The sequence below is a fragment of the Pleurodeles waltl genome, chromosome 10, assembly GCF_031143425.1.
Source record: "Pleurodeles waltl isolate 20211129_DDA chromosome 10, aPleWal1.hap1.20221129, whole genome shotgun sequence".
NCBI classification, from domain to species: domain Eukaryota; kingdom Metazoa; phylum Chordata; class Amphibia; order Caudata; family Salamandridae; genus Pleurodeles; species Pleurodeles waltl.
Genome location: NC_090449.1, coordinates 867,316,334 through 867,388,422, shown reverse-complemented (window position 1 = coordinate 867,388,422; position 72,089 = coordinate 867,316,334).

Sequence of the window (72,089 nt, the reverse complement as noted above, 5' to 3'; positions counted from 1 at the left end):
AATTTTTAGGGGGAAAGCCTATGCTTTTGCCTAAAACATGTATTTTATACCAGATTACCCCATTTGTCATATTTAACTTTCCTGTCAGACCTTAGTAAACAGAAGAGAAAATGATCCATGACTTTCCTATCAGACTTTAGTAAACAAGAGAAAATGATCCATGGCATGAGTGTTAAATGCTATATGTGAGTACTTACACCACACACATTTTAATATGTTAATAACGCCACTGTGCTTTGGCTGGGCTGTAGTTTGAAAGCAATGAAAAGACACGTATAAGGGGAAAATGCACTTGCCATGCAGTGAAATCTTTATTTAGGTATTAATGTCACTCCTAAAGTTTGCCCTGCAGGGCCCCAACACAGGGATCCTAATATGTAAAAATAAAGTAGCACACTACATATTTGAATAGGGTGCTTCCACAGTGACTGGGAGCCTGAACCTGTTTTCACTATGTAGGTTAGGGCAGATCCTCTAACAATAGTCGTACATATGATAAAAATTACGCGTAGACCTCTAGAACAAAGGCAGGTGAGCTGTATCAACGGACCATTTTATCATCACTCGCTATGTGAGAAGAGACAGGAACAGATTCAGAACAAAGGCCTGACTTAGCACTACTTTCTTTCCCAGAGCCGTCTTAGGCCCCTTGGTTTAACCCCAGCAGGAGGGAGAACCAGTTTGAGACATGGCAATGTTGAGCTCGCGTGTAAGCTATAGTTTTGGCCCTGAAGGGTATGAGGCTTCACCTAAATAGGAGAGTAAATTAGGAGGGAGCTAGAAATACTATGGCGGTCATTCTGACCGCGGCGGTCGGCGGTCGCCGCCCGCCAAGCGGTTCCCGCCGAAAGACCGCTCCACGGTCAAAAGACCGCGGCGGCCATTCCGGCTTTCCCGCTGGGCCGGCGGGCGACCGCCAGAAGACCGCCGGCCGGCCCAGCGGGACAGCCCCTTCAACAATGAAGCCGGCTCGGAATGGAGCCGGCGGAGTTGAAGGGGTGCGACGGGTGCAGTGGCACCCGTCGCGATTTTCACTGTCTGCACAGCAGACAGTGAAAATCTTTGTGGGGCCCTGTTAGGGGGCCCCTGCACTGCCCATGCCAGTGGCATGGGCAGTGCAGGGGCCCCCAGGGGCCCCACGGCACCCGTTCCCGCCATCCTGGTTCTGGCGGTGGACACCGGCAGAAACAGGCTGGCGGGAAGGCGCTCGGAATCCCCATGGCGGTGCTGCAAGCAGCGCCGCCATGGCGGATTCCCTGGGCCAGCGGGAAACCGGCGGGAAACCGCCGGCTCCCCTTTTCTGACCGCGGCTTTACCGCTGCGGTCAGAATCGCCCAGGAAGCACCGCCAGCCTGTTGGCGGTGCTTCCGCCGCCCTCCGCCATGGCGGTCATGGACCGCCAAGGTCAGAATGACCCCCAATATGTTGAAGGGTTCTGCCATTTTTGATTGAAGGGATCTGGGAATTTTTACAGTAAAGTGAAGAGGATATGTTGTTAAGGAAGATGGGCATAAGGCAAGAAAGTAAACAGTATCTACATGGAAAAATCGCCAAACGCTGGCTACTGCAAAAGAGAAGACTGATACCTAACTGTCACCTCCTCAGAACATTTTTAAACCTAGATAGGCTACACCTGAAGAAGAAGGTCCCACTGGAAGAAAAAAGGACTTGTTTTCGGCCTTCTGCATGGCATCCACAGACTGGAGCTGCTTTACAGAAGCCAGGCAGCTGACCTGTGTATGCCTGGTCCAAGGCCACAAGCAAGTCAACACCAACCAAAGAGGATTGGACTCAGCAGGATTCCTGGCTGGAGGGATACAAGGTGTGCAAAATCTAGCCTTCCTTTAGGACTTGGGGGCTGCAGCAGTGACCAGAAAGAACCTTCGATTCTGTTGCAGAAAAGTGGGCCATTTTCCCCTCCTTCGTAGGTCAAGGATCATAGGCTGAGGCTTGCATATGAATATCAGTCTTTTTGCTGGCAAAACAGAGGTTGCTTGATCTGAGCCTTTTGCTACTCAAAATGGATTCTGCTGAACCTCATAGTGAAGGTTTCATACCCCATAGAACCCTGCCATGTCACAGCTTCCAGTCTTGCCTCACTGAAGTATTGGCAGCAAAACCAGTGGCTTTCAGTGGAGTTCACCAATGACATATCCAACTTCGAAGGACCTTGCTGGATTAATCATTTGGCTTTGTCTTGCTTAAGGATTCAGATTTAGGCAAAAAAAGACTGTGCAGAAGGTAAGAACTGGCCAGGAGAACACACTAAGGCCCTCATTATGACTTTGGGGGTCTTCCTTGAAGGCTGCCAAAGCCATGGGCCCCAGGAGAATGCCAGTGCTGGTGGTCTCCCTCCTGCCATATCACGGGTAGTGCCGGACTTCCGCCACACCTTGGGCATAAATACGGCTGTAGCTGTGCTGGCAGGTGGAGGCGCTCTGGCAGTTCCACCACGGCCCGCCCCACCAGTAGAACACCGCCCGCCATTTTATGGGCCATAATGTGGCCTGGCAGTGTCCTGCTGGCGGGGCGCTGCCGGCGGTGGAAGCACTCCATCCCGTTCCCTGTCGGATGATGTTCTCCCTGGACCAGGTAAGGTGATCGTCTGACAGGGGCGGGAGGTTGGGGGGTGTTGTGTTTGTGTGTATGAGTGTGTGGTGTCTGCATATGTACATGAATGTGTGTGTGTGGTTACATGCGTGTAAGTCAGTGTGTGTCTGTAAGTCCGTGTGTATGCGTGTGAGTATGTGTGTTTCAATGGGTATGAGTATGCATGCATGAATGCGTGTATGAATGGAGTTGTGAATGCATGTATGTTTGGAGTTGTGTATGCATGTATTGATGTTGTGAACATGTGCATGTAAGTATAGGTGAATGGGTGGCATCGTGGTGCGTGTAGGTGTCTGTGTGCAGGTGTTAGGGGAGAGTGTGGGGACGCTATGTCAGTAGATGGGTAGGGGGAGGAGGATGCTACGTCAGTGGGGGGTGGGAGGTGCTATGTCAGTAGGGGAGGTGGGTGCTGTGGCTGGAGGGGTGTTTAGTACTTGCTGGGGGGGATGGAGGAGCCATCTACCGGTGACAGGGAAGAAACTCCCTGTCACCAGTAGCCCTTCGCCATGGTCTCCCTGGTGGTGCTACCACAGCGGAAACCATGTCGGAAGGCCGGCTCCTAATACCGCAGAAGACCACTGGGTCGTAGAAAACAATCTCCGGCCCGGCGGTTCAGAGCTCAGAGTTGGAGGAGGCCAACCTGCCACACTCATAATGGGGCATGCATGGGACCGTCACATTTACTCTGGCAGTCAGAAGACTGCCAAGGTCAAAATTACCTCCTTAGTGTGTCTGACCTCCGCTTCATTGTGGTAAACCTGACATGGTGTGTAGGTACAAATCTTCAGCAAACTGATGCTTTGTAAATGACCATTTTGTTTTTCTGGGTGCAATATGCCTTCTAAAAAGTGTAAACATTCATATTTGTGGGCCCCTGTATCCCATATTAATGATATTGGTGTACTATTGCTAATTTTTCTAGTTGTTTTAAATTGGTTTGGGAATTTTAGTTTGTTATTTAAACTTGTTAGTGCTGCTTGAACATATGATGCATTCCTTTGTGGAATTACTTGCTGTTTGTGTGATAATAAGTTGAGCAATGTTTCTCTAGCACGCGTGTTAAGACCTAACCAGGGTATGTTCATTAAAATGACTAGGTTACCTATAGTAAAGATGCCACTCCAGAAAGTATTTTAAAGCTTCTTTATTTTAAACTCTGTTGAAGTACACAGACCAGGATATTTCTCTCCCGCTGCCCGACTGAGCGGCCAACCATCCTCCCAGAAATCTCATATCTCCACATTCCATACCACCTCACAATACCCTTTCACTTGCATGCCCTTACCATTCTATACTTCATTTCACTTTTTTCTAAACATCACACATCCTTCCCCTTTTTGTACACAAAATACAATACGGTGCAACTCTAGCACCTAATAATTGTATATACATAGAATTTTGATAAAAAACATGTTACATATCCTGTCTCAGCCATATCAAGTTATAATGCACCCAACATTGAACAATGAACTTACATTATAATTCTCATCTATTATGGAAAAATCTTACGAGAAAAGAATCATAAGGACTGTTACTTTAATACAAAATCTTTAAGTTTGTCAGGTGTGTGAATTATTCTACCCAATCTTCCAGTTTTTTCTACACACCCAAACTTATCATTACATGGATCCACTTCCATCTCAACAATGGGATTCTCTTGTTCTTCTTCCCCATGCAGTTCGCTGCCTCTTAGCCAATAATCATCCAAACAATCTTCTTCCTTACATTTTTCCAATTCCAATTCCAATTCACCCTTATATCTAGCTATGTGATTCATATGCAATACTCTATTATCACTGAGTCTCACCACATTTTTCAAACACTCAATCACTATAAGATCTTCTGAATACACACTTTCTCCTTTAGACACTTTGGGGGTTATTCTAACTTTGGAGGAGTGTTAATCCGTCCCAAAAGTGACGGTAAAGTGACGGATATACCACCAGCCGTATTACGAGTTCCATAGGATATAATGGACTCGTAATACGGCTGGTGGTATATCCGCCACTTTTCCGTCACTTTTGGGACGGATTAACACCTCCTCCAAAGTTAGAATAACCCCCTTTATTTGCTTTCTTGACTTTCACTCATTCTCCTACTTCCAGTTTTTCTTCTTTACTTCCCTTCTTGTCATCAAAATATATTTAATACACTTTCTGACCTTTTCAATTTTTTGCCTTGACTGTCACTGGTGATCACTCTATCTTTCATGCCTCTGCCATCCCTCCTAGACTATCTTTAGTATAAGTTTCTCTTCCTTGTATCAATACAAATGGACTATATCCAGTAAGCAAAGGTGTCAGCCTATATCCCCACAGCACTTCAACAACCCATTTCTTTCCACTTCTCGTAGTAAACTGAATAGTACCTTTAATCAAATGATTAAAGCATTCAAAACTTCATTGCCCATGGGATGATGTGTGAATATGCTCTACACCATTTCTCTTCAAGAATTATTCTACCAACACTGATGTAAACGGTGGTCCATAGTCACTCAGTAATTTTTTTGTAAACCTTTCCTCATAAATATCAAATATAAAAACTTAACCTCCATCTGTGTGTCTGCTTTTTCCACAACTTCCAGTTCCACCCATTTGCTAAAATGGTCTATTAGCACTATAATTCACTACATTGAATATGACCTACCGCATTGATTGCCAACATTTCTCAAATCATTTTTTGACACTACATGGGACACAAGGTGGGTCTTAACGTTTTAAGACGCTTGTCAGAATTAGCACACTGTGACCACCCCCTCACTATTCTCTCTATTTCAGTATCCATTTCTGGTCAACAATATCCAGATTTCACTCTTCTCTTAGTCATGACTATTCTAAAATGCATCTCATGACACAGATCAAACACTCTTTTCCTCAGACTGCATACGGCCCTTCTCATTGCAAACTCTTATTCCACTGCCATTTCATTCATGACCTCCCAAAATACCCTTAATTCCCCAGGGCACTTCTTCCTGTCCCCAATCCATTGATAATGTACTGTTTCACCTTACAAAAAACATCATCATCTCTATACACCTCTTTCCATTCATCTTTACCAATAGAACTAACATCCTTTTTATCCATAAAAGCAATTTGGAAAACATTCCACTCACTCCATGGAAGCTCCGTGATGGGTAAGGGTATACGACTCAAATAGTCTGCAACCTTGTTTTGTACACCAGGTACATAGTGTATCTGGTAATTGAAACCCTGCAACCTCATAGAAAATTGTGTAATTCTTTCAGATGCTTTCAAAAACCCTTCAGTAGTTAACAATTTTACCAAAGGTTTGTGGTCTGTCCTTACAAGGAACTCTGATCCCTATACAAAAGATCTGAAATGTTCCATGCTCCATACATACAACAAGGTTTCTCTCTTGATGACTGAACATGCTTCCTCAGACGGCTTTAGACTTTGGGATGCAAAAGCAATCATTCATTCTTTTCCCTCTTCATCTTTTTCAGTCAGCACAGCACCCACACCATTTGTACTTTTATCCACAGTTATTATGCTACTCGTGGTGGATCAAATCTGTGTACAGGTATTCCTCATACCACACAAACTTATTAATGGACTTCAATAATTGTCTTAAAGTGTATGTTTTTCTGAAAAATCCTTACAAATTTGGAGTAGTACTCCGCAATCCCCAAGAACGATTGCAATTCATCCTCATTGGGTGGTGCTGGAGCTTCTCATATTGATTTTACCAATTCTTTTCTAGGTGAAATACCATTACCATTAATTATATCTCCCAGACAAGGTACCCTGTCTCTTGCAAATTTACATTTTGCATACTCAGCAGTTAAACCTTTAGACAACAACATCTTTAATACATATCTCAACCTCTCATCATGCTCTTGTCTATTCCTTTCCATCATTAGAACATCATCCTGAAAATAGAGCACCCCCCAATTTCTTTCAAAACCTCTCCCATCAACCTCTGAAACACTTATGTGGCTGATGCCAGACCAACAGCATTCTGCTAAACTGGAAACTCCCATAAGTTGTTACAAACGCTGTAATTATTCTGCTTTTTCCATGTAATTGCACTTGGTGGTCTGTAGAAGCCAGGTCCATTGTCGAAAACCACTTCATGTTTTTTTGTTCTTGATAGCAATTCATTAATTTTTGTCAAAGGATATTTGTAATCTGGATTAGTTTGTTCAAACGCCGAAGGTCTATGCATAAACAAATTTTGCCATTACTCTTTGGAGCAAACACGACTGGAGACATCCAGTCCAAAGATTCAATACACTCAATAATCCCCGAACTCTCAACCTTCAATAACTCCATCGCCATTTCTTTTCTGATCACCACTGGCAAATTTCTCACTTTGTAGTTTACTGGTACTGCATTCTCCTTGAACACAATATGATGTTTACATCCTTTTAATGTTCCAATTTTCCCAGAGAACACTTCTGGAAATTCTTTGCACATCTGTATTCCCACTTTGTCAGTCTCATCTATTAATAAGACTTGCTCCTCACTGTTTGGATTTAGAATGATGTCCAGACTTTTCTCATGTCTAGACCCCAATACACAGAGTCCATTTTCTACCACCTCCCTACTTTAAATTTTTATGACTCTTCTCTATAACCTACCCTGGGTATAGCTTCATTTACAAAGCTTTCAGGGTGTATGTCTGTGCCCTTTAATTCCTTTCCAATAACACCTTCAAACTTATTTGTCCACATGTCCACATTTATAATCCTGAAAGGTGATCTCGAATCTGCTAACAATATAACTGGAATTCCTAGTACCACCACTTCATATTTAGGCTTACTTTTGGTGTCTCCCTAGTCACATTTTTACTGTTTGCCAGATGCTCTCGATTACCACATCTTTAACACATTAATGTGTTCTCCTTACTCATAACTCTTGTATAAGAATCAATTATCTTAGAATCCTTCTTCCCTGAAGCCTTTTTCCTGCGCGAGTAGTTTTTGTTTGTCTTGTTATTTTTCTTGCCACTTACAATATAAATCTCCTTGTTTTCTTTGTTCTCTTCCAATGCTGCTTTAGCACACCTTTTAGTTATTTCTGCTTTCCTCACATCAGCCACCACCTCTTTCAACGTAGCATCTTCAATCTCCCACGTTTTTTCCTGAACCTTTTTATTATTTGTATGTATAATGATTTGGTCCATGAGTAGCCCTTCCTGTAATTGACCAAATCTGCACGGAATAGGCAATTTTTGTAATGAAGATTAACCATCATCTTTTGTCTCTTTTTGCTCTTGCTTATAATGTAAAAACTTATATCTACCAATGGCTACGCACACAGTAGGGGCATAATATTTTTCTAATACATCTAAAGCATTTTCATAAACATTGGTTTCCTTAGCACTTATTTGTTTCTTTTCCATTTGGTTATATTGTCTAATAACTTCAGGCCCCAATTAATGTAACAAAATCCCCTTTTTTGTTTCAGGTGTGAGCGATTCATTACCTATAGTGGACATGTAATTTGTGACATAATCCTTCCACTCTTGCTACTTCATGCCTGGCTCTCCTGGTTCTGGCAAAAATGGTATTGGTGTTGTTAGTCTGAATGTCTTTGCTGCACACATTTTTATATTTCCCCGTAACAACTTTTAATACAAGACCCCTGTTGTTTTCTTACTTGGGTTGTCTATGAATAGCACTGTCAAATACTTTTCATACCTCACCAATTTGAATGCTCAAATGATGTGAGCATCACCGTTGTGAACTCAGTAATAAAGTATACTTGTATGCGTGCCTCCGATCACTTTGCGCACTCTAATCCTTTTTCCTGATTCCTGAGGTGTGCACATCACCATTAATAGCGCACTTGTAAAATAACATTGGTGTGCGTATCGCCGAACCCAGTGCATGCACACCTACAGCACTGTTTCTGACTGCATGTGCCACTGTATGGAGATCCTCTATTGCGTGCTGTAGCCTTCAAAATGGCAGCTGACGTAAACGTGAATGTGATGTCTATGTGCATGTGTTTATACATACAAAATTTTATTAAAGGCAACACATGTTCCATGTTCATCATAATAAGAATATACAACGTTCTGATAGATGCAATTCTGTGCATCTTTATTGTATCATTTTTTGTCATGATTTGTTTTGTTACATGTGTTGTCTTTAATAAAATGTTGTATGTATAAAATAATTGTTTTGTATAACACAATAAGAGAACCAACACCATTGCTGTTAATTTAAAATATTATTCTAAGAACAATCAGAAACTTTTAGTATTTTCTTTAAGCCATAATTGGTCTTTAATTTGTTTATATAATTATTTTTCTCTGTGCTCCAATATCTTTTTTCTTGTACTATCTGAGTTAACTTGTGCAAATCCATTATCTTCCTTCTCATTACTCCAAAGATTAAAGCAACATCAATTACGGTCCACACTTAATTGTTTTTTTTTGGACTGCGCTCAACTTAAATTCACCAAAATGTACATTCACTATATGTACATCAATATAATACTAGTCTAAATCACCAGTGTAGTTATTTTTCTTCCTGCGGATACATTTTCCCCTTAATATCTTCTCCTAGCACTCGATTTCCAGCTCCTCAACTACACTCACAGGTTGTTATGACAGAGGTGAGCTCATCATCATTTTATAGTAAAGATGCCACTCTAAAAAGTATTTTAAAGCTTCTTTATTTTCAACTCTATCAAAGTACACCGGCCAGGATGTTTTTCTCCCTCTACCTTGACTCAGTTGCCAACTGTCCTACCAGAACTCTCATACCTCCACATTCTATACCACCTCACAATCCCCCTTCACTTGCCCACCCTTCCATTTCACTTCGTTCATAACACCACAGTACCCCTTTTTTCAGATTAACAGCCCACTTTCTGACATTTTCAAATTATCTGGGAGCCACAGAACACTTGCCTGCCGGAAAGGGCTTGGTTTCACCAGAACAGATTGATTAATTTAAAAGCAGATAATGTAATAACGAATACAAGTCAGCATAGATAATAAAAAATATTTTGCGAACAATTTTCATTAGCTGTATGCCATGAGAACTCCATTTCTAGATATATCCTAATTGGCATTAGTGAAAAGTAGGTTTTTAAAAAACTGCACTTTTAAAAGACCAATTGTAGCTGTGAATATATACTCAAAATAGAAGTGTGTGCAGCTTACATTTGAGGTGTACATTCTGAGGAAGAAAGATGTAACAAAAATCGCCAGATATCTTTATTCACCAAGTTGTAATGTTCAAACCTCTGGGCAGGGCCAGTTTCTCTGATTTCTGTTCACCATCTCACTCCAGGATATTCATTCCACAACAGTAACAATGTATTCAAGTTTTACTTTTAACGCTCAGGCTTTGCCAAGATTGCCAGTGGACTGTTTGTAAGCTTCGCTTGCCAGGTTTGCTCCAAATATGATGGATGGAATTGTTAGAAATTGGGTATCTTGTTAGCAGTCAGTTTGCACTCTGTCCAAGCAGGGGCCCTCACTCTAATCAGGGTAAGGGAGAAACACACCTATGATAACCCCTGTTCTCCCCCTTGTTAGCTTGGCACAGGGAGTCAGGTGTAGTTCGGAGGCAAGAAAGTATTTGTACCATCACACATAGTCACATAGTGAAAACACCACAAAAGGACACAACACCAGGTTAGAAAAATAGCAAATATTTATCTGAGTAAAAAAAAAAACGAAACAACAAAAATTCAACACACACAAGCAAAGTTATGAATTTTTAAGAATTAAACCTCAATGTAGCACTTAGAAACCCAAATGCTTCAATTTGGTGATATTACGGCATCGTGATGGAGTCGTTCCCAACAATCCGATGCCAATGGAGCTGGTCAAAGAGTTGCACGGACCCCCAGTTGCACGGATCCCCTTGAGGAAATGAAGAAACGCCGGTGCACTGAGTCCAGAGATCGAGGCATCACTGGATCCGGTGCAGCATCAGTTCTGGTGCTGCGGAGCTGCAGAGCTAAGTCATTGGTGTAAGGCGTCAGGTCCTTGCTGTGGAGCTGTGAAGGCGAGGTGACATTGGTGCAAAGCGTCGGGTCTTTGCACTTCCAGCGGAGTCAGTGTCACAAACGTCTGTGACATGGCACTTCAGGACTCATGAAGTTGTGGACTTCAGTGAGGCTGCGGGGGCCTCGGCCCTGCAGGATCGTTGCACTCCAGCGAGGACCACGGTTTCAGTTGCAGGTGACATTACAGGATCCGGCAGAAGGGTCAGTTCGGGCGTTGTCCGAAGTTGGTCCACCTGGTTCTTCTTGGTTTTCCACCAGCTCCTCCTTTTAAAGTCCTAGAGACTGGATTAGGCACCACTTGGCAGGGTAGGAGTCTCAGCAGAGAGTCTAAGTTATGGCAGAGCAAGTCATTGATGGCCATGAGACTTTGGAACAGGGGGCAAGCTCAGTCCAGGTCATTGGAGAAACTTCACAAGTCCAGTCTTTGTCTTCCCCCAGACAGAAGCTGCATCTTCAAGCCAACACAGCAAAGCACACATAGCAAAGGGGCAGTACTCCTCCTCCACCTCTTCAGCTCTTCTCCTTGGAAGAGCTTCCTCTTGATCCTGAACTGTTGTAAAAGTCTGGGTGTGAGAAAACAGGGCAGATTGCAGAGGCCCCCTAACTTTTTGCCCTCATTTTCCACTTTTTGCTGGTGTATTCCTGAATCTGATGGTGCCCTGGGTACTGCTAACCATTCCCAGGGCCTGTGCTCTGTGTAAAATGGATATGCAAATTAGGCTAATTATAATTGGCTAAGTTAACCTACCTATAAGTCCCTAGTATATGGTAGGGCATGTAGGTTTAGGGACCACAGCATAGGTAATGCACCCATAGGTGCACTGCTGAGGTGCCCAGTGTCATTTTAAAGACAGGCCTGTCTTGCTGGCTGCTTTTAAATTAAAGTTATATGCAAATTCGACTTTGGAATTAAAAGTAGTTCCAAAGTCTTAAACTACCTTATTTTTACATATAAGTCACCCCTTAGTGTGTGCCCTATGTGCCCCTAGGGCTGGGTGTCATGTAACTATAAGCAGAGACTTTATAAAAATAGTTTTATAAGCCCTGGTGAGGTAAAAACAGCCAAATTCGTTTTTCCCTCATTGTAGTAAATGGCCTTCAAAGGCTAGAATGGGGAGACTTTATTTTAATTTTTAAAGTCTCCTTAAATGATGCATACCAAGAGTTTGGTATCAAATTAATTGTTGTAATAAATCCCACAACTTCCAGTTGTGGGATTTAATATAACTTGTTCAGGTAAAGAGTTTTAAACTTTACCTGAAAAGTTGCCAATTTCAGCCCTGCATTGTTTTTGCTGCTCTGCTCTGATTGGCCAGCCTGTAGCAGCTTGGCCAAGCTGCTTTGATGAGGTGTGAAGTGGCCTGGCTTCACACAAAGGAATGTGCCTGTGATATATTCTGATCAAATCCCTGACAGCATGGGCTGAGGCCCAAGAGGTAGACCCAGAGGAAGCTCCAGAGGAGGGAGAAGTAGGGGAGGATGCTAGCTCTCACCACTCAGGGAGGGGGGCATCTGAGCCTAAGTGAGGATGAGGAAGACCAGTCCTCATTACATACAGTCACTAGGGGCAGTCCCAAAGCTAGTTGGGGGAAGGGGGTCCCTTCAGGAGGAGAGAACCTGTCCCTCAGAGAAAGAGAGCTGGAGGCCCAGCTAGCATTTATAACTTTGGAAGCACAGAAGCTGGCCCTAGAAAGGAAGAAGTGGGCAAAGAAAGAGAAAAGAGATGGTGGCAGCGACAGAGAAGTTGAGGTGTCCATGGGTGGGGGGTTTGCCCCAGATTACCCAAGGGGGTGGTTCCTGCTTATTTAGAGGGGGATGCTATAGACAAGTGGTTGGAGGCCTTTGAGAGGGCACTCCAAATGAGAAGGGTTAGGCCTCAATACTGGGGTTCCCTTTTGTGGGAGTTGGTCCCCAACTCAGGGAGGGATAGGCTTCTGACCTTAAGGGGGGAGGAGGCAGATTCATACCCTAGTATGAAGAGGTGCTTAACCAAGAAGTTTGGTCTGACCCCAGAGCAGTATAGAATGAAGTTCAGGGACACCCAGAAGGTCAGTGTCCAGTCTTGGGTTGACTTTGTAGACACCTCACTTAAGGCACTAGAGGGCTGGATTATTGGTAACAAAGTAAATACTTATGAGGGGTTATACAATCTGATCATGAGAGAGCACATCTTGACCAATTGTACCCAAGAAAGGTTACGCCAGCATCTAGTGGACTCTAAGCTGACAAACCCTAGAGGGCTAGGGGAGGCAGCTGATGAGTGGTTGAGAACCAGGGTGGTTGTTAGGTCCCAGGGGGGAGACTCCAAGAACGGGGGGTCAGGTCCCCAAAAACCTAAGGAGGGAGGTGGTAAGCCCACCGCAGAGACTCCCTCTGTACCCCAGAACCCTAAGAAGGAGGAGAGTAAATCCCACTCCCACTCTGACAAGCAGAGACAGGGAGACCCAGGGTTAAAAAAGCTCTTGGACAGTAAGGCTTGCTTTGACTGTCATCAGACAGGTCACTTCAGAGGAGATGCAGCCTGTCCAAAGAAGGTGGTTAGCACTGGGCTGTCCAGTGTAGCCATGGAGGAGGAATCCTCAGATGATGAAGTCCTCCTAGCATTGAGCTGGGAGACAGGACCAGATGGTAAGCTGGTGATCCCTGAGGGTCGGAGTAGGCACTTCCACCCCATTCAGGTGAATGGGATTCCTACCACTGGCCTGAGAGACACCTGTGCCAGTCACACTATAGTGAGTGACCGGTTAGTGACCCCAGACATGTATGTCCCAGGAGAGACAAAGAAAGTCAGGATAGCCACAGGGGAGGTCACCTCCAAACCTGTAGCCATAGTGCCCCTAGAGAGGGAGGGTATCCTTGACTGGTTTAGGGTGGTAGTCAGTGCTGACCTCCCACTAGATTGTATCCTGGGCAATGACCTCTCAGAGGTGAGTCTGGTCCCAGATGGGGCAGTCGCCCAGGGCGCCCCCAACCCAAAGTCCTGCGGAGTCAGTCCCTACAGTTAGGAGACAGGGGTCCCCAAGAAAAGGAAAGAAGAAAAGGAAGGGTAGGCCACTCTTAAAGAGAGTTCCAGGGAGCCAAAGGCCTTCTTTCCCAGTCGGGTGGGGGGAGCCCAGAATTGGCACTGGTGAGGTCTCACCTGAACCCAAGGAAGTCCTGAATAGTCAGGCAGCTGTCCAGATGCAAGGTGTTGCCCCTGCACCGACAGAAGGGAGAGTGGAAGGAGGGTGTCTGCCACAGGTGGTATCCCCCCACTCTAGACAGCAAGAGGGGTGCCAGGACCCCACAGTTGCCCCTAAAGCAGCTCAGCCACCTGTCAGTGGAGAGCTTAGGGTGTGGTTCTGGGTACTGACAGCTGTCAGTAGCCTCTGCTGGGTGCTAGCCTTCCTGGCAGCACTGTACTTGGCCTGGGAGGCAGACCCCAGGGCCACTAGCAAAGTAGGCCCCCTGACCCTCTTGGTCGTGGTGGGGTTGCTCAAGTGTTGGGTGACCTCTTTGGGTAAGCTAGGTGTTGCCCTAGCAAAGTTAGGAGTGGGGGAGGTGGGCACCTCACTACCCAAGTTGGCAGAGAGAGAGGAGGAAGAGCCCCCCTAGAGGGAAGGTTCAGTTTGAGATGGGTCCTTTCACTGTTGGGGTGGGTTCACTACCCAGAGGGAGTGACCATGACAGGAGGATGTAAGGCAGAGTAGGCCCTGCAAAGGGACAGCCAGTTTTCTTCACTGTCTTCCTCGCCTAACAAGCCAGGAAGACTCTCCCAGGGTTGGGCTGAGTCTCCTGGGCGTGTGGGCTGGGGGGGGGGGGCTTGTGTGAGAAAACAGGGCTGATTGCAGAGGCCCCCTAACCTTTTGCCCCCATTTTCCACTTTTTGCTGGTGTATTCCTGACTCTGATGGTGGCCTGGGTACTGCTAACCAGTCCCAGGGCCTGTGCTCTGTGTAAAATGGATATGCAAATTAGGCTAATTATAATTGGCTAAGTTAACCTACTTATAAGTCCCTAGTATATGGTAGGGCATATAGGTTTAGGGACCACAGCAGCACTGCTGAGGTGCCCAGTGTCATTTTAAAGGCAGGCTTGTCTTGCTGGCTGCTTTTAAATTAAAGTTATATGCAAATTCGACTTTGGAATTAAAAGTAGTTCCAAAGTCTTAAACTACCTTATTTTTACATATAAGTCACCCCTAAGGTGTGCCCTATGTGCCCCTAGGGCTGGGTGTCATGTAACTATAAGCAGGGACTTTATAAAATTAGTTTTATAAGCCCTGGTGAGGTAAAAACAGCCAAATTAGTTTTTCCCTCATTGTAGTAAATGGCCTTCATAGGCTAGAATGGGGAGACTTTATTTTAGTTTTTAAAGTCTCTTTAAATGATGCATACCAAGAGTTTGGTATCAAATTAATTGTTGTAATAAATCTCACAACTTCCAGTTGTTGGATTTAATATAACTTGTTCAGGTAAAGAGTTTTAAACTTTACCTGAAAAGTTGCCAATTTCAGCCCTGCATTGTTTTTGCTGCTGTGCTCTGGTTGGCCAGCCTGTAGCAGCTTGGCCAAGCTGCTTTGATGAGGTGTGAAGTGGCCTGGCTTCACACAAAGGAATGTGCCTGTGGGAAGGAATCTCCCCTCAGCAGATGGTGAGGCAGGAAGGGGGAGGGCTGCCAAACTGGTCTTCAAAGGCAGAGAAGGACATTTGGAGAAACCAGCAACACCCCCACATCCTGCAACCCCAGACAACTAGGTGCCTCCTTGATTAGATTAGGAGAGGGCAGGAAAGGGGTGTGTTTATGATTTTTAGCCACACCAGTGGGTGGGCTCAGCCAGATGTAACCTCCAAAAATCAGATTCAGCCATGATGGATTTTTCGAGAATGTTGCCTCCTGGGATTGATTTTTGCTACACTTCCCAGGAAGTGGTCATCACAGGGGGAAGGACCCTGCACCTGATTGGAGAACCAGAACCTCCCTGCTTTTCACCCAGGAGCAAGGATAAAACTGGCAGACCTGCACCCACACCTCATTTCCCTACCACATCCAACAAGGAAGAACAACATAAGAAGAAGGTCTGCCCTGCTGGACCCCTGGCCTGCACCTGGAACCTGCACTCAGAAGGACTGCACCAGCTGCACATTTGGGCTTCACCACAAGAAGGACTTTGCCTGGCTTCAACTGGTTCAAGGAGGGACTCCCTGTTTGCTACAGGTGAAAAATTGCTAACCAGAGTTCCCTGCACCAACTACTGAAGAAAGCGACCAGCTGACCACTGTCCAGTGGCCAAAAAGGAGTTTGCGCCAGGTGCATTCTGGGAGTTGTAGTCCGTACCCCCCAAGGACCATCTCAGAACTTCTGGACCCTTTGGGTGAGCTGTGGACCCCAAAAGAACCTTAAAAGGACATCTGGGAGAAGCCCCAGTAGTTTGGAGAAGTTTGGACAACTTTTGTAAAAAAGCTCCGTAGAGGGACCGACCCGCCGCGGCAACTCTAGCCGGCTTGCCTCAACCGCGACCCGGCCTGATTTGCTGGTTCGCCCCGGTGAAAATCTCCAAAAAAGAGACTAAGTCCGAAGGTAAAAAGTTGACCGGGACCTCCCAGCCAGCGTATCCGAGGAGGGCTCCATGGACGTCGGATCAAGATCCAGGTTTACGCCCGGTCGAAGGATTTTCACCTCGAAAAAACGACTAAGTCAGAAGGTAAAAATCTCCAGCATCGCGTATCCGGAGAAGGGCTCCAGGAGGTCGGATTGGACTGGCAGGTTCGTCCCGCTGAAGAAAATCTTCGAAAAAAAGACTAAGGGGGTCATTACAACATTGGCGGTATAAGGCGCTTACCGCCGTGCAGAAGACCACCAATACACCGCCGCGGTAGACCGCCACAGCTATGATGACACACATCACGGAATCCACCGAAATTCAGACACCCACACAACACCGCCACACCAAAGGTCAGCGATAAACTGGCGGAAACACATCCTCCACCTCCACGCCAACAGAAACACGCCCATGCCATTATGACCCACGAATCCATGCGGCAGTCTTTCAACCGCGGTATTCCATTGGCGGTACACACCGCCGCGCTCAAAATACACACACACATACAAAACACCCCCACATTGGACAATTCCAAATACACACACCTGATACACACACACACCACTCCCACACACCTAACACAATATAAAACACACACCCACATCACCCACAAACCCCTACGACCACAATTCACGAACGAAGGCCAGAGAGATAGCACAGAACACACAACCCCATCACACAGAGGTACACAACATCATCACCCACGCAACATCCAAGCACAAAACACCACATACCACTACACTCACCACACTCATCAACACATACACCACCCCACACATCACACACACCACCCCATGTCACGCCAAAGACACCCCCGCTTCTCCGAGGAGGAGCTCAGGGTCATGGTGGAGGAAATCATCCGGGTAGAGCCACAGCTATTTGGCTCACAGGTACAGCACCCATCCATACCCAGGAAGATGGAGCTATGGCAAAGAATAGTGGACAGGGTCAACGCTATGGGACAGCACCCAAGAAATAGGGAGGACATCAGGAAGAGGTGGAACGACCTACAGGGGAAGGTGCGTTCCACGGTATCCAGGTACCACATCGCGGTACAGCGGACTGGCGGCGGACCCCCACCTCCTCCCCCTCAACTAACAACATGGGAGGAGCAAGTCTTGTCCATCTTGCATCCTGAGGGCCTCGGAGGAGTCGTTGGAGGAACGGACACTGGTAAGTCTAATCTTAACCATCATAACCCCCACCCTACCTGCATGATATCACACACCCCCGCTATCACACCCTCCCCTATCACCCCAAATCCTCACCTATCTTCCCATGACACCAACCACCCATCCCAACCCCAAGACCTGCATGACATAACGAAGCATGGACACCCGTCACCAAAGCATGCCCACTGCACAGACCCACAACACCCCCCAACCATCAGGACACAAGCCCCCACACAGGAATGCCTGCACTGGGGTTCACGAGCATCCAACCATTGCACACCATGAAACACACTCATGCAATAATCATGTACTTATACCCCCGCAGGAACCCGAAGGAACGTCACCACACCAGAGGGTCCAGACAACACCACTCCACCCCCAGAAGAGGCCCACAGTGACGACAGCAGCTCTGCCCCACTGGATCTTGATGACCAGCCCGGACCATCGTGGGCCTCAGGACAGTCGGTTCCCCTTGCCCAGCCACAGCCCAACACCGAGCTTACACCCTCTTGTAACACCAGCACAGCACCCACCCAGCGGGCCCAAACCTCCCTACCCAAGACAGGTCAATCAGCGGTGTGTCCACCACTACGGGGCACCCAGGCTAACCCACCACCCCAACAACAACAGGGACCTGGGGGCAGTGGTAGTGGGCACACGGTCCAGGGGACGGAGGCACAGGAACACAGGGGAACTGGGAGGGCTGCTGTGCGACAGAGGGAGGACAGGCCAAGGGAACCAACTCTCAACGAGGCCCTCTCCTCCATCATGGGAGCATACCACCACTCCCAGGAGACGATGGCCACGGTCCTGGACAAGTTGCAGGAGACCCTGCGTCTGCAGGAGGAACAATATTTGGGGTTCAGGGAGGAGCTCAGGACCATCGGCTCCGCCCTGGGCACCATCGTAGGGGTGCTGACGGGCATTCAAAAGACCTTGAGGAACACCGTGGCACTCCAAGGGGCCCCTGACACTAGCCACGACGATGAAATGCCCACCACCTCCGCCGGCGCTAGTGGACAGGACGCCCCGCCACAGGACCACCACACCTGCACCCCATCCCCTGCAGACGGACAACCACCACGCAAGCAGGCCCTGAGATCCAGGAACAGGACAGAGCAAGATGGCAAGACCCCCGCCAGGAAATAAGACCACCCTGTTTGTCCCCCCACTGTCCCACTATGTTACCCTGCCCAAATCGGAACTGACCTAGCTCCACTTCCAATGCCCAGATGTGCAATGTACCTGTGAGACTAATAGACTGGACTCTGCCATGGACATTCCTCCACCATCACCCATCACCATTTTACAACCCTCCTTCATTTTTTTACACTTAAATAAACACCCTTGAAACACTAAACACAAATGGAGTCAGTCTATGATTTGTAAATGTGTATTATCAATTACAGTTTCATAATGGGTTACCCATTGGAAGGCTAACATACCTATGTCACACATCACAAGCCCTTCAAGGATGCAAACAGTTGACACGTAGGTTACCACATTTGTGAAACTGAAATGGAAGGGGACAACTCAGTTAACAAAAAGTGAGTGAAATGTTGGTACAGGATAGAGGTAGATGTGTGAAAGTTAATGTAATGGTAAAAATGAAAATGTTCTCACCTGTGTCTCACTGGAAATATTGCTGTATGACTGACTCCCTGTTGTCGTTTTCGTCTTCCTCAGCTTCATCCTCATCACTGTCCACAGGCTCCACAACTGCCACAACACCGTCATCTGGATCATCCTCCTGCAGAAAAGGCACCTGGCGTCGCAATGCCAAGTTATGGAGCATGGAGCAGGCGATGATGATGTCGCACACCTTCTTCGGTGAGTAGAATAGGGATCCACCTGTCATATGGAGGCACCGGAACCTGGCCTTCAGGAGGCCGAAGGTCCGCTCGATAACCCTCCTAGTCCGCCCATGGGCCTCATTGTAGCGTTCCTTTGCCCTGGTCCTGGGATTCCTCACTGGGGTCAATAGCCAGGAAAGGTTGGGGTAACCAGAGTCCCCCAATAGCCATACAGAGTGCCTCTGGAGTTGACCCATCATATCAGGGATGCTTCTATTCCGCAGGATGTAGGCGTCATGCACAGAGACAGGGAACATAGCATTTACCTGCGAGATGTACTGGTCTGCCAAACAGACCATATGGACATTCATTGAATGATAACTCTTCCTGTTCCTGTTCACCTGTTCACTCCTGCGGGGGGACCAGAGCTACATGGGTCCCATCAATGGCACCTATGACGTTGGGGATATGTCCAAGGGCATAGAAGTCACCTTTCACTGTAGGCAAATCCTCCACCTCAGGGAAAATGATGTATCGCCTTACGTGTTTCAGCAGGGCAGACAACACTCTGGACAACACATTGGAAAACATAGGCTGGGACATCCCTGATGCCATGGCCACTGTTGTTTGAAAACACCCACTTGCAAGGAAATGGAGCACTGACAGCACCTGCACGTCAGGGGGGATTCCAGTCGAATGGCGGATTGGTGACATCAGCTCTGGGTATATAGTTCCTGGATTGTAGCACGGTCAAACCGGTAGGTCACGATTAAATGTCTCTCTTCCATTGTCAACAGGTCCACCAGCGGTCGGTACACCGGAGGATTCCGCCATCTTCTCCTATGTCCCAGCTGATGGTGCCTGCGAAGGACAACAGCGAAGAAACAGTCACTATTCCTGCAGGTATGTACCCACAGTTACACACAAGACTACACCAGACACAATACCCTTCCTGTATGTGTGTTGGATGTAGGCCTCAGTATGTGTGACGCAGTTGAAAATGAATCCATGTGGGCCCCTGAAATGGCGGCAGCCTGACCTCTAAACTGGGACAATGGGATTGTGGGGTAACAGAGCTGGCGTTGCACACCGTTGCGGTAGGCGGTCGAAGAGCGCGGCGCAATGCTGCATTGGTTAACATTGGACCCTATGGGTCCCAGGAGTCAATGAACAGGTGCGCCGGCGGTGATGATGTGCCCCGCCACAGACGTCACCGCCACGGACGTCACCACCATTTTCTATCTGTTCAATCACTAGATACCTGACCTTCGACAGGAGAGGACCTACACTGCTAGTGCTGCTGTGACCTCGGTCTGGAAGCGACGATGGCTGCTGCATCTGGGGAAAGGGCCCCTGCCTTCACTGCACAGGAGTTGGAGAAACTTGTGGATGGGGTCCTCCCCCAGTACATGCTACTCTACGGTCCTCCAGACCAACAGGTTAGTACACAGGGAGCACAATGTAGGGGCTAGGCCTGGGTGGACAGGGCTGGGTGGAAGAGAGAAGGGGGCAGAAGTCATACTACAGTAAAGCATGGGAATAAATGGGCCACATGGTCAGAGTATAGAGGGGGGCACACACATTGATGGTGCAATTGGTAATGACTGTTCCTCTTCCCTTGTGCATGTCATGTAGGTCAGTGCCCACCAGAAGAGGGACATTTGGCGTGCCATCGCCAAGGAGGTCCGGACCCTGGGGGCCCACCAGAGACGGGGCACCCACTGCCGGAAGAGATGGGAGGACATTCGCTGCTGCAGCAAGAAGACGGCGGAGGCTCAGCTGGGGATGGCCTCCCAACGTGGGAGGGGTGCCCGTCGTACCATGACCCCCCTGATGTTCCGGATCCTGGCGGTGGCCTACCCGGAGATGGATGGGCGCTTAAGGACATCACAGCAGACACAAGGGGGTGAGTACAACCTCATTCTGTGGACTTTGCGTGCAGTGGAGGTGTCTGGGTGGGGGAGGTGGGCTGTGGGTGTCCCTAGGCCAGGGCGAGTTAGGTAGGCAAGGCCCCTCCGTAATGTAGGCCATGTGGCACTCTACCCCACCTCAGTAAATTAGCAAGTTGAGGTATAGTTGCCCCTGTGGCATCCATGTGCGCAGATTTCCACCATTGCCATGTAGGCCATATCCCAGAAATTGCATGTGCAGAGGGCAGGAGCGCGGCGTTGTGCATGGGGCTGCTGCATCTGTCTTGTCCGCCAACGGTAGCGGTATGCCATGCACTAAAACTCTCATTGTTCTGTCTCCCCCACTTTTCCTGCTCTCCCTGTCCTTTTGTACATCAGCATCAACAGGCGGAGGTACAGTGGCACCGGAGCACGAGGGAGCTGCATCCCACATGGCCATGGAGGGCCACACCACAGACTCTGAATACACCAGTGTGACGGAGGGCGAGGAGAGCTTCACGTCAGCCACCGGATCACCAACCAGCGACACAGACTCGTCCGCCGATGTGAACTCCCCTGTGGTGGCGGCACCATCTGTGCGCCCCACTTCTACAGGTACAGCCGCCTCCCCCCTACCAGCACTGCCCTCACAGCAGCCCCTCAGCGTTCACCCCGTGCCCGCTCACCCAGGAGGGTGGGCATCACCTTCGCCCCAGGCACCTCAGGCCCTGCCCCAGTCACCCCTGCTGCCCTCAGTGAGGAGGCCATTGACCTCCTCAGGTCACTCACTGTTGGGCAGTCTACCATTGTGAATGCCATCCAGGGTGCAGAAAGGGTGTTGCAACACGGTAATGCTTTCCTGGAGGGCATTCATTCTGGTCAGGCTGTCCTTCAGCGAACCCTGCAATCTCTGGCCTCAGCACTGATGGCAGCAATTGTCCCTGTGTCCAGCCTCCCCCCTCCAACTTCCTCCACCCAGACCCAATCACCTGTACCCCAGCCCATCTCAAGCACACCTACAGACCAGCATTAACACAAGTCAACACACAAAAGTAGCTCAGGCAAACATAGGCACCACACATCCCACAGGCACTCACACAAGCATCACACCCATACAGACACAGCAACATCCACTGTCTCCACTGTGTCCCCTCCTCCTCTTCTCCCTCCCCCTCCCAGTGTCGTCTACACACACACCTGCATGCACCACATCTACAGGCACTAGGACTCGCACTAGGACTCGCACCAGGACACCCAGCACCAGACGCCGCTCACCAGCACTCACCACCTCCACTGCCATTTACACGTCCCCGTGTCCTCTCCCAGTGTGTCTGTGACGCCCCCTCCCAAAGTACCCAAACGCCGGCAATCACTCACCCAACATCCATCCACCTCACGACAGCCTCCAGTACCTGCACCTGCACCCAAAACAGCTAAAGTGACACCTCCTACAACCACCTCCTCTTCCTCCACTCCCAGACCTCCTCCAGCTACCCATCCCAGTGTTCGTCAGAAACTGCCTCTCTGTCAAATTGAACTTTTTGCCCCCACCCCCCCTCCAATTAATCAGTCCCGTTGTAGCGCCTCAGCCAAAAAGCCTCCAGTACCAGTGGTGCGTGTTCCAGGTTTTTGGAGTGCACCGTCCACCAGGACAGGCAGTAGGACCCGTAGCCAAGGCACTGGCAGCCCACCCCCTGTAAAGGCTCCGAAATTGGAGAGTGGACGATGGGACCGTGTCAAGACTCCTGGTGGGACAACAAGTGAAATGGGATCGAAGGCGATTGGTGAGTCAGTTGTAACTCCAAAAAAGGTGGGGAAGGTCCAGAGGAAGTCTGCCCAGCCTGTTGTGAGTGTCACGGCGGAGAAGTGCGCCATCATTTCCGGCGGTCCAGACACAACCGCCAGCACCGTCGTCACTGGTCCAGAGACCACCGCCAGAGTCAGTGCCCAGGAGGGCCCAAGTATCGGAACTGGTCCAGAGACCACCGCCAGAGTCAGTGCCAAGGAGGGCGCAAGTATTGTCACTGGTCCAGAGACCACCGCCAGAGTCAGTGCCCAGGAGGGCCCAAGTATCGTCACTGGTCCTGAGACCACCGCACAAGACACAGCCCAGGAGGGCCCAAGTATCGTCACTGGTCCTGAGACCACCGCCACAGTCACAGCCCAGGAGGGCCCAAGTATCGTCACTGGTCCTGAGACCACTGCACAAGACACAGCCCAGGAGGGCCCAAGTATCGTCACTGGTCCTGAGACCACCGCCAGAGTCACAGCCCAGGAGGGCCCAAGTATCGTCACTGGTCCTGAGACCACCGCACAAGACACAGCCCAGGAGGGCCCAAGTGTCGTCACTGGTTCAGAGACCACTGCCGCAGTCACAGTCCAGGCAGGGCCAGGATGCCACAGCCCCGCTGGGCAATGATGGAACATCATGCCACACACCAATGTCCAGTATGGAGATCGTCATGCCACACACCAATGTCCAGTGTGGAAATCGTCATGCCACACACCAATGTCCAGTGTGGAAATCGTCATGCCACACACCAATGTCCATATCAGAACCGCCATGTCAAAGCACCGCTGAACAGGGCAAAGACCGCCATGTCAAAGCACAGCTGAACAGGGCAAAGACCGCCATGTCAAAGCACCGCTGAACAGGGCAAAGACCGCCATGTCAAAGCACTGCTGAACAAGGCAAAGACCGCCATGTCAAAGCACCGCTGAACAGGGCAAAGACCGCCATGGCAAAGCACCGCTCAACAGGGCAAAGACCGCCATGGCAAAGCACCGCTGAACAGTCCAGAACCGCCATGTCAAAGCAAAGCTGAACAGGGCAATGCACCGGGTAGGAATGAATGGCCCACCACATCAGGCATCCTTATCCCATGTGCAGCTGGGACAGTGACAGGACACTACCTTTCACGGGGAGACTCATCCAGGCTGGGCACCAGTCACCCCCCAGTACCAGTATGGACCTGCAAAGCACCGCTGGGCAATGATGGAACATCATGCCACACACCAATGTCCAGTATGGAGATCGTCATGCCACACACCAATGTCCAGTGTGGAAATCGTCATGCCACACACCAATGTCCAGTGTGGAAATCGTCATGCCACACACCAATGTCCATATCAGAACCGCCATGTCAAAGCACCGCTGACAGGGCAAAGACCGCAATGTCAAAGCACCGCTGAACAGGGCAAAGACCGCCATGTCAAAGCACTGCTGAACAGTCCAGAACCGCCATGTCAAAGCACCGCTGAACAGGGCAAAGACCGCCATGGCAAAGCACCGCTGAACAGGGCAAAGACTGCCATGGAAAAGCACCGCTGAACAGTCCAGAACCGCCATGTCAAAGCACCACTGAACAGGGCAAAGACCGCCATGGCAAAGCACAGCTGAACAGGGCAAAGACCGCCATGGCAAAGCACCGCTGAACAGTCCAGAACTGCCATGTCAAAGCACCGCTGAACAGGGCAAAGACCGCCATGGCAAAGCACCGCTGAACAGGGCAAAGACTGCCATGTCAAAGCACCGCTGAACAGGGCAAAGACCGCCATGTCAAAGCACTGCTGAACAGGGCAAAGACCGCCATGTCAAAGCACCGCTAAACAGTCCAGAACCGCCATGTCAAAGCACCGCTGAACAGGGCAAAGACCGCCATGGCAAAGCACCGCTGAACAGGGCAAAGACCGCCATGGCAAAGCACCGCTGAACAGGGCAAAGACCGCCATGGCAAAGCACCGCTGAATGGGGCAAAGACCGCCATGGCAAAGCACCGCTGAACAGTCCAGAACCGCCATGTCAAAGCACCGCTGAACAGGGCAAAGACCGCCATGGCAAAGCACCGCTGAACAGGGCAAAGACCGCCATGTCAAAGCACCGCTGAACAGGGCAAAGACCGCCATGGCAAAGCACCGCTGAACAGGGCAAAGACCGCCATGGCAAAGCACCGCTGAACAGTCCAGAACCGCAATGTCAAAGCACAGCTGAACAGGGCAATGCACCGGGTAGGAATGAATGGCCCACCACATCAGGCATCCTTATCCCATGTGCAGCTGGGACAGTGACAGGACACTACCTTTCACGGGGAGACTCATCCAGGCTGGGCACCAGTCACCCCCCAGTACCAGTATGGACCTGCAAAGCACCACTGGGCAATGATGGAACATCATGCCACACACCAATGTCCAGTATGGAGATCGTCATGCCACACACCAATGTCCAGTGTGGAAATCGTCATGCCACACACCAATGTCCAGTGTGGAAATCGTCATGCCACACACCAATGTCCATATCAGAACCGCCATGTCAAAGCACCGCTGAACAGGGCAAAGACCGCAATGTCAAAGCACCGCTGAACAGGGCAAAGACCGCCATGTCAAAGCACTGCTGAACAGTCCAGAACCGCCATGTCAAAGCACCGCTGAACAGGGCAAAGACCGCCATGGCAAAGCACCGCTGAACAGGGCAAAGACTGCCATGGCAAAGCACCGCTGAACAGTCCAGAACCGCCATGTCAAAGCACCACTGAACAGGGCAAAGACCGCCATGGCAAAGCACAGCTGAACAGGGCAAAGACCGCCATGGCAAAGCACCGCTGAACAGTCCAGAACTGCCATGTCAAAGCACCGCTGAACAGGGCAAAGACCGCCATGGCAAAGCACCGCTGAACAGGGCAAAGACTGCCATGTCAAAGCACCGCTGAACAGGGCAAAGACCGCCATGTCAAAGCACTGCTGAACAGGGCAAAGACCGCCATGTCAAAGCACCGCTAAACAGTCCAGAACCGCCATGTCAAAGCACCGCTGAACAGGGCAAAGACCGCCATGGCAAAGCACCGCTGAACAGGGCAAAGACCGCCATGGCAAAGCACCGCTGAACAGGGCAAAGACCGCCATGGCAAAGCACCGCTGAACGGGGCAAAGACCGCCATGGCAAAGCACCGCTGAACAGTCCAGAACCGCCATGTCAAAGCACCGCTGAACAGGGCAAAGACCGCCATGGCAAAGCACCGCTGAACAGGGCAAAGACCGCCATGTCAAAGCACCGCTGAACAGGGCAAAGACCGCCATGGCAAAGCACCGCTCAACAGGGCAAAGACCGCCATGGCAAAGCACCGCTGAACAGTCCAGAACCGCCATGGCAAAGCACAGCTGAACAGGGCAATGCACCGGGTAGGAATGAATGGCCCACCACATCAGGCATCCTTATCCCATGTGCAGCTGGGACAGTGACAGGACACTACCTTTCACGGGGAGACTCATCCAGGCTGGGCACCAGTCACCCCCCAGTACCAGTATGGACCTGCATCAACTTGAGAGACTGTGGCTTTGCACTCCCCAGGATTGAACAGTGGGCAACCCACACACTGTAGTGACTTGAGAGACTGTGGCTTTGCACTCCCCAGGATGGCACAGTGGGCAACCCACCCACTGTAGAGACTTGAGAGACTGTGGCTTTGGACTCCCCAGGATGGCACAGTGGGCAACCCACCCACTGTAGAGACTTGAGAGACTGTGGCTTTGCACTCCCCAGGATGGCACAGTGGGCAACCCACCCACTGTAGAGACTTGAGAGACTGTGGCTTTGCACTCCCCAGGATTGAACAGTGGGCAACCCACCTACTGTAGAGACTTGAGAGACTGTGGCTTTGCACTCCACAGGATGGCACAGTGGGCAACCCATCCACTGTAGAGACTTGAGAGACTGTGGCTTTGCACTCCCCAGGATGGCACAGTGGGCAACCCACCCACTGTAGAGATTTGAGATACTGTGGCTTTGCACTCCCCAGGATACATCAATGGGCATGTAGCCCCGTCGTGGATCTGGCTTTACATTCATCTGGCTGAGGTGCCCCCCCTTCCCTTCCCCCTGAGGTGCCTGTAGTGTTTCTATCTGATGCCCCGGCAGTGTTCTCTCCGATTTTGGTCAGGTATCTATTGTGGGCCTCGCCCATGCATTTTTGGACTGTTTGTGCACGGACATTGTTGTGTACATATCTGCAATACTTCTCGGATTGTATATGTAAATTTGAGTGATTTTGGAATACATATATTTGTATATTTTTGTATGACATGTATAGTGGCACATTACAAAGTTTGCCCGAAATTCGCATTGTCTTTGCATTCTTCCGGGGGGATTGTAGGTTGTTACTGTTATGTTTGTGACTGCATTGGTGTGTATGTTGTAATATGCAAGGGTGGGGGTGGGGGTGTTTGGTGGGTGTCCCCCTAACTTTTGCCTCCCTCCTCCCCCGTGTCGTAGGTGCAGTACTCACCGGTATCTTCTGCGCCTACGTCGCTGTTGGTCGTGAAGGAGCAGAAAGACAAGGGCAGGTAGAATTTGCAGTTCCGGGTCCATGGAGTCGTCGTTCCTCGTGGGATGTGTAGACGGTGAGCATTTTCCCATAGCAAAAGCTGTTTCCGCCGTGTTTTTATCCACGGTGAATCCGCCCCGGAAAAGGTGGCGGATTGGCCTGTTGTGATACTGTGGGCTGTACATTGTCTTCCGCCTGTCTGTTGGCGGTGACCGCCGCGCTGCTTGTCTGTACCGCCGTGGCGGGCGGTGTGTTAAAGTGGCTGTCTTTGTTGGCGGTTTCCCCAGGGTCATAATTCCCTTTTTTTGTCCGTCTGACTGTTTGCAGTATTACCGCATCTTTACCACCATCCGCCAGGGTTGTAATGACCCCCTAAGTGTGAAGGTAAACTTTTAACCGAGGCCTCTCGCGGCCTGTAGCCGAGCAGGGCTCCTTCGCGGTCGGCCTGAAACTTTGACTTTGCCTCGGTCGAGATGCAACCAGATGACCCGATTGGCGCTTTTTGTTTCTATGCGCTAAAAAATAATAATTCTTTAAAAATTCATATCTCCGGTTCCCCTTATCCGATTTTATTCGTTTTGGTGTCATTTTAAAGATAAAACTATAATCTATTTTTATTAATTGGTTTTGGATTTTTAAACTGTTTCCTGTGTTTTATTTAATTACTGTTTTGTGATATTTGAATGCTTTACACTCTGTCTCCTAAGTTAAGCCTTGACGCTCGTTGCCAAGCTACCAAGGGTTGAGCTGGGGTTAATTTACTGAGACCTAATTGGACCTTAGTGGAGGTTAGTGGCCTATTGCTAAGCGTAGGTACCTACCTGCCCTTACCAATAACCCATTTTCCAACACTGGGGTTTTGGGTCCACTACTTATACCCTTTTCTGCCTTTGAAGTAGGCAAACGTCAAAGGAAAGTTTCTGTTGTTGACAAGATCCTGCCTTGCCAAGGCCTAGCCCCAGACACACACCAGGGGTTTGGAGACTACATAGTGTGAGGACAGGCACTGCCCATTTAGGTGTAAGTGTCAACTTCTCCCTCCCCACTCTAGCCCAGGAGACTCATCAGGATATGCAGGCCACAACCCAGCTCCCTTTGTTTTACTTTTTAGAGGGAATTCACATCAGCCCAACTGTCAGTTTGACCCAGACTTGGAATACACAAGCAGGCAGAGGCACAGAATGGTTTAAGCAAGAAAATGCCCCCTTTCTAAAAGTGGCAATTTCAAACTGACAATCTAAAAACCAACTTTACCAAACGTTGTGAGTTCAGAGACCTCAAACTCACTATGGGGGTGATTCTAAGCTTGGCGGGCGGCGGGAGGCGCCCGCCAAGCGGGAACCGCCAGAAGACCGTACCGCGGTCAAAACACCGCGGCAGTCATTCTGGGTTTCCCACTGGGCTGGCGGGCGACCGCCAAAAGGCCGGCCACCAGCCCAGCGGGAAACACCCTTCCACGAGGAAGCCCGCTCCGAATGGAGCCGGCGGAGTGGAAGGGGTGCGACGGGTGCAGTAGCACCCGTCGCGAATTTCAGTGTCTGCTAAGCAGACACTGAAATTCTAAGTGGGGCCCTCTTACGGGGGCCCCTGCAGTGCCCATGCCATTGGCATGGGCACTGCAGGGGCCCCCAGGGGCCCCACGACACCCCATACCGCCATCCTGTTCATGGCGGCCGGAACCGCCAGGAACAGGATGGCGGTATGGGGGTCGGAATCCCCATGGCGGCGCAGCAAGCTGCGCCGCCATGGAGGATTCCCCTGGGCAGCGGAAAGCCGGTGGGAGACCGCCGACTTTCCGTTTCTGGCCGCGGCTGTACCGCCGCGGTCAGAATGCCCAAAGGAGCACCGCCAGCCTGTTGGCGGTGCTCCCGCGGACCACGGCCCTGGCGGTTTTTACCGCCAGGGTCAGAATGACCGCCTATATCTCCATCGGCTTCCAATGGGAAGTTGCACTTAAAAGATATTTAAAGTCAGTCCCTATGTTAACCTATGAGAGCTATAGGCCTTGCAACAGAGGCAGTTATTCACTTGCAGGACATGTAAGACACATTAGAACAGGTCCTACCTTTACACTGCACCCTGCTCATGGGGCCCCCTAGGGCCTACTTTACGGGTGCCTTACATGTAGAAAAAGGGAAGGTTTGGGCATGGCAAGTGGGATCATTTACCAAGTCGAATTGGCAGTTTAAATTTAAAACTGCATACACAGACACCGCAGTGGCAGGTCTGAGCCATGTTTACGAGACTACTAATGTGGGTGGCACAATTAGTGCTGCAGGCCCACTAGTAGCTTTTGATTTACAGGCCCTGGGCACCCCTAGTGCACTTTGCTGGGGACTTACTAGTAAATCAAATATGCCAATCGTAGAAAAGCCAATTACACATACAGTTTACACAGAGAGCCCTTGCACTTTAGTACTGGTCAGCAGTGGTATAAAAGTACCTAAAACCAGCAAAAACATAGTGCAGCACACAATCAAAACATAGACAGCAGAGGCAAAAAGACAGGGCATACTATGCCAAGGATCCCAGGTCTAACAGGAAACTTCTGTTCAGGCTTGCCTTTTGAATTTTAAATTTAGGCAGCCTTTTGTTTGTTTGTGTACACATTACAGCTGACTCGTAAACAACTTTACATATGACAATTTGATGGCAGAAATGGTTTCCCTAGTTGAGAAGGGGCTTATTTGAAGTACCACCAAGGACGAACTGGCCTTACCTGGCATCATGCATTTCCCTGGTAGGCTGGAATGGTAGAGGGCTGATGTTGTAGCAGTGCAGGCTTTTAAAGAGCACAGCAGAGTTCCTTGTATAGCCAACAGTTTTCAGGCAACAATAAAAGTGCCAAGATACCTCTGGTGATTAATGTACCTGCTGGAGAGAGGGTGAAGTTTTATCTAGTGGCAGTTTTGACTCATCTAAGGTAGCGCAAAAGTTAAATATGCCTGCTGCAAAGAATGTGTGCTAAGTAGATCACAAAACAGTATTTTTTGTGCATAGCTCAGTGGGATAATGCTTTTGTCATAGACAACCTTTTGTTACTATGCACTTCATAAGTTACAATCATAATCTATTAAGGTGAGCTATGAACTGCTATCAAAGAGCTGCATGCAAACTGCATGGTACAGTTTAGGAATTTATGTATTTTCTCAGCCTTCGATTACCTTAATTTTGCTGAAAATATTTTTTTTGGGTAGAAATAAAATGCTATTAGTAAACTCAACCCTATCCACTGTGTTACATTCTGAATCCTGATTTTATTCTTCCCCCGTCCAAGCACTCGTAAAAAATGCCTACTAGTATGGATGACGTGAATCTTACACCTTGTACTCCCCTTTGTCTTATATAACATGTTCTAATCTCTGATTCATTGTTTCCCTATGTGTGTGTGTGTAAGGGTAAGTTTTACAGCACCCTACACTGGTAAGAGAGGCACTATAAAACAAATGAAATAAATGTGAGTGGGGCAATGGAGCGATGAGAGTCACTGTTAGAGGATGATGGTGAGTGAATCAATGAAGAGTCCAGATAAAGATTACATTCTGGTATTCTGGTGCTCTGTAAGGTCATCATTTACTATGCATTAAAAACAAATGCAATTGAATATATAATGAAAAATGTGTTGTAGAATGAGCCATTTCTGCCATTTTTTTCAAATTGTTCTTGGGGGAAGAGCCTTCCCAAACCCCATTGTAGCAGTCAGGCTTGCTCACTATGTACCCCATGTGGGCTGGTCTGACAAAATGTGCCTGGGCTACTTTGGTTCCAAGTCCAGCCCTGACTCCCACACCGCTCAATGAACAAGAACACAAGCTACACAGGCCAAAGGAAATGGCAGCTTCACAAACAAAGACAACAAATACATCCAGATGTCTTCATTTTTATTTCTAAGAAAGCAACCTAGTGTTATATGCAGACACTGTAGATAGGTTGATTGACTGGTTCGAAAAAGAACCTGAATACTGTTATGTGCAGACATTGTAAACAGGCCGGTTGACTGTATTTGTTATGATTGAAACCATATGCTTAACAACAAGAACATATGCTGAATCACAGAAATGCATTTTGATGAGGTATTATCAATTGGGGGAACCTTCTTGAGAAAATACAAAGCATGTTTCTGTTTTTTTTATGGGTTCCTTGGTGTGTCTACCATTACAATTTGAAACAAAAACATGCATGTGAATAACAATGTGGCATTTATTTCAAAATGTAATAGCTGTAGTGGACTTTTAATTTAAAACAGGGTTACCAACTAAAAAATACTATAGGGTTATGTTTAACCTAAGGAAGTTCATGTTTACTTATGAGGAGTGAAACTAACGTGAAAACCTTCAGACTTTGCATCAAGAATAGTAGTTTCCAATTTCTAAACAAATAAACATATCCCTTCTGCTCTTCAGTATTTCAAGTAGGTCAGGGCAGAATAAGCAAAGTGAAATTCCACTGTTACTTTGGTAAGCAAGACATGTCTCTCAAGCTCCTCAACATGAATTATTACTGAACGTTGACACTTGTGGAAAAGCTAGAAATCTGTCAACTCAGTGGAAAAATACTCAGCAAGGATCCTGGCTGTGTCTACTTGAATCAATCAATCAATCAATCAATCAAAGAACATTTTATTTAGTTATATAAAACACGTCATAAATGCACAAATACCAACCATATCAATAAATACTATAACAAACAAAAGTAAGAGTTCTGAAATCAAGTGAAATAACATTTGTTGAAAAATCACGTTTTGATTCCTAAGCTCACAAAAAGACTAATGCATAACAAACATTTAAATTAAACAGCACCTGTAAATGCATTAAGGTAGACGTATACCTAGTAAAACCATGTGCATTAAGCAAAGGGGCTACAAATCTTAGGGAAAAAGATTTATAAAATGTAAAAAAAAAAAAAAAGTTCAAAAGTGTTTGGGGTGAAGCCTCCTCACCTGGACAACAACATATGGAATCACAACTATAATCCACGCAAAGAAATAAAAGGTACAGTAAAAAGAGCTCTCTCTCTAGGGTGAATTTTAGCTAATAAGTATAACTCCAGGCTAAATGAGTTCTACAAAAAAACATATGCATGACCTGAAGGTTTAGGAAGCTCAGAAGTCTCGCTTGAGATGGTACAATTTCTTTAGAAAAAGTTGCCTAACCCAGTTTTATTCTAACTTAATTATGGTGCCAGGGTTTGAAAACAGAGACAATCAGATTGCTAAAAGAAGATTTGGTCAATTTCAGCCAAGGAATTTTGAGTGCTTCAGGATAGGGGAGGACATAACTAGTGTAATTCTATGTAGCGTAATCTATCGGAATTATCTAAGAATTCCTCAAGATTACACTAGAATTACGTGAGAAGAGTATTTCCAAGCTTGGTGGAAGGATGCCTTTTGCATTAAGAAACAGCTTTAAGTGCTACAGAACATGAATATCAAGCACGGACAGCTACTCACTCTCACTAAGGGGCGTTTTTAAGAAAAGTGTTGTACTTTTTTATTGTTATCACAACTTTAAACAGGTGTACAAAAAATCCAAAGCTTAGTCCTTCAATGGTTATTTGACACATACAGTCTGTGGTCTGCCATATATACACATGTCAAATTATTAAACAGTTTAAGCAAGTATTTATGTTCATGGTGTATAACTATTACCACCAGCATATTTTTATAGTAGAGAGATAGTTACAGTACAATAGTACAAGGGGATTCTCAAAAATATCTTATTATAGTAGAAGCATGAATGAAGGACACACCCTCTCTATGATATAGCTGTAGTATAGTATCGTTATACTAGCGGTAGGGTCCAATAATAGTCTAATAATCTCTCTCTGATCTGCCCCAGATCTCCAAAAGGGGGCCAGATAGTTGTTTCTTTCCGGAATAATCCTTCCCTAGATAAGCGAGGTAAGCGGGGGCAGGTACAGAAAGAATGTTATAGGAGAACAACGGGTAATGGTGAGAAGAAGGTAACTCCGAATGACCTCCGGTTAGGGGATATAAACTGAGAATTAGGGAAGTTGCTCCAGCATGGTGTAGGAGAAAGGAGTGTCCTGCTCTTGATATGGGGAGAGGAGGCCTGAGGGAGAACCTTAATATAGAGATATAGGGGTATGGGTTGCAGAAGTGCAAGAACTCCTCTGTAATAGTAGTGCAGATAATGGGAATGGGTAACTCGGAGTGCTGTGAAGAACAGATATAGAGTAATCAGGGACGAGGGGAGGAGTTATCCAAAGGAAGAGGGGTTTTCAAACCAGACTAGTAAGAGGAGAAGAGTGAGGCTATAAGAATGCCGAAGAGGAAGAGATAAGGGAGAAAAGGATGAGGAATAAGAATAGAGAAAGGAGAGAAGAGGTGGAGAATAGACATAGAGGCAGGAATGTATATAAGATAGAGGTTAATGTTGATAGGGGTGATGGTAGTAATAGCTTTAGTAGTAGTAGTAGTGACCGAGGGGGAAAGAAAGAAACACATATAGAGAGGCAGGTGGTGGTAGAACTGTGGTCATAGGGCAGGCGGAGCGATGATAGCACGTAAGAGGGGGAAGATTAATGAATATGGCAATGAAGAAGAAAGAAAAATGGAAAATGACGGGGGTGGGGGGACGATTCATCCACGATACACTGTATTTGAACATTCAGTAGGGTGTCAATATTGGATCAGATCAGGGGGGATGTAATTCAATAGGGAGCGACATTGAATGATTCAGTGAGGTGGAGGTGGAGCTTCATCTTTTAGGTTGGTTGTGGTCTCTGGTGGGGGGCTTAGTTCATTGATCCAGAGAGAAAGGGCGACCAGGTTTGTAAGAACACATCTGTTCTATCCTGTAGGTCATATATAAGTCATTCATGGGAGGCTGCCTGATACATTGCAGAGATCCATTCTTCGTGAGAGGGGACGACCGCTGCACGCCAGTGTCTGAGGATGCATAATTTTGCAGTGGCCAGTGCGGTGTGCAGTAGTCGGCCTTGTGTTCGGGAAAGATTATATAGCTCTCTAGTATCATGCAGTAGTAGGAGGGATGGGGTGAGGAGTATTGGCAGGGGCAGCACTTCCCTAAGGGTATTTCCCACCGACCGCCAAAAGGGTTGTCTGGCCAGACAATCATGTAGAATATGGGTTAAGTCGCAATGAGTGTGCGGGCATCTCCAGCAAGATGCATGGGGTAATAATCCTGCTGCGCGCAGTTTCTGGGGTGTCCAATACCAATCATGTAAGGTCTTAAAAAGACAAAATTTCAGATGGCCCTCACAGGCCCCTCGGTCTCTGGCTTCAATCAAGTCAGCCCAGTCCTCTAGGTCATAGTCAATCTGTAGGCATGTCTGCCATTTATTCTTAAGGGAATTAAGGAGGGGGAGTGAGAAAAGGTGCTGTTTCAATAATGCCTGTAGTCCGGTACGGCCCCCTTCAGTTGACCCCATGTTTCCAGGTATTTGAGTACTAGGGAGTGTTCAAGTCGTCGGGGAAGGAGCCCTAGCCGTTGTACTAGACAATGTCGGAGTTGAAGATAACTCCATGAGTAATGCTCAGGGAGATCGAATTCTTTCTTGAGTTCTCCAAACGTCTTCCAGGTATCTCCGGAGATGAGCTGGTCTACCCACATGATACCTTTTAGGTTCCAATCCCTCCAGAAGATAGTCTTCCTCACAATCTGAAACCCTTTGTTGCCCCATAATGGGCTCTATCATGTAAAAGGGGGTCTACTTTTAAGGATTGATGCGCCTGCCGCCAAGCTTTCCACATAGCTCCAATCATGGGATTGGTGGGTCGTTGATCCACTGGACCTGTATCATATAGCATCTGGAGGCCGTATGAGGTGCCTGTAAGTGCTCGTTCTACTTCCACCCAAAGTGGCGGATCTCGTTTGTTCGGGAATAAAAAGATCAGCTGCGAAAGATGGAATGCAGAGGCATAGTGTTCAACTGAGGGGAGGTTTAGACCTCCAAACTCACGTCGGGCTAGCAGTGTGGATCTGGGTAGTCGTGGGCGTATGGATCCCCAGGCGAAAGCGCGGATACAGCAGTCTATCTCTCGGAGGAGAGATAGGGGTATATGCAGTGGGAGCATGCCCAGGACATATACAAATCTTGGTACGGTCACCATTTGCAACGCGTGCATTCTGCCCCACATAGAGAATCCCAACTGATTCGATTTCTCAAATTCTCGCTTTATATTGTTAAGCAAGGGATCTAAATTGACCGTCACTATTTTATTCAAACCTTTGTTTATGTTAATGCCCAGGTAGCGAAGACGTTAGTGTTTCCATTTGACCAGGAGTCCTTGTAATGAGGTGCTGACTGTTACAGGGGACAATGGTAGTGCTTCGCTTTTATCCCAGTTTATCCGATAGCCCGAGAAATGTTCAAATTTCATCAGTATCTCTCTAAGGGCTGGGAGGGAGTTGGGTACGTCAGTGAGGGTGAGTAGAATATCATCCGCGTATAGGTAAATGACAGAGCTCCCGCCTGGGATCGAGATTCCCGATATAAGATTGGAGCTACGGATAACCGCTGCTAAGGGTTCTATGGCCAGCAGGAACAATAAGGGGGATAGCAGGCAGCCCTGTCGAGTCCCTCTGTGGATCGGGAAGGTGTCAGAGAGGAATCTTCTTCAGTTTACCTGGGCTGTCGGGGAGTCATATAGTAGGTGCACACTATTAATGAAACTATTCCCTAGTCCAAAACGTTTAGGATTTCAAAAAGGTACCACCATTCTATTCGGTCGAATGCCTTCTCAGCATCCAATGAGAGGACAAGGGCTTCCTCTCGTGTGTCTCGTGCTGTCCAGATAGCATGAAAAAGTGTGCGGATGTGACTCCTTGAGGAGCGGCCCGGTATAAAGCCTACTTGAGTGTGGTGAATTAGGGAGGGGATGACTTTTTTGAGGCGAGACGCCATTATCCCTGCCAATATCTTGATATCCCCATTGAGGAGGGAGATGGGGCAGTAGCTTCCACAGAGGAGAGGATCCTTTCCTGGTTTGGGTAAGACTGTGATGGAGGCTTTGTTGGCAAGAGGGTGTAGGGAACCTGTCTGGTCAGCCCCTTTGAATGCCTCGTACAAGGCTTCCACAGTGTCAGATGTAAACCTATCCTCCCCTGGTGCTTTATGGTATGATAAGTTGGCTATCGCCTGTTGGATCTCCACTTTACTAATATCGCCCTTTAATAGCGCCCTACCTTCACCCGAGAGACAGGGTATATTTGCTCTCCGCAGGAAGGCGAATAGTGTCCTCGACCGTTTCTGGGGTATATAGGGCTTTGTAATAACGGCCAAATTAATTCGCAATTGCCTGAGGGTGTGTGATAAGTGTGTTGTCTCGGTTACGTATTGTTGGTATGGCTAGTGCAGCTTCCCTTTGATGTAGTTGGGCGGCTAGCAGGCGACCTGCTTTTTCCCCGTGTTCATAGTGGCGGCCCTTCAACCTTTGTAATGCATATTCCGCCCGTGAAGTATAGAGGGAGTTGAGCTCCGTTTTAGATTGTTCTAGGTGGCGACGGTTGCGTGAGGTGGGGGCTCGATTGTACTCCCCGGTGGCGTGGGCTATACTATCTTCTAGTTTGTTCTGCTGATCCATCCTTTGAGCATTGGAGATGGCCGCATCTCTCATTAACTGTCCTCTAATAGTTGCCTTCGCCGTCGACCAGAGAAGTTGGGGCGAAGACACTGAGCCCTTATTGTCCTTAAGGTATGTGGCTATGTCTGCTTTGAGTTGTTCCTTTCCTTTCAGGGTTCGGTATCTGGGATTGGGGAGGCGCCAAGGCTTACGGCCAGGTGTTATCATCCAGAGTTCTAAAGTTAATAAGATCGGGCAATGATCGGACAGTGCGGCCGTGAGAATTTCTGACATTCAAATCGATTGCACCATCCAGTGATTGATCAGAAAGTAGTCTAGCCATGATTGAGTCCCATGGACCGAGGAGACAAAGGTATATTCACAATTGGAGGGGTGTGATAGACGCCAGCAGTCTAGCAGACCACGATCTGAAAGGATATCTTGTAGGAGGGCTCGTTCTGCATTGTTGCCCATATCAAGACCGCTGAGCGGTCTAGGATGGCGTCTTGAACAATGTTCCAATCTCCTGCTTGTATATAGTGTGAGGCGTCAATCTGTGTTAATATGCAGTTGAGGGAGAGAAAGATGGAATGTTTAGAGCCTGTGGGAGCATATATGGAGCCTATACAAATTGTGGAAGAGCCTACTGTGAGTTTGGCGAGGACGTAGCGTCCTTCCGGGTCATGCCATGTTTTGAGTAGCCGAAACTGTAATGAGCGACAAAGGAGTATTGCACCCTGCACCTCCTCCCCATGCCCTGTGTTACGTGATGTACGGATGGCAGTCCACTGAAGTTTCTACTGAGTTTTTCGGATTCTGATCAGGAGAGGTGTATTTCTTGTAGTAAGGCAATGTCAGCATGTTTGGAGCGGAGATAGGATAGCACCTTCTGCCGTTTGATGTAGTGTACTGTGTACATTCCAGGACAGGACTGTGAGTGGAGTCGTCGACCCCATGGGTGTGCGTAGGGGGGGCCTAGTCTTCGAGATGCACAAGGTTCTGTGGTTGATGATAAAGAGAGAGAGGGAGAGGGAAGGGGAAAAGAGGTGTTAAGCATGAAAGAGCTCCGCCCAAGCGTGGGCTGGGGAGGGAACTGGGAAGAATAAAAAGTATGATGGAGATGAAGCCCTCAGTCACAGAGGGGGAAGGGTTAGATAGGTGAAAGGGCAAGTCAGAGAGATAGCAGGTATTGTATAGAGAATAGTATAGGGAGATAGGAGGGAGGAAGAAGTAGCCCCCAAGTAACCGGGGAGTGGCTAGTGCTCTAGTAAGCGCAGGGGTGAGGAGGAATGTATAGAGATCTAAGAATAAGGAGCAGGAATAAGCGACGGTAGGGATGGGGGAGAGGGATGAGAACAGTAGCGAAGAGTAGCTCGCTACCGGAAGTCCTATTAAACTGCGGGTCTGAACCTGTAGGGCCCGTGCGCCGGGAGGGCATTGATGTAGGGTGAGGGTGAAGTGGGGAGATTGGCGGTTCACTTGTAGTCTTGTAAGTCCACCAGGGAACCTCCTTGTTAAATAAGGTTTGTATGGTATTGGGTAGGACCCCGGAGGTTATGGGTATGGGGGCCGAGGTTTGGGGAAGCAGGGATGATGAATCATGGGATATTTCTTAGGATATAGGCAGTGAATGGTTTGTATGCAGCAAAGTGGTGCAGGGTGTAAAGAATTACGGCGGGCAGGGCTTCATTCTGTGTGGGCGCCCAAGTAGGTATTCAGAGGTTGTAGTCCCAGTGCTGTCAGAGACGGGGTGAGGGCGGTGCTGCCATTGTCCCCATCCGGGGAAGCTAGTACCCGAAAAGCCTGCTTTAGCGGTTGGTGAATGTGCCCTCGCTAATCTAATCTCAGGGGCTAGGGACAGGGGGTTATCCGTAGGGGAGGGCAGGTAGGTCCCCGGGGACTTAGTGCAGGTGCTGGGGGTTTGTTGTACTAGAGCAATGCAAACCCTTCCAATATGTCATATGTGGAGGGGATGATCTGCTGGTGTGGGCTCGGCCTTCTCCTTAGCCGCAATGTGAAAAATATTGAGGGGGGCGTGGGGTGTGTGCACGTCATATGGGGGGAAGCTTTTAATCTTGTAACAACTGTGTCAGAGAAACCACATCATAAAAAATAAAGAGTATGCAATAACAAGTTAACAGGACATTTGCCACCGCTGTAGTTTTTCTTTGTGCTGTCATAAGTCATAAGTTTGACCCTGAACTGGTATGGCAGTAGCATTGAGAATAGGTAGCGGGTGTTGTGAGCCTTTCACTTACAATAGGATGAGGTTGGGGCCCAAATCCCTCCCAGATCCCCTCCCGCCAAAAAGGTAGTCATCAATTAGATTAATTGGGTTTGCCACTTAGCTGTCCGAAGGTGGGAGGATCTGGTGACGGGTTTGAATCCTGAATTCCTCCGGGTCTCTGGGAGATCAATGTCCTGGATGGTCATCTAGTAATGGTTTCAAGGGAGAACGGGATTTGTTCTGCCCGTGTCCTGGGTGTGGTCAATTACTGCTTGAAGGACATGCTCACGATTGCCTTGAGATTTAGGGGGATGTTCGTACATTCTGCATCTCTTTTGTGAGGATGGGCGCTGGGGTTGAGACCACGGGGATGGAGTAGCAAAGGTGTACCCGGTTTGGAGGGAGTCAGAGTCCAGGTGTCCGGGGGTAGTGTCCATGGGGTGTGAGGCAAGGTCACTCAGAAAGGAGCCGAGGTCTTCTGGTTCAGTAAAGTCTCTGGATTTGCCGTGATATGTGATCCACATACGTGCTGGTTCGAAAAGGCCATATTTTATATCCAGGTTCCTAAGTTGCAGGCAGAGAGCCAGAAATGCCTTTCATTTTTCATTTGTCAGTCTAGAGAAATCTGCAGCCACTCTGATCTCGTGACCCACCAGGGAGACCGGGCCTTGCGTTTTGGCTGCTGAAATGACCTGACGGGCTTGCTCATGGCGCAGAAAGCAAGCTATGATAGGACGTGGTTTGTCGAAGGTCGCTTTATGGAGAGGGCCAATCCTGTGTGCTTTCTGGAAGTCTGGAGGTGGCGAGAGCTCTATCCCGAAAAGGTCAGACAGAAGTGATTTGATGAAGGCCTTGATATCAGATCCCTCTTTATGTTCCGGGGTGCCAAAAAAACATACGTTTTCTCTGCGACTCCTATCTTCCAGATCGGTGATCTTTGCTCGGAGGGATCTTAACTCCGCCTCCTGATCGGGCAGTACCGCTACTTGGTCTTCCACAGCTGTGAGACGTTGGTCCAAGGCATTTGCTGTCTCCCGGAAGCTGGCAATGTCAGCGCGGATGGAGGAGGAGGCCACAGTTAAATCTGTTATCTTTAGATCCATTGCCTCAAGGCGGCGTCCTACCAAAGCAATCTCCTGTAATATGCGGTCTGACGCTTCCAGCGCAGAGGGGTCAGCTGGCGAGGGTGTGGGGCAGGGTGGGGCCGTCTGTGCCGTCATGGTTTTTGGTTGTGCAATGGCCTCTGAAAACAGCAGCTGGGGACAGTGTTTACCTGAAGACTTCCCGTTTGGCATTCCCCCAAACGTGTGAAGGTCTCAGGAGAAGAGTATCTAGTAGGTATGTGCGTATTGGGCCCAGGTTTTGCCACTCGTGGCCCTTGGTTTAATCAAACAGGCTATTGAGACTGCAGCCATTGCAGACAGATAGTTTGGTGGATTGTGGCTGGATGGGGGGGGTTTCACATGGGGTGAGTTAGTAGTTGAGCTGTGCGACCTGTGGATGGCGTTCTCACTTGTCCTTCTAGATGATCTGGATGTCCATAGGCCCCGATTCCTGTGCCATCTAGAGCATTTTGTGCTATATCTGGATCTGCCTCCGGTCCCCCACCAGGTGCTGAGGCAGAGGTTAAGAGAGCGGTAGTCGCAGGGGAGAGTCCAGAAGGGGAGCGGTGTACCTCCTACTTCAGGTGTAGTGCCACTGTAGACCAGTGAGAGATCCTTCCCCTTTGTGTTGTCCCATCGAGACAATCTGTCTCGTCACCCCAGAGATGAGTTCCTTCTTAGGATTACTGAAGAGGATACCAGTTTGTTTCAGAAAGAGAGCTTTGGTTATGGTTGTATTGCCCTCTTTTGTTTTAAAGCCAGGGGTGTGCCTAGTGAGTCTTTCATTCTTTAATCCACAAATGTTAGGGAGCAAAAGTGCAAGTTTCTTTAGTTCTATGAGCCCATCAATGATTGTTAGTTTAAGGGCCTCATGGTGCTGGGCTCCGTCCTGGCTCTACGATGGAGGTGAAGCCTGGGGTTAAATAGTTCATTGCAGCTCTGCCCGTTGGGAGGGGCGGGGGAGAGATATGTTTCCCTACTCCTCACTTGTGGGCTCCGGATGTGTGGTTCTGTTCGCCCGTCATCCGTTGTGGGGTGCAGGGGTAGTGGCGTCCTCGGCTTCTCCTGTGATCGTTCTCATTCCCGGGTGCGTTGCGCGCACCAGACTGCGGCTCGGCGCACAACGGTAGGCCGCATGTGGTCCGATGCCTGGTTCTGCTGGGACAGCTGTTCCGAGCCGCGAATCCCCACTGTCTCTCTAGCCCGTGTCTCCTGCGGTGCCGAGAGGCCACAGAGGAGGTTGCTGTCGGAGAATAGTACTCCAGCTGAGGCCTTAATCCAGCCCGGCACGCAGAGCTTTCCTCTCAGGCGGCCATTGTGTTCGGCAGCCAGACCACGCCCCCGGAAGCCTCCTTTTAACGCCTGCTCTCAGCAGTACTGAAAAAATGGCGCAAGGAAATCTCTTAGATTTCCTTGCACAATTGTTTTGGGCTTCTAATGGGGGAACGCCCCCTTTGCATACATTATGGCTGGCCCAGGCATAAGGTAGCGCAAAGGGTTACAAAGTGGTGCAATGCATGCATTGCGCCACTTTGAAACTATGGTGCAGCATTTATGGCCCTCTAACACCTCATTAGCATAAAAAAGACGCTAATGTGGTGTTAGAATGGTGCTAGTGCTCCTTAGGTAGTATTTTTCTCCACTCTTTATTACGTGAGCAGGAGTAATCAACCAATTATTGGTAATTCAGCGTCAAAGAGTAAAGGAGTAACTCTGAATACCCCGGCATAATCAAAATTCTGTCTTTGCCTACTTCAAATAATATTAATGGCCCTGTTGAGGACATTTCTAGGGTTACACCAAATTGATAGCCATAATAATAAGGAAGCTAGTAAAGTAAGATCCTCAACATATGGCAGACCAAGCAATTAATGGCAAAAAAGTGAAAAGTGTTAGCAGGCAGACACAGCACCCTGCAGCAGGAAATATTTATTTCTAATTTGGCACTGGAAGAGAAACCCCAAGTGCCACAGCAAAAACACAAAACGGGAACACTGTTCATTCTATAAATCTCTAACATCTGATCAAGAGGTTCCCATCCCAGTTTAGAGTTGAAATTAAAACCAGCCCCAACAGATTGGGCGAATTTCCTGCATCTGAGGTTACGGCAAGCTGACCCAGTACTAGCGGATAGATAAGAGAAGCAATTAACGTTCCCAGTTACTTTGTTTTTAACAAATAGTATCCTGACCTTTGTTGATTGCAACCCACAAATTATCATATGGGTTTTAGAAATCTTAGGGGGTCATTCTGACCTCGGCGGTAAAAGGCGCCTACCGCCGGTCAGAAATCCTCCATAATCCCGCCGCGGTCGCGGAAACCCGCCACGGTCATTCTGACCCGCAGAAGGCAAACCTCCGAAAATCCGACCGCCACAACAGACCGCCAGACCAGCGGTCGGCGGAAAGGTGGAGGTGACCAAACCTCCACCGCCACGCCAACAGAAATACGCCCATGCCATTACGACCCACGAATCCACGCGGCGGTCATTCAAACGCGGTATTCCATTGGCGGGACACACCGGCGCGGTCAGAATACACACAAACGAACAAAACTCAGCCACATTGGACGATTTGAATCCCACACACCTGATACACATACACACACCACTCCCACACACACAATACAATATAAAACACCCACCCACATCACCCACAAACCCCTACGCTTAAAAATTCGTAAAGAAGACAAGAGCGAGACACCAGCATCCAAAACATAACAGCCACAGCCACTCAACACCATCACCCACACACTATCCACACACAAAACAACACACACCACCACACTCAACTCACTTAAATACACATACTCCACCCCACACATCATACACACCACCCCATGGCACCCCAAAGACAACCCCGCTTCACAGACGAAGAACTCAGGGTCATGGTGGAGGAAATCGTTCGGGTAGAGCCCCAGCTGTTCGGCACACAGATACAATACACCAGCATTGCCCGGAGGACGGAGCTATGGCAGAGGATTGTCGACAGGGTGAACGCAGTGGGACAGCACCCCAGAAATCGGGAAGACATCAGGAAGCGATGGAACGACCTACGGGGGAAGGTGCGTTCCATGGTATCCAGGCACAACATCGCCGTGCAGAAGACTGGCGGAGGACCCCCACCTCAACCCCCACAATTCACATCATGGGAGGAGGAAGTCTTGAACATCCTGCATCCTGACGGCCTCGCAGGAGTCGGCGGAGGAATGGATACTGGTAAGTTGAAGCTTCAATACTGCTTCCCCCCCACCTGCATGCCAAATCAGACCCCAACCCTCACCCCCATCCTCGAACCCCACCCTCACCCCCACCCCCATCCTCACCCTCACCCCCACCACCATCCTCACCCCCACCACCATCCTCACCCCCACCACCATCCTCACCCCCACCCCCAGCACACCTATTCCCCGCCAATGTCTCACCATCACAACCCACACATCCCAAAACCTAGGCCTGCATGCGTCCACTAAGCATGGACACCCATCACCAAAGCATGCCCAATGCATATACACATCCCCCCCACAAGCCACCCTCACCAAAGCCCCCACACACGAATGCCAGCACTTGGGGACACGAGAACCCACAGATACACCCATATGCCACACATTGAAACTATAACCATACCTCTATACCCCTGCAGGACCCGACCGTCAACACACCGCGGCGGAGGGGCCAGAATTATCCACACCCCCCACCCAAGAGGCCGTCAGCGATGACAGCAGCTCTGTCGACCTGGACACCGATGACCAGCCCGGACCATCGGGGACCTCTGGACAGTCGGTTCCCCTCACACAGGCCCAGGCCACTACAGACCCAAACCCCTCTGGGAACACCAGCACAGCTCCCACCCAGCGGGCCCATGCCTCTGTCTCCAGGGCGCGTCAATCTGCGGTGTGTCTACCACTACAGGGCACCCAGGATAACCCACCACCCCAACAACAACAGGGACCTGGGGGCAGTGGTAGTGGGCACACCGGCCAGGGGGCAGAGGCCCAGGGAAACAGGGCAACTCGGCGGGCAGCTGTGCGACAGGGGGGGGAGGAGAGGCCCAGGGAACCCACTCTCCACGAGGTCCTCACCACCATCATGGGAGCATACAACCGCTCCCAGGAGACGATGGCGACGGTACTGGCCCGGTTCCAGGAGATCCAGGTGCTGCAGGAGGAACACTATCGGGGGTACAGGGAGGACATCAGAGCCATCAACACCACCCTGGTTACCATGGTAGGGCTGCTGCAGGACCTCGTAAACAGCAGGGCGGACACTGAACAACACCCAAGGGCCCCTGCCACTAGCCTGGACCAAGAACAGCCATCCACCTCCGCCGGCGCTAGTGGACAGGAGGCCCCCGCACAGCAGCAGCCCACCAGACCCCCACCTCCTGCAGGAGAAGAACCACCCCGCAAGAGGGCCCTGAGATCTCGCAAGAAGACAGAGTAGGATGTCAAGACCCCCGCCAGCAAAGGATACCACCTGATGTCATCCCACTGTCCCACATTGTCACCCTGTCCATCCTTGAACTGCCCATGCTCCATCTCTCCACAGGCCTCTGGACAATGCACCTGTGTGACTGTTACTCTGGACTCTGCCATGGACATTCCTTCACCATAGCCCCCACCCACTTGAAACCACCCATCCCATTTTGAGCACTTCAATAAACACCTATTTTGCACCAAAATATCAGGAGTCTGGCTGTGATTTCAATAGATTGTAATTGACATGACAGTGCAAATATGTCCTTGTACATGGTGAAGTCAACAAACAGCTGCCACAAAGCTGTAGTCCATGGGGAAACGAAGCACAGGACTCGTAGTGGGGACCCCAGATCTGAAATAGGGAGGGAAAAGCCAAAACTCAGTCATCATACACTGGGGCAAATAGACAGGCAGCAGAGATGCTGCAGAGTAGTTAACATTTACTAAATTATCTTTGAAATGTTACCTGTGTCCTATTGGAAGTACTGTTCAATGATTCTGTCCCTGTTGTCTGTTTCAGCCCCGTCGTCTTCCTCCTCGTCACTCTCCTCAGGTTCCACCGCTGCCACAACACCACCGTCTCGACCATCCTCCTGCAGGAAAGGCACCTGGCGGCGCAAAGCCAGGTTGTGAAGCATGCAGCAGGCCACGATGATGTGACACACCTTCTTAGGTGAGTACATTAGGGATCCACCGGTCATATGCAGGCACCTAAACCTGGCCTTTAGGAGGCCAAAGGTGCGTTCGATCACCCTCCTAGTACGCCCATGGGCCTCATTGTACCGTTCCTCTGCCCTGGTCCGGGGATTCCTTACTGGGGTCAGTAGCCACGACAGGTTGGGGTACCCAGAGTCCCCCACTAGCCATACACGGTGTCTCTGTAGCTGTTCCATCACGTAAGGGATGCTGCTATTCCTGAGGATGTAGGCGTCATGCACTGACCCTGGGAATTTGGCATTTACATGCGAGATGTACTGGTCAGCCAAACACACCACCTGGATGTTCATTGAATGGTAATTTTTTCTGTTCCTGTACACCTGCTCCCTGTCTCTTGGGGGAACCAAAGCCACATGGGTCCCATCAATGGCACCAATTACGTTGGGAATATGTCCAAGGGCGTAGAAATCACCCTTCACTGTAGCCAATTCGCCCACCTCAGGGAAAATGATGTAGTTCCTCACGGATTTCATCAGGGCAGACAACACTCTGGATAACACCTTCGAAAACATGGGCTGAGACATTCCGGAAGCAATTCCCACGGTTGTCTGAAATGACCCACTTGCCAAGAAATGTAGTACTGACATGACCTGCACCAGAGGGGGAATCCCTGTGGGTTGGCGGATGGGGGACATCAGGTCGGGCTCCAGCTGGGCACACAGTTCATGAATAGTGGCACGGTTAAGACGGTAGGTCAGGATAATGTGGCGTTCTTCCATTGTCGACAGGTCCACCAGCGGTCGGTACACGGGAGGATTCATCCGTCTCCTCGCCCAACCCAGCGGACGGTGCCTAGGAAGGACAACATGGAGCACACAGTCAAGCAACCCACAGGTACGTACTCACAGCTCGCACAGTATACGATTCTCTATGCAGTGAATGGCGTGTCTGAGTGGCTATGCAAGGCCTAGGCCTGTGTGACGCAGTTGAAATTGAGCCATGTGGGCCCTGGAAATGGCGGCTGCCTGACCTGTGAAGTGTGACAATGGGATGTGAGGTCAATGCGCTGGCGTGGCACACCGCGGCGGGCGGCGGGCGAAGACCGTGGCGCGAAGCCGCATTGGTTAACATTGAAGCCTATGGGTTTCAGGAGCCAATGGCGAAGGGCGCCGGCGGTGGCGGGACGCACCGCCGCGGTACGCACCGCCGCGGACGTGACCGCCATTTTATATCTACTTATCCACTTGCGACTTGAACTTTCACAGGAGAGGACCTATACTGCAAGTGTTGCTGTGACCTCGGTCTGGAAGGGACAATGGCTGCTGCGACTGGGGAAAGGGCCCGTGCCTTCACTGGAGAGGAGTTGGAGAAACTTGTGGATGGGGTCCTCCCCCAGTATGCGCTACTCTACGGTCCTCCAGACCACCAAGTGAGTTTAATTCAATATGGATTTGGGGCCACTGGCTGGCTTGGGGGCCTGGCGGGGATGGGGGGCATGTTGGGGCTGGCGGGGGGCCTGGCGGGGATGGGGGGCATGTTGGGGCTGGCGGGGGGCCTGGCGGGGATGGGGGGCATGTTGGGCATGGCGGGGGGCATGGCGGGGGGCCTGGCGGGGATGGGGGGCATGTTGGGCATGGCGGGGGGCCTGGCGGGGGGCCTGGCAGGGATGGGGGGCATGTTGGGCATGGCGGGGGGCCTGGCGGGGATGGGGGGCATGTTGGGCATGGCGGGGGGCATGGCGGGGGGCCTGGCGGGGATGGGGGGCATGTTGGGCTTGGCGGGGGGCCTGGCGGGGATGGGGGGCATGTTGGGCATGGCGGGGGGCATGGCGGGGGCCTGGCGGGGATGGGGGGCATGTTGGGCATGGCGGGGGGCCTGGCGGGGATGGGGGGCGTTGGGCCACTGGAAAGGAAAATGCTGAGAAACTTGAACGTGGTATTTCTCCCTCCCTTTACGTGTCACATAGGTCCGCGCCCATGAGAAGATCGGGATTTGGCGTGCCATCGCCAAGGAAGTCCGGGCCCTGGGGGTCCACCATCGACGGGGCACCCACTGCCGCAAGAGGTGGGAGGACATCCGCCGCGGGACCAAGAAGACCGCCGAGTCTCTGCTGGGGATGGCCTCCCAACGTAGGCGGGGTGCCTGCCGTCAACTGAGCCCCCTGATGTTCCGGATCCTGGCGGTGGCCTACCCTGAATTGGATGGGCGCGTGAGGGCAGCACAGCAGACACAAGGGGGTGAGTACAAGCATTATCTACTCTGTTGTCGCGCAGTGGAGGTGTCTGGGTGGGGGAGGAGGGCTGGGGGTCCCCCTAGGCCAGGGCGATATCTGTAGGCTGGGCACCCCCGTAAGCCCCTGTGTCCCCAGCCACCACCCTCAGTAGTTTGTCAGTACAGCCATCCCTGGGCCGTGTCATCCATGGGTGCAGTTGTCAACTCTAGGCGTGTAGGGCATGTTCCATGGAATGCGTAGCGGACCCCAAGTGCGCAACTTAGTGCAGGGGGCATCTGTGTCTGTCATGTCCGCTAACTGTACCGGAGATCCATGTACTCAATATGCCTTTATTTCTCTCTCCCCCCCCCTTTTTGTTTGTCTTTCTGTGCTTGTGTGCATCAGCATCATCAGGCGGAGGAGAAGTGGCATCGGGGCAGGAGGGAGCTGCATCTCACATGGCCCAGGAGGGCCATGCCACAGAGTCAGACTGGACCAGTGAGACGGAGGGCGAGGGGAGCTCCACGACGGGGACGACTGGACCCTGCAGCGACACGGACACGTCCTCGGAAGGGGGCTCCCTTGCGGGGGTGGCACCATCCGTGCCCACCGCCATTACAGGTACAGCCGCCACCCAGCGCACCATCTCCGCCCTCCCAGCAGCCCCTCCGCGTTCGCCCCGTGCCCGCTCTGCCAGGAAGCCGGGCATCTCCTTCGCCCCAGGCACCTCAGGCCCTGCCCCTGTTACCACCGCTGCCATCAGTGAGGAGGTCATTGACCTCCTCCGAACGCTCATTGTTGGGCAGACTACCCTTTTGAATGCCATCCAGGGGGTGGAGAGGGAGGTTCATCGCAGCAATGCGTACCTGGAGGGCATTCATTCGGGTCAGGCTGCCCATCAGCGATCGTTCCAGGCTCTGGCCTCAGCACTGACGGCAGCCATTGTCCCTGTCTCCTGCCTGCCTCTACTAACTCCCTCCTCCCAGTCTCCTGTTCCTCTGCCTGTCCCACCCACACCATCAGACCAGCCTGCACACACCTCAACACCCAAGAGAAGCTCATCCAAACATAAGCACCACAGATCACGCAGACATTCACACACGCAACATTCCGATGCAGACATGCCAACAGTCACTACCACCTCTGTGACCCCCACCATCTCGTCTCCCTCCTCCCTCCCTGTGACGTCTACACTCACACCTCCATTCACCTCACCATCAGCCAGTGTTTCCATCACCAGCACACCCTCCACTCCAGTCCGCACACGTGCAGTCACCACCCCCACTGCCATTTACACGTCCCCTGTGTCCTCTCCCACTGTGTCTGTCACCCCCTCTTCCACACCACACAAACGCAGCCACCCACCCACCCAACAGCTATCCACCTCACGACAGCCTATCCCTCCTGCACCTGCACCCAAAGACAGCAAACGTGACTCACCTACAACCACATCCTCTCCCTCCACTCCCATTCCCACTGTACCTACCACTCTCCATTGTCCCAAGAAGCTCTTCCTCGCCACTACTAACTTCTTTCCTGACCCTGAGCCCCCCCCTCCTTCTCGTCGGGGTAAGAAGAGCACCTCAGCCACCACCAGCCCTGCAGCCCCCTTGACAAGGGTGCAGGGGTATTGGAGCCCGCCAGCCCGCATGTCTGGATCTTCGCCCAGCAGCAAGGGGACAGCCAGCCCACCCCCTGGGAAGAGGAGCAGAAGGCGGAAGGGGCGCCGCAGGAGCCCGCCTTCTACATCCCCCCCGGACACCACCCAGAGACAGTCACCAGCCACAGCTCCAAAGGGAGGAAAGGGCCACAGGCCGACGACTAAGGAGGGCAAGGGCAGCAAGTTGGAGAGGTCAGGCAGCAGGCCTGCTGCCCAGGAGGAGCCCACAACCCCCATAGCCGCTGCCCCGGGAGGAACCGGCACAGCTGCCCCGGGAGAGCCCACCACCCCCATAGCCGCTGCCCAGGGAGGACCCAGCCCAGCTGGCCAGGAGGGCCCCACCACCCACAGCCCAGGTGGGCAGTGAAGGAGCACCATCCCCGCTGCCCAGGAGGGCACCACCAGGCAATTAGCAGTTGGCCATAGACCGTCCGCCGTCTCAAGAACCGCTGAACTGGGCCCTTCAAGGCAAGAAGCGCTGAACTGGGCCCCGCCGTCTCAAGAACCGCTGAACTGGGCCCCGCCGTCTCAAGAACCGCTGAACTGGGCCCTTCAAGGCAGGAAGCGCTGAACTGGGCCCCGCCGTCTCAAGAACCGCTGAACTGGGCCCCGCCGTCTCAAGAACCGCTGAACTGGGCCCTTCAAGGCAAGAAGCGCTGAACTGGGCCCCGCCGTCTCAAGAACCGCTGAACTGGGCCCCGCCGTCTCAAGAACCGCTGAACTGGGCCCCGCCGTCTCAAGAACCGCTGAACTGGGCCCTTCAAGGCAAGAAGCGCTGAACTGGGCCCCGCCGTCTCAAGAACCGCTGAACTGGGCCCCGCCGTCTCAAGAACCGCTGAACTGGGCCCTTCAGGGCAAGAACCGCTGGCCCTTTGGCAGACGTGGCAGGGCAGGATCTATCTCGGGCAGGGCTGCAGGATGTCCTCTGGCCAACTTGCCTCCTCCAGTGGCAGTGGGGTCTGTTATTGACTGTATGGACTATGGCTTTGCTCTCCCCAGGATGGCCCAGTGGGCAGGCCACCCACTGTATGGACTGTATGGACTGTGGCTTTGCTCTCCCCAGGATGGCCCAGTGGGCAGGCCACCCACTGTATGGACTGTTTGGACTGTGGCTTTGCTCTCCCCAGGATGGCCCAGTGGGCAGGCCACCCACTGTATGGACTGTTTGGACTGTGGCTTTGCTCTCCCCAGGATGGCCCAGTGGGCAGGCCACCCACTGTATGGACTGTATGGACTGTGGCTTTGCTCTCCCCAGGATGGCCCAGTGGGCAGGCCACCCACTGTATGGACTGTATGGACTGTGGCTTTGCTCTCCCCAGGATGGCCCAGTGGGCAGGCCACCCACTGTATGGACTGTATGGACTGTGGCTTTGCTCTCCCCAGGATGGCCCAGTGGGCAGGCCACCCACTGTATGGACTGTATGGACTGTGGCTTTGCTCTCCCCAGGATGGCCCAGTGGGCAGGCCACCCACTGTATGGACTGTATGGACTGTGGCTTTGCTCTCCCCAGGATGGCCCAGTGGGCAGGCCACCCACTGTATGGACTGTATGGACTGTGGCTTTACTCTCCCCAGGATGGCCCAGTGGGCAGGCCACCCACTGTATGGACTGTATGGACTGTGGCTTTGCTCTCCCCAGGATGGCCCAGTGGGCAGGCCACCCACTGTATGGACTGTTTGGACTGTGGCTTTGCTCTCCCCAGGATGGGCCAGTGGTCATGGAGTCCCCTCGTGGATCTGGCGTCGTGTACTCAAGTGGCTGAGGTGCCCCCCCTTCCCTTCCCCCTGAGGTGCCTGTCCTATTTTCTTTCTGATGCCCCTGCAGTGTTCTCTCCGTGGAGTTCTTGTCGTGGGACTGGGCCTTGCCCCTTTGCACAGGACCCCTGTGATCCACGGACAGTGGTTGGACTACATTTAGTAGCTGTATATATTTTGTACATAGTTTATTTTTTAATTGGGATTACTGGTGTACATATTTCAATATATCTGCCCGTTTATGATCTCTTCTTTTGGTCTTTGCATTATTTCGGAGGGGGGTGGTTTGTGGGTTGTGACAGTGATCTGTGGGAATGCATTGATGTGTGTGTTGTAGTGGGTGTGGGTGGGTGGGTGTGTGCCGGTAATCTTTTCCCTCCCCTGTGTCGTAGGTGCCGTACTCACCGATGTCTTCCGCGCCGCCGGGCGTGCTCCTGGTATATGAGCAGGAATAGGAGTGCGGGGATGACCTGCAACTCTGGCTCCATACTGCCGGAATCTCGCGTGGAGTGCGTAGAGGTGAGCGTTTTCCCGTTCGTAGTCTGTTTCCGCCGTGTTCTTATCGGCGGTGCTCCCGCCCCGGAAAAGGTGGCAGATTGGTGGGTCGTAATAGGGTGGGCGGTACTTTGTCTGCCGCCGGGCTGTTGGCGGGAACCGCCGCGCTGTTTGTTTGTACCGCTGTGGCGGTCGGAGTGTTAAGTTGGCGGGCTGTGTTGGCGGTTCCCGCCAGGGTCAGAATTGCATATTTTAGACCGCCGGCCTGTTGGCGGCTTGGCCGCCGCTTTATCACCGACCGCCAGGGTCAGAATGAGGGCCTTAGTCTCCAAATCTGGGTAATCCATAAAGGCAACAAAACCAAGTGCATGTTTGTTCAGACCATTATCAGTATGCACAAGTAAAACGTATTTTTCTGCATAAAGATACTGTGATGTAGCCTTATGACCAATGTGAGGCATATCTTGTTCCTTGGTGATTAAATGAGGATTGTGATTTTTGATGTACAACAGAAATAATATTGACGCCTGATCACAACCCTGCAAACACCCTCTGTTTAATCAATAAACGATTTAGAACATCCACCACAATCTCCACCTTACACACTTGCAGATAAATCAGTATGGTAACAGTGGAGAAAGAAGTGATGCACAGAGCCCCATGAAGAGCACCGTCTGTCGTAACTTAGGTCAGATAACATGAATGAAAGCGTAGCTCAAATCCATAAAAGCTAAATGGATTTAAGCTTGTTTTAACACAGCATACTTGCTGATTATTAAAGACAGATTAACACCGTGCTCCTGAGTCCCCAGGTCCTCACTAAAGCCATATTGAATATCAGCAAAAAAGTTGTTATTAGAACACCTAGCTTATCTTTTTTCAAAAACACCTTCTCTACAACTTACACAACAGAGTCAATTTATGAAACTGGCTTATAGCATTATAGATTGCTTTGGTTACCTTTTCTGAATACAGGGATGCTATTTTATTGGTTCAGGAACATAGTAATCTGAAATGATTAGCAGAGTTTAAGTTCTCAGTCAAAAGGGGGACCCAGAGCTCTATATGGATTTAAAGAGGTCCATGAGATCAATATCTGGTCCTGGGGCGGCACTTTAAAAATCCTAAAAGAGACAATTTACTGGGGTTATAAACCGATTCAAGAGTGTGAAGTGGCATGAATTTCCACCATTTCAACAGTGAATCATGTTCAAAAGCATTGTGTATTCTAAATAACTGCAGTATATTGACAGTCTAAGAAACAGATCCTTGAGGTCCATTCAGACTCAGACTGGACTTCCTTTTCTGCAAGGGAAAATATTGATGTGTTAGCTCCTAGCTTATAAACCAGTGCTCCCATGCGCCCATTGAAATACTGAGCTTGAATGCATCAAGTAAGAAATGTCTGCTCACAAGCAGCAGGGGAGGTCTTCTGGGTGCAGGGCAGTCATCAGTCCTTCTGAATCATCCACAAGCTCAGGAGTGTACTGAAAAGGTGGTTCAGAAGATTCTATATATGTAGTAGGGGTGCCATGCTGGCTACCCACATATCTGGTTCTGGAAAGTTCCTCCCCTGCCAAGGTTCCAACTAGTCAGGGGTGACAAAAGACTGGGGTCAAGTTCCTTTCTGAGTTTTCTGGAGACAGCCATTTAACATGCAAGTAGGTCAGTGCATAGTTCTGGCCACCCATCCTGCAACAGCTAGTCTTCCTTTGTCTCAATGTCTGGGAGGAATACAAAAACACCCACTGCCAAGATATTCACAGTTGAGGGGCCCAGGACACAGACTGCATGCACCAAATGGGAGGAACAAGAACATGCAAGCTTTCTAAAGGCAGCATTTTCAGAACTGTGACTTAAAATCCAACTTTACCATTAAAGCAGACTTTAAATTTAATTGAACTGAATTTAATTGTATTTGTCATTACTAGTGTACAACTCCCACAGGAACATCCTGGTGCTATTATAATCCACTTGATTCCAAACTTGAATGTGATAAGGTAACACAATGTTATCCAATTAGGTAGATAGGCCTTTATTACAGGTTAGCAGTGGTAAAGTGCACAGTGTCCTAATGCCAACAAAATCAAAATTCAGAAAACAGGAGAGGTGAAACTAAAACGTTTGAGGAAAGACCACAGCAAAGATGACAGGTATGTAATGTGTCCCCCCAGCTAAAAGTAAGACATTTTCACACCTCATGTGAGTTCAGATCACTAAAGCAGAATAATCTAGCTAGATCATGGCCATTGGAGTGGTCAGCCCCAGTACAGTGTTCCACTGTGAAGTCCATTCTCTGTACTGAGGTGGACCACCTCAACAGTTTGGGAATCTCACTCTTCATGTGCAGGGGCCTGTGATCTGTCTGAACCCAGAAATGAGTCCCAAACAGGTAAGGTCTCAACTTCGTGCCAAGACCACAAAGCTTCTCTTTCAAGAGTACTCCACCTCTCTTCCCTGGGCAGTAACCCCCTACTGATGAAAGCTACAAGTTGGTCTAGGCCCTCTTCATTTAGCTGTGAGAGCTCAGCACTTATGCTATGATCAAAGGGATTTAATTCTTTGGAGAAGTCAGACGTTTTAAGGACAGGTGCTATACACATGGATTTCTTAAGGATGTCAAAATTTGTCTGTTCAAATCACCCTCTTGGGCTTCTTCTTAGGCATCAGGTCTGTCAATGGGGGCAGCAATGGTGCCCTTAACAAGCCTCCTATAATATCGACATAGACTCAGAAAGTCCCTCACTTCACTCTGAATTTTGGGGAGGGGAGTCCCAAGCCAGGGTAGTTTTAATCTTGGCTTGGAGGAGCTGTACCTTGCCCCATCTATTGGGTGCCCCAAATCCACCACAGATCCCTGCCCTATCTAGCACTTGCTAGCCTTGATAGTAAGGTCTGCCTGTTGCAAGGTCTGAAGTACTTCCTGGATATGAAAGAGCTGGAATTGCAAACTACAATGCAGTCAGGTAGGAGCCACTGAAAGCCTCCATCCCAGCCAAGACCTGTTCTGCGACCTCTAGATGGTGGCATGGGCATACTTTAATCCAAAGGGCATCTCTTTGAATTGGAAGGGGTTAGCTCCAGGCTTCACTATTCTCTTGAGCTGTGGTCAGGCAAACCTACTCAGACAACCCTAATATCTCCAGGTGAGACTGGAGCTCCACCTCCTTCCAGAAGGTGTGCTCCAAGTCATTCCCAAGCAAAAACTTTAAAGGCATTGAAAAATGCACAGCTACTTTCAAGGAACCTAAGCCCCCCCTGCTCAAAGAGAACCAGGGCCACAGGGAGGTTTATTTTCACAGTTGTCTAGTATAACCTGGTGCACTGCAATGGGGATTACCTTCTATGAGGACAACGGATGACACCTGACAGTAGTCAGGGTGGCTCCTTTACCCCTCCGAGCCTCCACCACTGTCCCTTGAGAGTGATCCACTGCTTGCATTTTAATATGTTGGAAGGCATGTGGGCTTTTGGTACTATCTCCTTGTCACCCATATGAGGGTAACCTCTGCTTAACCCTCATGTTAAACTGGAACAACTTCCTTGCCTAGTGCTACACCTGTTATATGGTCACTACAAATTAAGTAGAAACAGTGTATATGGTCAACATAAACATCAGTGTATGGTGACTCAGGTGGTCATTCTGACCCTGGCGGTCGGTGATAAAGCGGCGGCCAAGCCGCCAACAGGCCGGCGGTCTAAAATATGCAATTCTGACCCTGGCGGGAACCGCCAACACAGCCCGCCAACTTAACACTCCGACCGCCACGGCGTTACAAACAAACAGCGCGGCGGTTCCCGCCAACAGCCAGGCGGCAGACAATGTACCGCCCACCCTATTACGACCCACCAATCTGCCACCTTTTCCGGGGCGGGAGCACCGCCGATAAGAACACGGCGGAAACAGACTACGAACGGGAAAACGCTCACCTCTACGCACTCCACGCGAGATTCCGGCAGTATGGAACCAGAGTTGCAGGTCATCCCCGCACTCCTATTCCTGCTCATATACCAGGAGCACGCCCGGCGGCGCGGAAGACATCGGTGAGTACTGCACCTACGACACAGGGGAGGGAAAAGATTACCGGCACACACCCACCCACCCACACCAACTACAACACACACATCAATGCATTCCCACAGATCACTGTCACAACCCACAAACCACCCCCCTCCGAAATAATGCAAAGACCAAAATAAGAGATCATAAACGGGCAGATATATTGAAATATGTACACCAGTAATCCCAATAAATAAATAAACTATGTACAAAATATATACAGCTACTAAATGTAGTCCAACCACTGTCCGTGGATCACAGGGGTCCTGTGCAAAGGGGCAAGGCCCAGTCCCACGACAAGAACTCCACGGAGAGAACACTGCAGGGGCATCAGAAAGAAAATAGGACAGGCACCTCAGGGGGAAGGGAAGGGGGGGCACCTCAGCCACTTGAGTACACGACGCCAGATCCACGAGGGGACTCCATGACCACTGGCCCATCCTGGGGAGAGCAAAGCCACAGTCCATACAGTCCATACAGTGGGTGGCCTGCCCACTGGGCCATCCTGGGGAGAGCAAAGCCACAGTCCAAACAGTCCATACAGTGGGTGGCCTGCCCACTGGGCCATCCTGGGGAGAGCAAAGCCACAGTCCATACAGTCCATACAGTGGGTGGCCTGCCCACTGGGCCATCCTGGGGAGAGCAAAGCCACAGTCCAAACAGTCCATACAGTGGGTGGCCTGCCCACTGGGCCATCCTGGGGAGAGCAAAGCCACAGTCCAAACAGTCCATACAGTGGGTGGCCTGCCCACTGGGCCATCCTGGGGAGAGCAAAGCCACAGTCCATACAGTCCACACAGTGGGTGGCCTGCCCACTGGGCCATCCTGGGGAGAGCAAAGCCACAGTCCATACAGTCCATACAGTGGGTGGCCTGCCCACTGGGCCATCCTGGGGAGAGCAAAGCCACAGTCCAAACAGTCCATACAGTGGGTGGCCTGCCCACTGGGCCATCCTGGGGAGAGCAAAGCCACAGTCCATACAGTCCATACAGTGGGTGGCCTGCCCACTGGGCCATCCTGGGGAGAGCAAAGCCACAGTCCATACAGTCCATACAGTGGGTGGCCTGCCCACTGGGCCATCCTGGGGAGAGCAAAGCCACAGTCCATACAGTCCATACAGTGGGTGGCCTGCCCACTGGGCCATCCTGGGGAGAGCAAAGCCACAGTCCAAACAGTCCACACAGTGGGTGGCCTGCCCACTGGGCCATCCTGGGGAGAGCAAAGCCACAGTCCATACAGTCCATAACAGACCCCACTGCCACTGGAGGAGGCAAGTTGGCCAGAGGACATCCTGCAGCCCTGCCCGAGATAGATCCTGCCCTGCCACGTCTGCCAAAGGGCCAGCGGTTCTTGCCTTGAAGGGCCCAGTTCAGCGGTTCCTGAGACGGCGGGGCCCAGTTCAGCGGTTCTTGAGACGGCGGGGCCCAGCGGAGCGGTGCGTGAGACGGCGGGGCCCAGCGGAGCGGTGCTTGAGACTGCGGCGCCCAGTTCAGCGGTCCTTGCCCTGAAGGGCCCAGTTCAGCGGTTCTTGAGACGGCGGGGCCCAGTTCAGCGGTTCTTGAGACGGCGGGGCCCAGCGGAGCGGTGCGTGAGACGGCGGGGCCCAGCGGAGCGGTTCTTGAGACGGCGGGGCCCAGCGGAGCGGTTCTTGAGACGGCGGGGCCCAGCGGAGCGGTGCTTGAGACTGCGGGGCCCAGTTCAGCGGTCCTTGCCCAGAAGGGCCCAGTTCAGCGGTTCTTGAGACGGCGGGGCCCAGTTCAGCGGTTCTTGAGACTGCGGGGCCCAGTTCAGCGGTCCTTGCCCTGAAGGGCCCAGTTCAGCGGTTCTTGAGACGGAGGGGCCCAGTTCACCGGTTCTTGAGACGGCGGGGCCCAGCGGAGCGGTACGTGAGACGGCGGGGCCCAGCGGAGCGGTTCTTGAGACGGCGGGGCCCAGCGGAGCGGTTCTTGAGACGGCGGGGCCCAGCGGAGCGGTTCTTGAGACGGCGGGGCCCAGCGGAGCGGTGCTTGAGACTGCGGGGCCCAGTTCAGCGGTCCTTGCCCTGAAGGGCCCAGTTCAGCGGTTCTTGAGACGGCGGGGCCCAGCGGAGCGGTGCGTGAGACGGCGGGGCCCAGCGGAGCGGTTCTTGAGACGGCGGGGCCCAGCGGAGCGGTTCTTGAGACGGCGGGGCCCAGCGGAGCGGTTCTTGAGACGGCGGGGCCCAGTTCAGCGGTTCTTGAGACGGCGGGGCCCAGTTCAGCGGTCCTTGCCCTGAAGGGCCCAGTTCAGCGGTTCTTGAGACGGCGGGGCCCAGTTCAGCGGTTCTTGAGACGGCGGGGCCCAGTTCAGCGGTCCTTGCCCTGAAGGGCCCAGTTCAGCGGGTCTTGAGACGGCGGGGCCCAGTTCAGCGGTTCTTGAGACGGCGGGCCCAGTTCAGCGGTCCTTGCCCTGAAGGGCCCAGTTCAGCGGTTCTTGAGACGGCGGGGCCCAGTTCAGCGGTTCTTGAGACGGCGGGGCCCAGTTCAGCGGTCCTTGCCCTGAAGGGCCCACTTCAGCGGTTCTTGAGACGGCGGCCGGTCTATGGCCAACTGCTAATTGCCTGGTGGTGCCCTTCTGGGCAGCGGGGATGGTGCTCCTTCACTGCCCACCTGGGCTGTGGGTGGTGGGGCCCTCCTGGCCAGCTGGGCTGGGTCCTCCCTGGGCAGCGGCTATGGGGGTGGTGGGCTCTCCCGGGGCAGCTGTGCCGGTTCCTCCCGGGGCAGCGGCTATGGGGGTTGTGGGCTCCTCCTGGGCAGCAGGCCTGCTGCCTGACCTCTCCGACTTGCTGCCCTTGCCCTCCTTAGTCGTGGGCCTGTGGCCCTTTCCTCCCTTTGGAGCTGTGGCTGGTGACTGTCTCTGGGTGGTGTCCGGGGGGGATGTAGAAGGCGGGCTCCTGCGGCGACCCTTCCGCCTTCTGCTCCTCTTCCCAGGGGGTGGGCTGGCTGTCCCCTTGCTGCTGGGCGAAGATCCAGACATGCGGGCTGGCGGGCTCCAATACCCCTGCACCCTTGTCAAGGGGGCTGCAGGGCTGGTGGTGGCTGAGGTGCTCTTCTTACCCCGACGAGAAGGAGGGGGGGGCTCAGGGTCAGGAAAGAAGTTAGTAGTGGCGAGGAAGAGCTTCTTGGGACAATGGAGAGTGGTAGGTACAGTGGGAATGGGAGTGGAGGGAGAGGATGTGGTTGTAGGTGAGTCACGTTTGCTGTCTTTGGGTGCAGGTGCAGGAGGGATAGGCTGTCGTGAGGTGGATTGCTGTTGGGTGGGTGGGTGGCTGCGTTTGTGTGGTGTGGAAGAGGGGGTGACAGACACAGTGGGAGAGGACACAGGGGACGTGTAAATGGCAGTGGGGGTGGTGACTGCACGTGTGCGGACTGGAGTGGAGGGTGTGCTGGTGATGGAAACACTGGCTGATGGTGAGGTGAATGGAGGTGTGAGTGTAGACGTCACAGGGAGGGAGGAGGGAGACGAGGAGGTGGGGGTCACAGAGGTGGTAGTGACTGTTGGCATGTCTGCATCGGAATGTTGCGTGTGTGAATGTCTGCGTGATCTGTGGTGCTTATGTTTGGATGAGCTTCTCTTGGGTGTTGAGGTGTGTGCAGGCTGGTCTGATGGTGTGGGTGGGACAGGCAGAGGAACAGGAGACTGGGAGGAGGGAGTTAGTAGAGGCAGGCAGGAGACAGGGACAATGGCTGCCGTCAGTGCTGAGGCCAGAGCCTGGAACGATCGCTGATGGGCAGCCTGACCCGAATGAATGCCCTCCAGGTACGCATTGCTGCGATGAACGTCCCTCTCCACCCCCTGGATGGCATTCAAAAGGGTAGTCTGCCCAACAATGAGCGTTCGGAGGAGGTCAATGACCTCCTCACTGAGGGCAGCGGGGGTAACAGGGGCAGGGCCTGAGGTGCCTGGGGCGAAGGAGATGCCCGGCTTCCTGGCAGAGCGGGCACGGGGCGAACGCTGAGGGGCTGCTGGGAGGGCGGAGATGGTGCGCTGGGTGGCAGCTGTACCTGTAATGGCGGGGGCACGGATGGTGCCACCCCCGCAAGTGAGCCCCCTTCCGAGGACGTGTCCGTGTCGCTGCAGGGTCCAGTCGTCCCCGTCGTGGAGCTCCCCTCGCCCTCCGTCTCACTGGTCCAGTCTGACTCTGTGGCATGGCCCTCCTGGGCCATGTGAGATGCAGCTCCCTCCTGCCCCGATGCCACTTCTCCTCCGCCTGATGATGCTGATGCACACAAGCACAGAAAGACAAACAAAAAGGGGGGGGGGAGAGAGAAATAAAGGGATATTGATTACATGGATCTCCGGTACAGTTAGCGGACATGACAGACACAGATGCCCCCTGCACTAAGTTGCGCACTTGGGGTCCGCTACGCATTCCGTGGAACATGCCCTACACGCCTAGAGTTGACAACTGCACCCATGGATGACACGGCCCAGGGATGGCTGTACTGACAAACTACTGAGGGTGGTGGCTGGGGACACAGGGGCTTACGGGGGTGCCCAGCCTACAGATATCGCCCTGGCCTAGGGGGACCCCCAGCCCTCCTCCCCCACCCAGACACCTCCACTGCGCGACAACAGAGTAGATAATGCTTGTACTCACCCCCTTGTGTCTGCTGTGCTGCCCTCACGCGCCCATCCAAATCAGGGTAGGCCACCGCCAGGATCCGGAACATCAGGGGGCTCAGTTGACGGCAGGCACCCCGCCTACGTTGGGAGGCCATCCCCAGCAGAGACTCGGCGGTCTTCTTGGTCCCGCGGCGGATGTCCTCCCACCTCTTGCGGCAGTGGGTGCCCCGTCGATGGTGGACCCCCAGGGTCCGGACTTCCTTGGCGATGGCACGCCAAATCCCGATCTTCTCATGGGCGCGGACCTATGTGACACGTACAGGGAGGGAGAAATACCACGTTCAAGTTTGTCAGCATTTTCCTTGCCAGTGGCCCAACGCCCCCCATCCCCGCCAGGCCCCCCGCCATGCCCCCCGCCAGGCCCAACATGCCCCCCATCCCCGTCAGGCCCCCCGCCAGGCCCCCCGCCAGGCCCAACATGCCCCCCATCCCCGCCAGGCCCCCCGCCAGGCCCCCAAGCCAGCCAGTGGCCCCAAATCCATATTGAATTAAACTCACTTGTTGGTCTGGAGGACCGTAGAGTAGCGCATACTGGGGGAGGACCCCATCCACAAGTTTCTCCAACTCCTCTCCAGTGAAGGCAGGGGCCCTTTCCCCAGGCGCAGCAGCCATTGTCCCTTCCAGACCGAGGTCACAGCAACACTTGCAGTATAGGTCCTCTCCTGTGAAAGTTCAAGTCGCAAGTGGATAAGTAGATAGAAAATGGCGGTCACGTCCGCGGCGGTGCGTCCCGCCACCGCCGGCGCCCTTCGCCATTGGCTCCTGAAACCCATAGGCTTCAATGTTAACCAATGCGGCTTCGCGCCGCGGTCTTCGCCCGCCGCGGTGTGCCACGCCAGCGCATTGACCTCACATCCCATTGTCACACTTCACAGGTCAGGCAGCCGCCATTTCCAGGGCCCACATGGCTCAATTTCAACTGCGTCACACAGGCCTAGGCCTTGCATACCCACTCAGACACGCCATTCACTGCATAGAGAATCGTATACTGTGGTAGCTGTGAGTACGTACCTGTGGGTTGCTTGACTGTGTGCTCCATGTTGTCCTTCCTAGGCACCGTCCGCTGGGTTGGGCGAGGAGACGGATGAATCCTCCCGTGTACCGACCGCTGGTGGACCTGTCGACAATGGAAGAACGCCACATTATCCTGACCTACCGTCTTAACCGTGCCACTATCCATGAACTGTGTGCCCAGCTGGAGCCCGACCTGATGTCCCCCATCCGCCAACCCACAGGCATTCCCCCTCTGGTGCAGGTCATGTCAGTACTCCATTTCTTGGCAAGTGGGTCATTTCAGACAACCGTGGGAATTGCTTCTGGGATGTCTCAGCCCATGTTTTCGAAGGTGTTATCCAGAGTGTTGTCTGCCCTGATGAAATCCGTGAGGAACTACATCATTTTCCCTGAGGTGGGCGAATTGGCTACAGTGAAGGGTGATTTCTACGCCCTTGGACATATTCCCAACGTAATTGGTGCCATTGATGGGACCCATGTGGCTTTGGTTCCCCCAAGAGACAGGGAGCAGGTGTACAGGAACAGAAAAAATTACCATTCAATGAACATCCAGGTGGTGTGTTTGGCTGACCAGTACATCTCGCATGTAAATGCCAAATTCCCAGGGTCAGTGCATGACGCCTACATCCTCAGGAATAGAAGCATCCCTTACGTGATGGAACAGCTACAGAGACACCGTGTATGGCTAGTGGGGGACTCTGGGTACCCCAACCTGTCGTGGCTACTGACCCCAGTAAGGAATCCCCGGACCAGGGCAGAGGAACGGTACAATGAGGCCCATGGGCGTACTAGGAGGGTGATCGAACGCACCTTTGGCCTCCTAAAGGCCAGGTTTCGGTGCCTGCATATGACAGGTGGATCCCTAATGTACTCACCTAAGAAGGTGTGTCACATCATCGTGGCCTGCTGCATGCTTCACAACCTGGCTTTGCGCCGCCAGGTGCCTTTCCTGCAGGAGGATGGTCGAGACGGTGGTGTTGTGGCAGCGGTGGAACCTGAGGAGAGTGACGAGGAGGAAGACGACGGGGCTGAAACAGACAACAGGGACAGAATCATTGAACAGTACTTCCAATAGGACACAGGTAACATTTCAAAGATAATTTAGTAAATGTTAACTACTCTCCAGCATCTCTGCTGCCTGTCTATTTGCCCCAGTGTATGATGACTGAGTTTTGGCTTTTCCCTCCCTATTTCAGATCTGGGGTCCCCACTACGAGTCCTGTGCTTCGTTTCCCCATGGACTACAGCTTTGTGGCAGCTGTTTGTTGACTTCACCATGTACAAGGACATATTTGCACTGTCATGTCAATTACAATCTATTGAAATCACAGCCAGACTCCAGATATTTTGGTGCAAAATAGGTGTTTATTGAAGTGCTCAAAATGGGATGGGTGGTTTCAAGTGGGTGGGGGCTATGGTGAAGGAATGTCCATGGAAGAGTCCAGAGTAACAGTCACACAGGTGCATTGTCCAGAGGCCTGTGGAGAGATGGAGCATGGGCAGTTCAAGGATGGACAGGGTGACAATGTGGGACAGTGGGAGGACATCAGGTGGTATCCATTGCTGGCGGGGGTCTTGACATCCTACTCTGTCTTCTTGCGAGATCTCAGGGCCCTCTTGCGGGGTGGTTCTTCTCCTGCAGGAGGTGGGGGTCTGGTGGGCTGCTGCTGTGCGGGGGCCTCCTGTCCACTAGCGCCGGCGGAGGTGGTTGGCTGTTCTTGGTCCAGGCTAGTGGCAGGGGCCCTTGGGTGTTGTTCAGTGTCCGCCCTGTTGTTGACGAGGTCCTGCAGCAGCCCTACCATGGTAACCAGGGTGGTGTTGATGGCTCTGATGTCCTCCCTGTACCCCCGATAGTGTTCCTCCTGCAGTACCTGGATCTCCTGGAACCGGGCCAGTACCGTCGCCATCGTCTCCTGGGAGCGGTTGTATGCTCCCATGATGGTGGTGAGGACCTCGTGGAGAGTGGGTTCCCTGGGCCTCTCCTCCCCCCCCTGTCGCACAGCTGCCCTCCGAGTTCCCCTGTTTCCCTGGGCCTCTGCCCCCTGGCCGGTGTGCCCACTACCACTGCCCCCAGGTCCCTGTTGTTGTTGGGGTGGTGGGTTATCCTGGGTGCCCTGTAGTGGTAGACACACCGCAGATTGACGCGCACTGGAGACAGAGGCATGGGCCCGCTGGGTGGGAGCTGTGCTGGTGTTCCCAGAGGGGTTTGGGTCTGTAGTGGCCTGGGCCTGTGTGAGGGGAACCGACTGTCCAGAGGTCCCCGATGGTCCGGGCTGGTCATCGGTGTCCAGGTCGACAGAGCTGCTGTCATCGCTGACGGCCTCTTGGGTGGGGGGTGTGGAGAATTCTGGCCCCTCCGCCGCGGTGTGTTGACGGTCGGGTCCTGCAGGGGTATAGAGGTATGGTTATAGTTTCAATGTGTGGCATATGGGTGTATCTGTGGGTTCTCGTGTCCCCAAGTGCTGGCATTCGTGTGTGGGGGCTTTGGTGAGGGTGGCTTGTGGGGGGGATGTGTATATGCATTGGGCATGCTTTGGTGATGGGTGTCCATGCTTAGTGGACGCATGCAGGCCTAGGTTTTGGGATGTGTGGGTTGTGATGGTGAGACATTGGCGGGGAATAGGTGTGCTGGGGGTGGGGGTGAGGATGGTGGTGGGGGTGAGGATGGTGGTGGGGGTGAGGGTGGGGGTGAGGATGGGGGTGGAGGTGAGGGTGGGGTTCGAGGATGGGGGTGAGGGTTGGGGTCTGATTTGGCATGCAGGTGGGGGGGAAGCAGTATTGAAGCTTCAACTTACCAGTATCCATTCCTCCGCCGACTCCTGCGAGGCCGTCAGGATGCAGGATGTTCAAGACTTCCTCCTCCCATGATGTGAATTGTGGGGGTTGAGGTGGGGGTCCTCCGCCAGTCTTCTGCACGGCGATGTTGTGCCTGGATACCATGGAACGCACCTTCCCCCGTAGGTCGTTCCATCGCTTCCTGATGTCTTCCCGATTTCTGGGGTGCTGTCCCACTGCGTTGACCCTGTCGACAATCCTCTGCCATAGCTCCGTCCTCCGGGCAATGCTGGTGTATTGTATCTGTGTGCCGAACAGCTGGGGCTCTACCCGAACGATTTCCTCCACCATGACCCTGAGTTCTTCGTCTGTGAAGCGGGGTTGTCTTTGGGGTGCCATGGGGTGGTGTGTATGATGTGTGGGGTGGAGTATGTGTATTTAAGTGAGTTGAGTGTGGTGGTGTGTGTTGTTTTGTGTGTGGATAGTGTGTGGGTGATGGTGTTGAGTGGCTGTGGCTGTTATTTTTTGGATGCTGGTGTCTCGCTCTTGCCTTCTTGACGAATTTTTTAGCGTAGGGGTTTGTGGGTGATGTGGGTGTGTGTTTTATATTGTATTGTGTGTGTGGGAGTGGTGTGTGTATGTGTATCAGGTGTGTGGGATTCAAATCGTCCAATGTGGCTGAGTTTTGTTCGTTTGTGTGTATTCTGACCGCGGCGGTGTGTCCCGCCAATGGAATACCGCGTTTGAATGACCGCCGCGTGGATTCGTGGGTCGTAATGGGATGGGCGTATTTCTGTTGGCGTGGCGGTGGAGGTTTGGTCACCTCCACCTTTCCGCCGACCGCTGGTCTGGCAGTCTGTTGTGGTGGTCGGATTTTCGGAGGTTTGCCTTCTGCGGGTCAGAATGACCGTGGCGGGTTTCCGCGACCGCGGCGGGATTATGGAGGATTTCTGACCGGCGGTAGGCGCCTTTTACCGCCGAGGTCAGAATGACCACCTCAGTCTGCATATACCATTGACAAATGTTGACATGGTTCCTAGCTAGCATACAAAGCCCACTACCCTTTTGTTGTCACACTGCATACCCAAGATGAGACACAAGAATGATTCAGAAATATATTTTTGAATATTTATTGCACAACAATTATTCTTACATAACAACATGAACTGCAAAAGAGACAAAGCATGGCAACCAGCATTGCTGAAAAACAGTTCAACTATGATAATGTTATTGTGTTGAAACACTCCAATCTGTTACTACCCACAGTATCTGTAGCATAGTGAGAGTACCCTCTGCCAGATCAATTGGGATCGCCCAGCCTCCCTTACCTGACTAAGATGCACTAGAAGGCCTGGAAGTCGGTCTCATGTAGTGCAGGCCATCGTCCCGTCCGAGGTAGAGGTCAGAGTCAGAAGGGCTGTATCTCAGACACAGGGCACCAGCTTCCAGGATTATCCTTTGGGAAGTGCTCCTCTGCTGAATATGCATAGATGCAGTCTTTATAGTATAAACACCGTTCGTGTCACACTGTTTTAGAGGTGCAAAGTCAATACAGTGACATGTCTGCAAGTGAAGAGCTGTCTCAACAGACAATCACAACCCTAGGGAATCGCGTCCTGTGTTTCTAACCTTGGATGAAGTATACAGACAGAATGGGCAGCAAAACTAACAAGAAACAAGCTGCATGTACATTTATTACTCAGTACATTATCATGTGAGTGAAAAGTAATGGGAAAAGTCACCATGAGGAAGAACTTCTAAATTAAATGTGCTTTTAATAATGGAAGCACAAGGTGAGCCCTGTGAGAGACTACGCTCAACCCAAGGAAAGCATAAAAACTAGCCTACTATATGAATATATGTATAAAATATTATTATGCACTTTAAAAATAAAAGCAAATGAAGGCCATGTTAAAAACATGTAAATTATAGAGCTAATTAAACCAATAAAAACAATTTGCTTAAAAACTAACGGCCACATCAGAGTCTAGGAGTCTCCCAACATACTTCCATCTCCAAAGTCAATGGGATCCAGTAAGGAACCCATAACAGCAGACGATAGATCCACTGCTGTGGGAAATTACCCTTTCTGCAGGGTCACCCTAAAACCTTTTGCCTGAATTTGTTTTTGTTGGCTTTACGACTCTTGGCACTTTACCACTGCTAGCCAGTGCTAAATTGTATGCTTTCTTTCCTTAAAGCACGGTAGTAGGGGCGTGGCCAAGATGGCGGCGTGAGCAGACGTGTGTCCGTGGGCTCTGCCGCCCGGGCCTCTGCAGCTACATAGCGATCCCGGGCCCCCCACCAGTGAGGGCGTCCCAGAGGATCGGGGGCGTTGGGAGGACCCGGGGACAGTGCTGAGCGGTCGGACAAGCGACCAGCGGGCCGGCAGGGGCTGCCGGGCTGAGAGGCTGTTTGGGCCCAGGCCGCGCTTGCAGCCTGCGGGCACGGCAGCCGGGAGTTGCGGCCAAGTAGGGCAGCCTCGTGGGAGGTGACTGGGCTCCGAACCCAACAAAGGCACGGAGTGGAGCGGAGGCCAAGGAGGAGTCGGCGGCGGCATTCGGGCCGCGATGGTATTGGGGTGGGGGGAGGGGCCACAACCGAGAAGCAGCAACACGTGGCCTCGGCCTCCCGGCCCCTGCGGAGGACGCCCGGCGCCCGGGGCGGCTCGGCTGGGACCATAACGACTTGGTGCGGGGAGGCAGAGCTCCCCTGGTCCCATTGGAGTTGGAGGAGCGGAGGGCCCCACACTCGGCCTGCGGCATGAGTGGGCTAGCAGCGGCCCGAGGGACACCGGTCATCAGAGTCGGGCCTCTGGAGGGCCTCGCCACACAGACGGGTCATGCTGGGTCGGCCCTGAGGGGGCAGAGGTAGTGAGGGTGGCCGCTTTCCTCTGGCCGGATCGAGTGCCCAGGGCAGGAGGCGGCTCAGAGTGCAGTGCAGCATTGAGGACAGCAGCGGGTGTTGGTCTTATCCCTGCGGCGGCTGGTGAGCAGAATTCCGATGGCATCCTCCAAGCCGAAGAGGGACCAGTCGGTGAGGGAGATGCTGGCAAGATCTCACCCATCACAGGGCGAGCCTGCCGAAGGGGCTGCCCAAGTGAGAGGGCCTGATGACCGGGGCGAGGCGGAGGATGATGGTGGGGCCCCAGTTACGAAAGGTTTTCTTACCTCCTTGTTTGACTCTCTGAGGACGGATCTGCAAGAGCTGCGGAGAGACATTTCCCAGGAGATGCAGGATATGAGCGTGGACATCACCTCGCTAGGGGAAAGTGTATCGAACAAGGAAGACAGCAAGATCGCCCGGGGGAAGAAGTCGAACAATTGCAACAAGAGGTCCTCCGTCTTCGTGAGCAACAGGAGCTTCTGCAGATTGTGACGGAGGACTTGCGAAATCGTTCTAGACATACGTATCAGGGGAGCCCCGGCCGGGGCGAAAGAAGATATTAGAGAGTTTGTCTAGGCGCTGTTCTGCTTCATCCTGGGCCCGGATAACACGCAAGAGATCACACTGGACCGGGTCCACAGGGCAGGTTGGATGGGGGCGGACATCTTAGCGTGTGTGCATAATTTTATGACTAAAGAAAGTATCCTGCAGAGAACGTGAAACCTCCCTCAGGTCCAGTTTAGAGGGCACACGCTACAGCTATTCCAGGACCTCTCGCTGCAGACATTGCCGAGGCGAAGAGAATTTAAGCCCATCACAGAACACCTCCGGGTGATCTCTATGCCTTACACCTGGGGTCACCCCTTTCGCCTTGTGTTCTGTTGGGGAGACCAGCTGCGACAGGTGAAATCACTGCAGGAGGCTCGTCGGATCCTAAGCTTTGAGGAGACGGAGCAGAGTGCCGGGTGACACGAAGAGGCTGCTGCCGATGACCGTCCACGATGGCGACAGAAAGAGAAGAAACGGAAGCAACTGAGGCCGTCATCGACCGAACAAGTGCTGGAGAGACAATCTGTATTGAACAGCCTTGCAGCGGGGACCAGTGCCTAGATGCGGATAGTCCCCGGAGGACGCTGCAGTGGTCTGGGGTTGTTTTCAGAGCAAGTAGGGAAGCTGCTGGAGTTAGGCCTGGGCGGTGGAGTCTCAGGACGCCAAGTGACAACTTTGTGAGGTGTTGTCGACCCCTGTCTGGAACTTTCCTCTTCTTGAATGTTCGATAGAGGACTTGTGTGTGTTGGATGTGCACATGTTGTGCACCTTTGTTGTATGTTGTTGTGCTTCCCCTAAAGGTCTTATATGCCCTTGTCATGATCTCTGCTCTTTTGTGTACTGGCCCCCCTCCGTGCCGGCTTCGGCTGCTGCTCCTGGGCAGAGGTCCTCGACTAAGGCGCTTTACCCACTCATTTACTCATGTCCCTTAAATGTCTAAGCCTTAATGACAGGGGGCTTAATAGCCCCGCAAAGAGGTTGGCAATCCTTTCTGCCCTTGAGAGATCTGAGAGCCATATCTGCTTGTTACAGGAAACGCACTTGTTACCTACAGACACATATTGTATGTGCTCAAGGTGGTTTCCCCAGCAGTTTTGGTCCTCTGCCCCCACGAAGCATGCCGGGGTGGCGATTTTGATATCGAGGGCCTTTCCCGGGGAGGTAGTTGCCAAGATACCTGAGGTTAGGGGAAGGGTTCTGGCCATTAGATTGCGCATTGAGTCATTCCACTTCACAATTGCCACATTATATTCCCCTAACGCACAGCAAGAAACATTCATGAGGCAGGCTATATCCCCAATGCTCACTACACCGGACAGGGCTATACTTGTAGGTGGGGACTTCAATCTGGTCATGGACAATGATCTGGACCGCTCTGGACACCGTTGTGGGCAGACGGGGGCGCGGACTCCTGCGGGGCGACAGTGGCTGGCTGATTGTGACCTAGAGGACGTCTGGAGGAGGGCACATCCGACTCTCCAGGACTATTCATTCTATTTGGCGTCCTCCAAGACTTACACGCGCATAGACTTTTTCCTAGCCTCCTCAGAGCTTAGTTCTCTATTTAGGGAGACCTCGATTGAGCCTCGGGCTCTGACAGACCATGCCCCTATTACTTTGGTGGTCCGCCTTGATGGTGGGCGAGTCAGGGTCCCGGGGTGGCGTTTTAGGGACTCCATACTGCAGTGCTGGATGACGGAAGAGACGCTGTGACGAGCGATCCTTGACTATCTTAGTCACAATGACGATGAGAGGATTAGTCTAGAGACACTTTGGGAGGTGCTAAAAGTGGTTGTCCACGGAGAGGTAATCTCACTCTCGGCCAAGGAAAATAAAGCCAGGAGAGAGCAGAGAGCGGTGTTAGAACAGAAAGTGTTGGCACTAGAGCACTCCCACAAACACACTGGCGCCCCCAGAGTGTGGAAGGAATTGGAGAAGGCGCGTCATCAGTTGAAACAGCTGGATTGGGACCGGGCGGAGTATGCTGTAGCCCGGCTTAAACACAAATTCTATATAGGGGGTAACCGCTGTGGGAAACTCCTTGCTCGTAAACTGAGAGCTCAGCGATCGGCCAATGCTATAAAGATGGTGCGCTCCCCTTCTCGGGGTGAGGTACGGACGGATATGCAAATGGCCGAGGTGTTTGCCAATTTGTACTGAGAGCGGTATGCTGCAGACCCGGGGAGCGGTGCAGACCCTTCCTCCCACCTCGCGGACTGTCGGATTGTTCTGCTCCGTGAGCAGGACTCAGTCTCCCTCGACCAGCCCATAAGGATAGACGAGGTGATCTCAGCGATTTCTCACTTACGGTTGGGAAATCGCCTGGCCCGGACGGCTTCACCGCGCTTTACTATAAGACCTTTTGCGCATAGCTGTCCCCACTCCTGGTGCGGCTCTTTAATTCCTTCCTAGTGACCGGAGCCCTCATGCCTAGCATGCTAGAGGCCACCATCACGGTCATCCACAAGCCTTGGAAGAATCCAGAGAACTGTGGTTCATACCGTCCCAGCTCGCTTCTAAATATCGATGCCAAGTTATTTACCGTCATTCAGGCGCATCACCTTAATCCATATATGCCTGGACTCATTGACCCGGACCAGGCGGGCTTCATACCCCATCGACAGTGCGGAAACAATACGAAGCGGCTTTTACACTTAATAGATAAAATGAATAGATCCCATGGAGATGTGCTCCTCCTCTCCATTGACACGGAGAAAGCGTTCGATAGGGTGCATTGTACCTATCTCTTCAGTGTGCTGGAGCGCTTTGGGGTTGGTCCGGCATTCCGGACCTGGATTCAATGCATATATCGTGCACCCATGGCCGCGGTCCGCGTGAATGGGACTCTGTCATTGCCGTTTCCGATAGGGCGGGGGATGAGGCAGGGGTGCCCGCTATCCCCACTGTTGTTTGCGCTTTACATGGAGCCCCTAGCTCAGCGTCTTCGCGATATTCCTCGCATCTCTGTTGTTAAATTTGGGGGAGACCACCACCTCATTAGTGGATATTCTGATGACGTGATTCTAACTCTGGCGGAACCCATGGTCTCGCTACCTGCGCTCATGGATTCCCTTAGCGCGTTTAGCGGGGTCTCTGGGTTTAAAGTGAACACACAGAAATCTCAAGTCTTAGGTTTGTCAGTCCTTCCCGCGCATGAGGAGGCCCTGCGGTCTCGATACCCCTTTATATGGTCAGCTTCGCATGTACCTTACCTGGGCATTGCTCTGGCAACATCGGCGGCGAAGATGTCTAGCCTGAACTACACCTCCCTCTCTAGGGAGATATTGAGGGACCTAAAAAAATGGGGGAAACATAAGCTTTCCTGGTTCGGCAGGGTCTCTGCGGTCAAGATGACAGTATTTCCGCGCATACTCTATGTGTTTCAGACGTTCCCTCTGACCCCGCCGCCACATACCAAAGCGATGCTCCAGTCAGCGACCTTGAAATTTATATGGGATGGGAAGCCTGCGCGGATGCCGCGTCGCATCCTGTACGGTGCTAAGGAGGAGGGGGGTTAGCGGTCCCTTGTTTGCTCCGGTATTTTCAAGCTGTCCAGCTGCGCTTTCTGCTGGAGTGGAGTCGCCCGCTTACTGAAAAGCACTGGTGCTTCATGGACCAGGCGGTAGCTAGGTCTCAGACGTAGGCATAGAGCACCGGGGCTCTATTCCTCTCCGATTCCAGATATGACACTCCGGGTGTGGGATGTGGTGGCGAGGAAGCAAGGTTTGACAACCTTTCCCTCTCCCTGGACACCGATCTGTGATAACCCTGACGTCGTCCCAGGTTTATAGGTAGAGAACTTTAGCTGCTGGTTCAAGGGGGGTTGCAAAAGGGTTGGGAGTATATTTGATGCGGATGGAGTAATTCCTTTTGACCAGATGAGACTTATGGGCTTACGGAGGCAGACAGTCTGACGTACTATCAGGTTCGACATTGGGCCCTTCCACCGGCGGTCAGGCCATTGGTAGATAGACCGCTTACGCCGTTTGAGAAGTGGCTTCTGGTAAAGAAAGATGATAAGCGGGTGATATCGGAACTGCACAAGAGGCAAGAGTTAAGAACACAATAGCAAGGTCATTCAAATTAATCTTCATGAACTTTGTTTTAACTCTTTATGCTCTAATAACATGAGACATCAAGAACTTTTCAATAACGTGACCTTTTTATAAATCATATACTCTGAACATTGAACTTTCTCAAGTTAATCCTTAGAATAGCAATTACATCACAACAAGAGTCAATGAGTACATTCATTCCCAAAGAATTAACTGCTATAGGATTCATGAATTATACTGTGGAATAGGCAAGCTGAATAAACTTGTTTTGTCTAAAAAGATCACACTCTGTTTGATCTAAGTTTCAAGATTCAATTGCCCAGAAATTATTGTGCACCTTATTGCCAGACTGCGCATCAAGACTCAAGTACCTGTAATAATCGTGCGCTATGCCGATCTGAACTGCAAGGGTTAATTGCCAAGAATGAATTGCATACACTGTTGCCGATTCAACCATTAAGATTCTGGTAAGGCGTCCTTCTATGTTAATTTATACATTTTAGGACTCGTTTTAGGCCGATGAATCTTTGGACCCAGTGGTGAGACACCGTAAGACGAGGTAACTGATCAATATATCAAGCATTATATCAATAATATTGTCAACATATATCACCACAATATA